A 60,948-nucleotide genomic window follows, 5' to 3' on the forward strand; every position below is an offset into this window, starting at 1 on the left:
TGTGCCTCCACTTCAGCCTGCTCTGCCTTGTGGCCCCCACACCCCCTCCACACCTGGCTGGTGTCTTGTCTGTACAGTCCACACTGCTGGTCCAGTGACTGCGGTCCAGCGGGGACTGACCGAAAGGGCCACGCAGCTTCCCAGGATCCTCAGCACTCCCGATCCCCATTGCAGTATTTACTCCGTGTGATTTCAGATCAGCATTTGACAGGGAGAAGATGCATTTTCTCTTAGTCGTTTGCATACAAACACAGGAGCTTTGGTGCTTGCTCAGGGTTGTAAAATAAAATGCTCCACTTCGTTGGCAAACACTTCCTGCACTGCTCTTCTTTTGTTTGTCCCCTCTCTCCCCCCATCTCCTCCCACCCCCACCCCCGGCTGTATCTCTTATCTTTCTGAAAGAGTTCCTTCAGGTTACTTATCATCTCCAGGACTTGAACTTGTCATCTTTATAATGGGCTTCGTAATATCCTCTCCTGGCTGCCATGCGTGTCCAGTGAGGGAGCCTGCCCAGTACTTTGCAGAGAAGCCGACCAATGAACGTTGTTTGTATTTTTTGCATTTTTTGCCTCTGTAAGGCTCCATCCACGTGAGGCTTTGATCTGCTTTGATGGGTGGAGTCCCCCGGGCTCCAGGTGCCAATCAGCTGTCAGGCGAGCTGAACAGGACCTTGGGAACCTAGGGCCTGGATGTCCCAATCAACCTTTGGGTGTGACTCTGCAGGGGCTCAGAGTCAAATGGGCCGGGTGTCAAGCTTTCTGTGTGTGTTAAACTCCTTAGACAGGAACCTACAGAAATAGGGGACATTTCTGATCTTATTAGTTGGTGGTGCCTTTAAATAGTCCACCCTGAGTCAAAAATAATGCAAGCATCCCCAGACATGGCCAGTAAGCCTTCATTCATGTACTGAAGTAGGCAGCAGGTCAGGAAGACAGGCAGGTGAGGGGGCCCTGGGGTCTGTGCTGCTGGGGCTGTTAGGCGGCCCCTGCAGCTGCCCCGTCTCATTCAGGAGCGCTTTCTTTCTGTTGGGGCCAATCCCTGAAGCCGTGCTCCCAACAGCTCAGTTTTCGCCGAGGCTGACCCGGCCGGGCTCAGGAGGCCCTGCCACTGGCAGGAAGTGTCTGAGGGTCTCTGTTCACTTTAAGTTGGAAGAGGAAAGGTTTCCTTATAACAGAGACAGAAAATCAGTGCGGTGACACCAGCCCTCTTTACCTTCCAGAGGGATCCGGAGCTCCCAAAGGGCACCAGTGGTCCTGTCTTGAGGTGGCTCTGCCTCCGACAGAACAAGGACCAGGGGCATTTCTCACATGCACCCCGTGTCCCAGTGCGAGACCGTGCCCGGCTGGTGAAGCCGGCCCCCGCACCGGTGTGGCCAGCGCACCCCTGAGTGAACCAGGAAGCTGCTGTCCTGTGAGCACGTTGGAGTCGGCTTCTTGGGCTGTGTCTTAAGTCAAATGCTACTTGGAAAATCAACAGTGTAGCCCTGGCCTGCTGGCTCAGTTGGCTGGAGCATCAGTCTGCACATCAGAAGGTTGCGGGTTTGATCCCCGATCAGGGTGCACGTGGGAGGCAGCTGATCGATGTTTCTCTCTCACATCGATGTTTTTCTCTCTCTCTCCAATCAATAATAAAAACAATCTTCAGGCGAGGATTAAAAAATGTAAAAAGAAAAAAAGAAAGTCAAAAGTATAGTAGACAAGAAATACACAAATATTGTCTATTTCACCTAGGACATTTGAATAATTTAGCTCCTTCCCTCCCTTGAAGAGGGTTTACACATCTCTTTTCTCATATTGATAGTATATTTTAAAAATATACCGTGTGACTCCATTTAATGTGAACTTTCCAGAGTAGGCAAATCTACGGAGACGGAAAGTGAATTAGCAGACGCCAGGGCTGGAGGCTTGGGGGAGGGGGAGTTGGGAGGGACAGGCACAAGGTGTGGGGTTTCCTTTCGGGGCTGTGAAAGGTTCTAAAACTGGTCACGTGAAGATGTCACAGCGCTGAGAACGGAGATGGGCACTTGCAGTGGGGGAGTGGTATGGTGTATAAACCAAGTGTCACAGTTAGTGACTATGTCTGAACCAAGTCACTAACCCCCCCCCAAAAAAAAGGGTCACAGTGCTTTATCTCGGGGAATGGAAACATCTGTGATTTTCTTTGCTTTCCACCCTCTTTTGTAATTTCCCGATACAATTCTGCGTCACATGTCTGAGAGCATAATAAACCAAAATCCATTTTAAAGGAAGAATGTTAATAATTGGCTTTTCAGCAGCAAAGACAATGATGGGGAACCTGTAGCCTACTTCCTGAGCAACAAGGGGAGGCTGAGGAGCCCTAAAACCTGGGGGCCAGTTGTCATGGATCACCGGGCTGACAGCCGCTGTCACACACATGACGTGGGGCAGGGCTATTCCGTGAGTCGGGGACGAGAAAGCCTCATTGGTCTGGGGTCTCTCGGGGCAGGGTCACAACTCGGGGAAAAGCTGGGGAGGACCCGGAGACAACTGATTCCTGGTGACATATTCTAAGAGGTGTCGGAGGCTGCCATCTGAGGGTGAAGTTAGAGCTGTGACTTATATAACTTCCTGTGATTGACCAGCGCTGGCTGGCAGTGGCTGAGACCCCCCCGCGCCTCTTCTCTGTCGAGCAGGGGTTCGCTTTCTGCCTCTGGGCTTTGCGCACGGGTCAGTCTTTTTAACTGAAGCTGAAATGCCATTTTGAACAGAGGACTCCGCCGTGCCTTGTGAAGATGGGAAACTCCTACGCCGGCCAGCTGAAGACGACGCGGTTCGAGGAAGTCCTGCACAACTCCATCGAGGCCTCGCTGCGCTCCAACAGCCTGGTGCCCCGGCCCGTCTTCTCCCAGCTCTACCTGGAGGCCGAGCAGCAGCTTTCCGCCCTCGAAGGTATGCGGCACGTCTGTGTCTCTTCCGTGGCGTGCCCTCCGTGTCGGCCTCGGGACTTGAAACTCTTTCCTCTTCTGCCCTGTGGAAAAAATGCCGAGTCGGGCAGAACAGAATTGTTAGGGAAAGACATACTAAATTCATACTTGGCTAAAATTAAAGTAAGTTTCAGCCATAAGGTTGCAAAGAATGAAAATTATTCACAGGGCTGACAGGAGGAAGGATGAGGGCCATGTTGGACTGTTCTGAATGGGTTGTGACTTATTAGAAGCTTTGATGTTTTCACTTGGACAAGCGAGAAATTGTAACAGGCTTTTAGCCCTCAGCGGCTCGCTTTCTCTGGTGCTGTCATTCAAGGCCATCTTTGCAGCACGGTCTGGGTAGTTTCTCTCGCCACAGCAGGTACTAGAAGCCTCTGGAAAGTTTTAAAAACTGAGAACAAACCGTTATGAATTTCACGTGTGCCAGGGTTAAATAAATTATCTTCAGGCCTGGGGACACCTTTAGGCTTGACCTAATTATCCAGAGAATGAAATGGTGCTATTTTTCAGTCTTCCCTGGTTTGCAGGTCTATAGCCGGGCATGGTCATGGCGAAAGTGGCCCCACAGCAGCCCACGGTGCAGGACCTGTTCCTATGATGAGAGTTCTTTGTGTTGGTTTTTTCCCTTCACTCCCAGTTACTTGTAGACTTCACTTAGCTATTGAAGCAACACAGGGCTGTGGTTTAAAATGAACGTGAGTTAACTAACATGACAGCGTTCAGTCTGCCAGGCCCTGTGGTGGTCATGGGGTGGTCACATCGTGTGTGTGTGTGTGGGGGGTCAGTGTGCGTGTGAACCTGTGTGCATGTGTCGGGGTCGGGGTGAGCAGATGGGGGGCTGCCTATCAGGGAAAACAAGGCAGGGACCTGCTTGTGTGACACGGGAGTTCCTCGCCCTTGCAGAGAGGACTTCCTGTGTCGCGCTCTGACACGTCCTTACTGAATTCACCTGGCAGACAGCAGCGACTAAGGGACTAGAAGCACAAATTAGTGAAACCAAGAGTTCCCTCGTCTTCGCATTGAAAGTAACAACAGTTTCGGGCACAGGAAACATTACCGGGACTTCGTGGGGAGACGAGAAACAAGGGGAGAATATTTTACAGCAGAAAGACTTGGGACGTACGTATAGGGTAGTCACCCTTAACTTCTTACAGCTCTGAACGTCTCGGTTGCTCATGATGAATTCGTGATAACAGCAGTGATAAATAACAATGCATTTGCGCAGCAACCTAAAAGCTACGAAGTACTTCACCTGCACCAGCTAGAGTGATTGAATCCGTGATTTGGGAAGAGGGAACACTAATTTGCACGAAGGTTGAAGGATGCTCACCTGTGGAGATCAGGGAGCAGTGTTGGAGGGTTGCTCTGTCTGTCTGAGATCTCCACAGACACCCCTGTATGGCCTCTACCTGGAAGGCTGCATCTCGGGGTGCCCCCATCTGCTGGTGGAGCACTGGGCCAGTGACACTCTCCAGGGACAGTTTTGAGGCATTTGCCCCATGTGTGCCCTGGGTGGGGGCTGTGCCGGCTATCAGCCCCCTGTCCTGCCCCTCCTGTTGGCATGAAAACCAGAGTGGCCCTCTGTGTGCTTTTCCCATTTGTCTGCAGACAGCGTGAGGACAGCCTCTTGAGGTTTCGTTTTTCTAGCAGGGGGAGCTTGGTGGGCAGGGGCAGCCTCGTTTTGGTTTGCTACATGCCGCCGCAAACCTAGTGCTCTGCTCCAGCCTCTGGCTGGCGTCTGCAGCCGACACCCTGCTGCCGATGGCTTGCGCAGGTCGGAGGTCTTGTTGTGTCTGCCTGTCCTCGTACCAGGGTCTCCTGTCTCATCGGTCCTTGCTCAGACAATAACCTTCCGGGTGGCCCTTCTGACCAGGGCACCGCTGCACTCAACAGTCCTCACTCCATAACAGACTCTGTACTTGTGGGGGCGACTCAGCAAGGCCCTGGTTCCTTTGTTCACGAATCAGGGGTCTCACCACCTCATGCCCCAAACCCCAGAACCAAGTGCTGCCGCAGAGCCTCTGGACCCCTGCTGTCTTAGGTGGTCCTCAGGTCCCCGTGTCGCTGCTTCTGTCCAGTGCCATTCGAGATCGAGAGCCCCCTGCTCCCTGGAGACCTCAGTCATCGGTCTGGTTTCCTCCCTCCGGGTTGGGGAGCTCCCTCGGGCTGTCTTGGGCTGACTCACTCATCCCTTCCCAGGCCCTGGAATGTCTCCCATAGACCTTTGACCTTTAACCCTGCTTTCTTAGAGACTGGATTTTGAGCTTTCTTTGACTTTCCGAGGCTTAAGACCCTCCTCTTTCATGCCTTCTGAGAGTCTGCATTCCTGTTCTTCTCAGCTTAGCAGAGTAACACGCCGGCACTCCTGCATGTGCCCTCGGTGCTGCCGAGACTGTCCCTCCCCCTTTCTCTCTGCTCCTTGTGTCTTTGCCATCCCTCTGAGCCTGGAACACTGGCTGCATGTCTGGGTTTTGCAGAAGAGCCATCTGTGCTGCCCACGCCACAGTGCCCATGGTGAGCTGTGCTCTGTGGCTGGCACTCGGGGCCTGGGTGTGACTGTACCTTCTGCAGAAAGCCCCCTGGCCTGCAGGGAGGGGCCGGAAGGGAGCATCTCCAGAAGGCTCTGCAGTTACCTCCCACCCCCTGGGTGCCCCCTGGGTAATCCTTTACACTCTTCCCGACGCACCCCCTTCCCGCCCCCCGTGCCCCCAATGCCCAGGACCCAGACACCAGGATTCTTGCATCACTCCTGCTGTGGCCTTCCCAAGGTCATGGGTCTGAGCTGGCTCAGAATGGCCAGTTTCTTCTGCCTCTTGCCCCTCATGCACCTTTAAAATGGTGGCCACTGTGAGGTTCCCATGCCGGCACCTGTGCTGATGCAATTGCACCTGGAGGCTTCTCCAGGCCCAAGTTCTCCATGTAGGGGTCCCAGTGCCAGTGACCTAGTTTTACAGAGGCAGGCTTCATGCACAGAGAGGTTCAGGAACGTCCCCACAGCCACACAGACGGTGGCAGACCCAGGTCCTATAACTGGAGTCCCCTGACCCCCAGTCCCATTTCTTTCCACTGCACACGATTTCATCATCCACCTAGAACCACATAACCCCTGGGTGGGCAGAGGGTGCGAGGGCCAAGGCAGAGGGGAGCGGACAGGTGGCCGCCAGGAGGCCAGCACTCCAAGAGGGCACGGAGCAACAAAGAAGAGACTGCTGTCTCCTAGCCTAGTGTATCCAAGGGTGTTCAGGGTGGCCCTGTTTCATGGAGAAATCTCTGTGCTCTTTATTAAGTGATATTTGAGACAAGTGGAAAGAGATTTTTTTAAACCAAAATGTCTGTTAAAAGAAGTTGGAAAGGCTATCCTTCAACAGACCTGAAAAGTCATTGACTGGAGCGCCCCCTTTCTCTAGTGACACTGGGTAAATGAGGTGTCACCGTGCTGCTCGGGTCAGCCTGGCAGGTGTGGGCTGAGTGCTGCTTCAGGAGGCAGCATTTTGATGGGCGCCTGGACGACAGAGAGGAGTAAGGTGGGTCCCCTCCCCAGGAGCTTCGAGTCTGCCGAGACCGGTGGGGTTCCCGTGGTTAATTTCTGGCTCTCCTGGCCAGTTCCACGCTGGGCATGACTCCTAAAACACTGTGTCACTTAAAGTTTCCTGAGTTCACAACTTGCCTTGTTCTGTGCTGAAAAGGCTTCTTGTGTGTGGGTGTGACAAATTGGGTGTATTTGTATTTCTCAGGCTAATACTAGCCTTCTTCCCTGGGGGTGAATCGTAACACATAGTTGCACCACGTATGTGTGTAAGTAAAGGCTGAGCGTGCAACTGGTGGTCGGAACAGGAGCTTGGGCATCAGACACACCTGGGAGCACGCCCCCTGTGCTCCTTTGCTCTTCATTGGACAGCCGTGGGCCAATCAGGGGCCTCTGAGCCTCCGTGTCCCTTTTACCACCACTGCACCTGCCACGCAGACGTTCTTGGAGTGCCTGGCGTGTGTGGGTTTCACGCGCCTTCCTTTCCAACCAGTTACAGGGTTGTCCAAAAAGTCTGTTTTGTTTTTTTCTGTACAATAAAAGACACATTATTCATTGTCACCAATAACTTTATTGGTTTGGATATTTTGAGTGTGTCAACTGTCTCCTGCTATATTGGCTTCGAGTGGGGAGAGGCCAGGGGTGCTGCTGAACATCTTCCAGTGCATAGGACAGCTCCGCCGCAGAGAATTGTTTGGCCAAAATGTCAAAAGTACCAAGAAAGTTTGCAAACCACTTTTGACACATTCCATCAGTCACGGCACCTTGTCCAAACGCTGTACAAGTCTTTTTTTGCATTTCAGTTGCGTTTTTACCTTTCTTGAAATGATAAAGTATAATACACTGAAAATGTTGCGTATTTTCTTCCATCTTCAGTATTAAAATGGCTGCACAAAAATCCATCCATTTTGAGAACTTTTTAAAAAAATGCACATGCACCAATATGACAGCTGTCACAACACAATCTAACTAAGTCATTTCAAATGAAGCTAAAGACAGCTAAGCATACTAGAGCTATCTTACAGAAAAAAAACAAATGGACTTTTTGGCCAGCCCGATGCATACAGACTGACCCCAGTGTGTGTGCAGACATGTGCAACTCTGGTGGATGGGAAGGGACATGACCCTGAATTCGGAGCCATGAGACCAGGCTCAGAGCCTCAGTCTGTGACCCTGGATAAGCCATGCACCTGAGTGAGCCTCGACTTTCCCTCTAGTATAGATGGTGGGAGTGCCCGACCGACGGCCTGGGGTGAGGACTGATTCATTACTCAATGGCTGGGATTTGCTGAGTACTTACCTTTGCCTTCCCCCCTCTTCTCCACACCCCCTGCCCCCGTCTAGGCAGTAGCCGCATCGACAATGAGGAAGAGGAAGAAGAGGGGGAAGGGGGGCTGGAGCCCAGCTGTCCCCCAAACCCCTACCAGATGCACCCGCCGCCTGAAGGATGCTGCACCATGGACGGTAAGCCCGCCGCCCTCCAGGCGGGGCCCGCTGCCCAGCATCTGCAGCTGTGAGCTGTGAGCGTCCCCTCTGCCCATGGCCCCCACTGTCCATGGCCCCCACCAGCAGTGGCCGGGGCAACCTCCCTTACCTGCAGCATCGGCTGCACTGACACTGTGGGGTCACAGTCAGGCTCACAGCCCCTCAGCCGCTCTCTAGGCAGGCTCAGCTTTATGAGTGGATTTGGAGCCCAAGTTCATCTTTCTACCTGAGTCATCTGAAAACTAAAGGATATTTTCACACCTCAGGTGTGGTCGCACCGTGTGAATGTGTGACTCAGAACCAATTGGTAGGAATAAGCTTTCACATCTGTTGGTATTTCACTGTTGGGAAAGCAGATATATGTTGTCCCGGGAACCCTGTAAAATCAGCAATGTTAACCCCGCATTGATGTCGAGGATCTGAGGCTCGGAGATGCCGGGTGGGATGATGGCTTGGTCTAGCAATTTGGCCTTGTGCTTGTCGCTCAGGGACACTGGACAGACTCCTGGCTCTGCCGCTCACTGGCCAGACCACCTCTGAGCTCATCTGTCCTGTCACCAGACCAGTCAACAGGTGTCACTAGTTAGTGATTTAGGGTAGTCAGTTAATTAATTAAAATAACTGAGCCCCGGCTATGGAAATACAGAAATAACAGGTACAGGAGCTCCCACATCGACGGAGCCCCATGGGCAAGCAGACGCTTCACTCAGGCGGTAGAAAGTGCTAGTAGGGTGGGCAGGGCAAGCAGGGGTACACACGGGAAAGGTTCCTACCACAGCTGGGGGAGGGCTTCCTGGAGGAGGTGGTCCTTTAGCTGGGTTTTGAAGAATAAGCAGGAATTGGCCAGGAGACTGTAAGAGGGTTGGGGGGAGCTGGGACCTTTTCAAATAATTTTGGACACTTGTTTTTTAAACAGGAAGTGTAAGTAGGTTTACAGTCGTGAGTATGTGAAATAGTTTATTCTCATATTATTTATTTGTATTACAACCCTTAACCTACTCTGCCCACCCCTGTATTTAAAAGCCCTTCCGGACAGAAGGTGCAAAGGGAAGAGAGTGACGGTCTCTCTGTGCTGTGAGTCTCCTCTGTGTCCTGGCCGTCCATGCCCCTCCCCAGAGGCAGCCAGGGTCACCAGGTCTGCACCCCTCTCTCCCGCTACTCTCGTGTCCTCACACATGTACACTGCAGGGCGTAAAAACATGTAATCACTCGCGATTTCTTGCAGATTTGTCTTGTCTAGATGTTTGATTGCACCGTGTGTTGAGTTTTTGTACAGCCAGTACGTGGGGACACCGGTAGCCACGCCAACACGGGGCCCACCGTCGTTAATGCCCGTGCCTCCTCACCCCTTTGTCCGTGGGGACCTGGTTCTGGAAGGCCCTCGGCAGCGTGTGTGAGCCCCGTTCGTTCCTCCTAGGCTTCTGCCAGGCGGGGAAGGACCTGCGCCTCGTCTCCATCTCCAATGAGCCCATCGACGTCCCCGCAGGCTTCCTGCTGGTGGGGGCCAAGGCCCCCGGCCTGCCGGACCACCTCCTGGTGTGTGCCGTTGACAAGAGGTTCTTGCCGGATGACAGTGGGCACAATGCTCTTCTTGGTAAGCTCCTCCTTCCCCTGAGTCAGGGCTTCGTCTGCCCAGTGGGTGGGGACAAGGGAGGCCACCTTTGGGGCCTCTTCCTGTTTATGTCTTTCAGGAGGCTATTTCCTTGACAAATGGCATAGAAATGAGATTTATTTTAAAACCTGACTACCTTCCTGTAGGAAGTCCATCGATGAGTGTTCATTTTTTGGTACCTGTATTCACCAAGCCTTCCCCCTGTGCTTACCTGGGTCAGAAATGAGATCTAAATCCTGGCCTAAACCCTCCCGGGAGCAATCAGACATGAGGTGGAAGGAGATGAGGCTGAATGTGTGTTCCCGCCTCCAAAACACATGTATCCCCAGCACCCCTTGTCCACGCTCTCCTTGGTTTCCCCCCACCTCTCGAGAGGCGTCATTCTTATCCTGGTTTTATAGGTAGGCTTGGACCTGTCAGTGAACTGGTCCAAGGGGACATGAGGAAAGGAACAAGGTCAGGATTCAAACTCAGCTCTTCCTGGCTCCACATTCTATGCTTTCATTAACTACTATACTTCATGGTCCCGTGTCCTGGTCAAGGTCAGCCTGAGGGAAACTGTGGCTTTGACCTTTCAAACGACCACTAGCTTGCAGAGACCCCAGTGTCAATGCAGAGTCAAGGCCAAGCTTACCAAGCCTGGCTCCTTCTGTTCTGACACCTGCTGAGCCTGTGCTGTATACCAGACCCTGTGCTCGCTCAGCACACTCCCCCAATAGTGTTCCCTGGGAGCCGAAGGGTTGGTGGTGATCTATTTCAGCAGTGGCCTTGGGGACAACCTTCACTCTAGAAGCCAGTTTGGTTGTGAGGGTTTATGGGAAAAATGTCTCGGTTAACTCCCCTCCCCACTTCTTCTGTGCTTTCCATGGGTACAACACTGAGACTTCCAGCTTTGTGCTGGGCAGGTAAGAACGTGTTGGTGGGGATTCACTGAGCACGTTTTGTGTCCCAGCTACTGTGCACAGGACCGAAGGGTGGGGAGGGGAGAGAGTGAGGTTTGACCCAGAGGAAGGAAGTATTCCTGCCATGGGGGGTGGGGGGGGCACAGGCACTTGTAAACTCTGAGACAAGGCAGATGCATGCTGCCTGGAGGGACAGACACGACTTGGGGACAACAGCCCGGGAGAGAAAATGTTGAAGCCACCTCTCTATTTGGGGCAGATTCATAGGCTCATTGTAACTAGTTCTGAAAAACAAGAAACATCCCAGAGCCCTGGACTGCATCTCAGGTTTAATTTGCTCCTGAGGCCTCCCTGTGTTGGGAAGACCGCCTGGCGGCTTGGCTGGTGTTTGATGAGGCGGAGGCCGGGGTGTGCCTGGATTCCCCCACTTGGTGGCTGTAAAGGGATCCCGAGGGCAGTAAATCGGGGCGGTTCCGTGTCTTGGAATGCGGAGACAAGACTCCTTCAGCTCATTCACCAGCCGTTGCCGGAGCCGCTGTTGCCCCCCAGGCGGAGTACAGAGGAAGTGGTGTCTCTGTTAATTGCTCGCCAAAAAGCCATCCGAGGTGGGTAATAAGGGCTGGTTGGTAATAACCCGCGCTTTCTTCTCTTAAAATAGCTTTATGCTCTCAGCTTGCACACTTAACTCTGTTTAGGCTTCCTGCAATTAGCTCTGATGTCTGCACAGGACGGGGTGGCCCCGCAGCCCTCTGGGGCCTGGGCTCAGTGCTTTCTCGTGACCTACATAAACTGAACGCCGAGGATAATCTTGGGGGAAGCAATGGCTACCTCCCCCGCCCCCGCCCGTAACTGAGAATGAGGGGTCTTGTTTTAGCCACTTTGCATCAACTGAGGGATTTGGTTGGAGAAAACTGAGAGTTTAAAATCCAGGTGTGTGTTTCCGTTTGTTTGTTTCTTCATGGTAATTTATCTCGATTGGCTGATGACTGAGATGTAGAAGGAGAAAATATACAAACAGAATGTTTTAGATGGGAGTAAGCAAATTTTTTGTTCATTCAGGAGGCACATAGTTAAGCATTTTTGGAATGTATAGCCCCACACTGAAGGTAGAGGCCTTAAGTTCGGCCGGGGCCCCAGAGCCAGGGCAGGCTGGCCCTTCCCGGGGAGCTTGGCGTCTGCGGGGAGAACACAGGCGCAGGGAGCCTCGGGTCCGCGCCAGGCGACCATGGAAACCCAGCTCTTGCGGATCCCTGCAGCGCGCTGTAGCCCAACGCCTGAAGCGCCAGCAGGGACCGTGGAGGGCACACAGTGCCCGCGTTGGGAAGGAAAGCCAGCTCAGTGCAGGTGGGCTTCCAGCTGGGCCCAGGTCAAAGGAGGGAAACATCGCCCATTGGAGAAGAACGTGGCCAGCAGCTACTTTATGGAGACTTATCACGTGCCCAAAACCATGCTGAGGTGAAAGAGCCCGCTGAGGTGGGCCCATTATTATCTAGCCTTTATAGATGAAGAAGCAAAGGCCCAGAGAGGTTAACCAACTTGCTCAGGGTCACCCAGCTAGTCAATGGCAGGCCCTGGATGTGGCCCTGGTGCTCGTGCCCCAGAGGACAAAGGGCAGGCCAGATAGAGGGACCTTGTGCTTGTAGGAGCCCAGCCTGATCAGCGGGTGGTGGTGAGAACTTCTGTGGCCACTGCAGAGGCTGCAGAATGGGGCCAGTAGGGTCCCGCTCGGAAAAGGCCACAGCCTCCGGGGAGCTGTTTTCAAACTGCAGGGTCGGACAGAAGGGCTGGCAGCCTGACGTGTCTGTCTGCCGTCTTTAACGGCCGGCAACGCGTGGCTGCCCTGTTTCCCTGTAACCCTTCCTCCCCACCTTCCAAACTATTTTGAGGCAAGTCCTGGACATCATGTCGTTTCATCTGTAAATGACTCAGTATGTATCTTAGACGTGAGGGCTTTTCGTTGTTATCCCAGTGACACCCCCAGACCTAAAAAATGCAGCGTTAAGTCCTTCGTCTCCAGTGTGTCCAAACTTCGTGTTACGGATTTCTTTCTTACAGCTGGTTCTGTAAGATCAAAACGAGACTCTCCCAAAGCACTGGGTCACTAGGCCTCTGAAGTGTCTTATTAAGTCTCTCTGCATTCACGTGTCCTTCCTTCCTGGTTTCCCTTCACAGTTTATGTTTAAAGAGACATTGGAAGTATTCAAGTAAAGCAGTTCCCATGTTTTAGTTTGCATTTTAGGAAGATCTCTGGGAGGTCACACGAATAATCGATTTTTATTGGAAGAGAAACTGAGGCAGGGCAACCAGGGATGAGCCTGCCGCAGGATTCCAGGTAGTTCCTGACCGTTGGAACCTCCGAGTGCCGAGCCACCAAGCCCCCTGTGTTGTTCCCGAGGGGGGGGGGGGCCGCCTGCAGCCCGCCCTTAGCTGTGGGCTCAGAGGCCACTGCTCGCCGCGTCTAAAGGAAGCCACTGTGGATGCATCAGAGAGGAACATATAACTTTGGTTCTGAAAGGAAACCCAGGGTTCATTTAGCCCTCACCTGCCCTGTTATGGTTGGGAAACTGGAACCTGGAGAGGTGGAATGGAGTCACTTCCCCCCCGTCGCAGCACGGTGAGGGCCTAGGTGGGGTCAGACTTCAGTCTCCTGGCCGCCCCGCCCTAGCTCTACTCTGTAATACAGCTGTGCCTGCCCGAGGGAGAGGAAGAAGCAATGGCATCTGATGAGCACCTACTACGTGCTGGGCACATGGTGGGCACTTTGCCTTCCTCATGCTCCTTCAAGATGGATTTTCGTGAGGACATGCCGTGGCAGAATAGTTCAGTCTCAACCCCCACGCCCCCTATGGGTGAGCTGCTCTCTCTCTGTGCCTGATGCCGTCATCTGTAAACTTCAGAGCCTATGAATTGTTGTATAGGGCTCCCGGAGGTTTAAAGGAGAAGAACATTTATCATGTAAAGCACTGGGCTCAGTGCCTGGCAGCGGGTCAGTGTGCAGTAAATGTTCGCCACTATCTTGTTTACAGATGAGAAACACAGAGCTCCAAGATGCTACTTAACCTGCCCAAAGTCACAGAAGTCGGGAGCTGGGATTTGAACCCGGGTCCCACCTGTGTGTGCATGCTCTGCTACAGTGAAGTGGGTGGGAGGACAGGAACTTGCTTCCCAACAGAAGGGAGAGCCTGGTTTGGTGGCCCACGCACACTGGCACGAGTTCAAGATGTGCCGGTTCAACAACGCCACCCACAGCGACTTAAACACAGCCGGACCCCCGGGAAGATCGTGTGGTGCCTGTGTGTGGGGTCAGGAGCGAGGCGTTTTTATGGGGCATTTCCCGTGGGACAGTTGGTGGGCAGAACGATTTCTCTCGAGTCTTGATATTTGCGCCTGGTGGGAGCTGGAGGGTCCGGGCCCAGTGGCATGCTTTCTGGGCCTGACTCCTGAGGAGACCATTATAGACGTCCGCATCCTCAGCGGGTCTTGCAAAGAGAATGACTTACTACATTCTTCCTCCCTTTCAGACAATTTCTCGAAAGATTAGGATGATCTCATATGTTCAGCTGGGGTGGTTTCAAGCACTTTGCAGTCCCCTGGGCCGGTTGGTAAGCCGCACTGTGGTCTTCTTGGTCGGTCCTCCCCGGCCCAGGGTCATCTCTGAAGAGCAGCGGATTCTTCTTACCAGAAAGTGAGAGCCAGCACGGAAGGGCGGTTTGCTCGCTGGCTCCCTAAATACCTACCACACCAGGGAGAGCCAGGTTTCCGCTCGCTTTTCGGAACCACACAGAGGAACTCGTATGGTCTGCAGTTCCCACCCTGGCTTCTGCAGTGGCCCCACAGTCCCCATGGTGCAAGGGCCTGCCCACTGGACAGGGAGGGCAGTGCCGGCCTCGGCAGGTCCCCCTCAGCGTTTCTTTCAGCTGTTTGTAGTTCATCCATCTTTCCAACACTTGGGCTCAGAATCCCTTCCAGGGAGCTTGGGAGTCTTGTCGGGGCCTTAGATGGCTGTTGAGCTGTTTATCTCAAGGTTCCCGTGTTGGAGGCAAAGGGACCAATAAGAATGTTAGACGACTACTTCAATGTGTACCAGAAATGTCCCAGTGCTCACTCTTACACTTACCTTGTTTCCTGTCTCCTTCCTCCCCTACTGTTGTTTACTGACACTCTGCCCCTGCCAAGGTTTAGTCTGAGTGTGGGCACCTATGTACACAGAGCAGTGCACCTCCACGCAATCACACCACGGTCCCAGCACTTGGGACGCAAGGGAAAGTTATGGGGGAAAGACACAAACTGCAATCACTACAACTCTAAGGAAGAAGCTGCAAGGCCCTCTGAACAGTGCAAAGAGGCTGCAGGGGCCCGGGGAACAGGGAGCCCAGCCCTTTGGGGCCAGGAAATCTTCAGAGGTGTGGGCGTTTGGGCCGAGCACTGAGTGATGGGTGGAGTGCGTGCAGATGTGGTGTAAGTGAGGGAGAGTGTATGTGTGCCCGGAGGCAGGAGCGTGGCGGAAGTCAGCAGAGGGAGCCCTTTGGAATTAGGCCTATTTAACAGGGGAGTCAAACTCATGTTCACCGGGGGCCACATCAGCCTCGAGGTTGCCTTCAAAGGGCCGATTAAGACTGTACAAATGTAACTACTCCTTAACTAGGGGGAAGGAGCTCGGCACTGCTGCCGGGTAGAGACAAGGTGCTGGGCCACATAAAACAAGGTGAAGGGCCGATTTGACCCAAGGGCCTGTGTTTGCTGCCTGTGGCTGAATGAGGACCAGGAATAAAGCTGGAGATGAGGGTTGGGGGGCTTGGGGACAGCCTTGAATGCCACGCTGTGGGTCTAGACCTCATCCTCATGCCACACTTCCCGTATCTACTTCAGACTGTTGCCTGGCCCCTCTGGTTCTCAGGTTTCCCAAAAGAACGTTTTGCTGCCCTGATTGACTGAGAGGCCTGTCTGGATGCAGTGAATGGGCAAGGACATCACGGCTTCTCTGTGCCCATTGGTCCCCTTCCTGTCCTTTTAGAACACCCGCAGACACAGAGTGCCCCGCGGGACGTTTCTCGGGGCCTTTCCTGCGTGCTCGGCTGCAGAGGGAGCAGGGTTCTGGAAGACTGAACTAGCCCGGACTTGTCTTACATTGAGACCAGGAGATTGACCCTTATTTCTAAGGTCTTTCAGGGAATATGAGATTTGCTTAAAATACAGCAGATTGGAGAGCCCACAGGTTTCCATAGCGTAGGTGTCTCATCTCTCTGTGGAGGTGTCCTGAACTGTCGCCAGCAGACGCTGCTTTGGACACAGGCTCAGTTTACCAGGTGTGAGCAGAGCCGCGCAGTCCTCAAGGCCTCGGTCCAAAGGACCTTGGTGAACTTGCCAGCCTGAGAATGTGATAAAATAAACGAGTCTCAGCCTCAGGATGCCCCTCCCAAGGGCCTGGGACAGTTGAAACCAGCTGTACCTGGGGCCGGGCAAGGGCTTCTTCAGGCAGGGTCATGTGATAGTCAGGTAGCAAAGCCGATCCTCGCAGTTCTCCGTAGTCACCCCTGGTTCTGGTGAGTACCATTCCGATGGGTGTGAAGGGCCGAAGGTCTTCTCAAGCCTCTTCTCTGGCTTTTGATAGTTCCTGGGGGGTAGATTTACCATCGCCACTGCATAGACAACCTTCTCAGAGCCTTGCAGCTGATGGCAGCCTGTCACCTCCCAGAAAGTCCCATTCTGGCCTCCTGTAGCAGGACGCCGACCCCGTGACAGGCACCTTGGAGCCCAGCGTCTCCACTCCCCCAGCCTCGGAGCCCCCAAACCCCCTCCCCGCTGCCTGCCGTGCACTGTGGAGCATTCTTCGTTTCCCTTCAGCGGTTTGGTGAATCGAATTTCTCGACTCCAGGGTGAGAGTCTGCACTCTCATGGGGTCTCCTAGTGTGTTGGCATCAGTGAGCAAATGCTGAGGTCCTGTAACTGGCCAGCGCGGAGGGCGTGGGGGCATGCGGTTCCTGCAGGTGCTTGGTCAGGGCAGACAGCTGAAGGACTGTTCTCGTCCTGGGAAGTTTGCTCTCATAGGCTTTTGGGTATGCACCCAAGCGAGTTCACTCTTCCGAGCTTGCCCGGGCCCATGTCCATGGTCAAGTCTTCTTGGTCCTCCTCCTGTTTGAGTCAAGGCCACATTGCTCCCTGCGGATTCTCTGGCTGTGGTGGAGCCTCCTCCTGTTTGAGTCAAGGCCACATTGCTCCCTGCGGATTCTCTGGCTGTGGTGGAGGGTGTGAGTGGTCAGTTTGATGAACCGTGTGTTATCGGAAGAGGATTTTAGAGGTAAGCCGGGGATGGTCATGGTCTGTTTCTCCTACAGGATTCTCCGGGAATTGTGTTGGCTGTGGAAAGAAAGGCTTCTGCTACTTCACGGAATTCTCCAATCACATAAATCTTAAGCTGACCACTCAGCCCAAGAAGCAAAAGCACTTGAAGTATTACCTGGTCCGCAACGCCCAGGGGGCTCTTACCAAAGGGCCTCTCATTTGCTGGAAGGGCTCAGGTGAGTGGTTTGGCTCTGCGGGGCAGGTGGGTGGTGGGGTGTCCCCTGGGTGGGCCAAGGTGCCCGTCAGCAGGACTTTGCGGAGAGACGGCTTGGTAGCGGGCACGAAGGCAGGCGAGGGGTCAGTGTGTGGGATTAAAATGCCACTTTGAATGACAGGTATTCAGTTTATAGCGTCAGCCTACTTGCCTGGGCCGTTTAAGGGTTGACAGAGGGCTGCACCACGCCGTGCCCCCCTGTGGCCAGTGGTTGCAAGGTTCTCCAGTGGGTGACTTTGTCCCCCAGGGAACATTTGCCATTGTGTGGAGACACTTTTGATTGTCACGGCTAAAGGGTGTTCCTGGCCTCTGAGAAGGGGGGGCCAGAGCTGCTGCCCAACATCCTGCAGCTCACAGGACATTCCACCCTCCCCCAAAGAATTACCCACTCTAAAATGTCCATGTGCAAGGTTGCAAAACCCCAATTTAGAGAAACGTGGCTTAAATAATGTCGCCCAGTCCCCGAACAGAAAGAACAGCTCCCCAGTGTCCCTAGAAGAAGTCCCTGGGCCCCATGCCTCCCTCTCTGTCTCCCCTGTGTGGGGCAGGGGCGCTTGGCTGCAGTGAGCTGTCGGTGGGGGGAGAGGTAGGGGGTGGATTTCAGAGCAGCCTCGGCTGCTCTCTGAGATGTCCCCACGGAATCGGTGTGGAGGGTCATGTTCTAGAAGGACTCTCAGTGAGGCGACTGGGAGGGCCAGCCTTTGGTCCCTCACTTGTCCATGTTGGCTCACTTCTGGCCCCTTGGAATCTCCCAGCCAGCTCCCATGAGCAGAACAGGGGCTTCAGGAGGGGCTGGCTCTGGGCCAGCCTCCTCCCCCACCATTCCTATCATCCCTCTTCCTTTTCTTACATCGGTCAGTAAACACTGATGTTCCGTGAGCTGCTAGTATGTGCCAGTCCTTTTCTGGGTCCCGGGGAGGCAGCAGATCTTCCCCTGGGGGACCAGTGAAGGGTTTTCATCACCTGCTGTGGTCAGGCACCTTGCAGGCGAGGTACGTCCCTGGGGCCGAGGGCAACCTGTGGGCTGGAGGAAGGTATGGGCTGTACCTTTGAGTGATGGGCAGTGATTGGATGATGCATTTGTATCATCTGTTTTTCTCTTTTCCCCAAATGCTCACTATTGTCCTGACAGTCAGTGTGTCCCTCGGATGGATCCCTGCCCTTGGAGCACAGGTGTCTGAGTACCTGGCTCTCCTGCAGGGCAAACCCCAGGCTCGGACCTCATCTCTAGCTGGTGGGGGCAGCCGTGACCTGGTGTTCATGACCCTGTCTTGTCCGTAGAGTTCAGAGGCCGGCAGACCACCGCCGGCCCGTGCTCCAGCTCCCTCATCCCACTGCTGGACAGCTCCGGGCCCCTGGCTGCCTTCTCCCGGGAGCCCGCTCCTGGAACGAGCCCCAGCATCCCCACAGGGGCGCAGCCTGCAGGTGAGGCAATGGTGCAGCCCCAGAGGAGCAGAACCTGTGGCCCTGCATGCCGCCGGCATGGCTGCTGGGTGACGGACGCTTCCAGAGAGATGGGGGCATGCTTCGTGTTCTCTTTCTGGAGCACCCGTGCGTTTCATCTTGAACTTGGGAGAGTTTTCAACACAGGGTGCTTTGTTTTTGATTTGGAAAGGTGCTCTGCATGCCTCTTTGCTCTGGCACGTGGTCACCTTGTTGGTGGGCTGGTGGGATCTCTCAGCAGCCCCAATCTGCAGCATAGGGTTTGCAGTGTGACGGGCACTAAGTTGGCATTGGAACTGGACTCCTGGGAGGGGCAGTGAGACTGGACATGCACTTCGTCCCATGCGCCGTGTGCCCCAGTTCTGTGAGTGTCCTGTCCAACCCTAATGAGCCCTTGTGAGCAGGCTTCTGTGACCCCCGCATAGTCACTGGGAAGTCGGGGCCACCAGGGCTGGCCTGGGACCTCATGGGTGGGCAGAGCCCAGATTTGACAGCAGGTGTTTCTGGCTGAAGCCTTAAACATGGGAGAGGCGACCACATTAGGCAGCAGCCTTTGCGGGACTCGGGGGGCTGGTGGTTTCCGTTCCTCTTGCCCAGAGGGTCTGACGTTGGACCCTGAGAGGAGCCAAGCCCCACCTGGCTCATCCCACCCGTGATGAAGAGGTTGCCCTGGGCTGAAACAGGCTCCCCCTTGGGTGCCACACCTCCCTTCCCACCGTGCAGTACCTGCTGTTGCCTTCCCTGTGCCTGGGCCACCTGGGACCTCTGCCGCCAGGCAGCCGGAGAGGCCACTGCTTTGGCATCCGAATACTGGGGTGTGAGCCCCGGCGCTGCCGCCCCTCGCTGGGCGGCTTAGGGCAGGTCCTTTCAAGTCTTCGAGCGGCCTCTGCTCCCTCCTCTGTGAGGCTGGAGGAAACCTCCCCTGCCTCGTCTGCAGGGCCGCTGTGAGACTCGGGTAAGAGCAGATGCTTACTCAGTGCTTGCCGCCTGCCAGGCACTTTTCCAGGGACCTGACTTCTGCCGACTCGGTCATCCTCGCAGTGGCTCTGCTGTGACCCCCACTTTATGGGTGAGGAAGTTGGAGGAGGGGCATGTTGAGGAGGGTCCCACAGCTAGTGCGGAGAGCCTCCAGAGACCAGGACCTGTGGCTGCCCCCAGAATTATTCTCAGACCTGGAGAGTCCCAGCCCCCGTGAGCGGCCCGGGCCTCAGCGACGGCAAACCCAACCACTGTCCCCGGTGTGTCTGGTACAAACCTGGCCCTGGAGGGTGAAGGAGCAGGTAGAAGGAAGCAGAAACAGTTTCCGGGGCAGTCTGAATTCATGGGGCCCCATGGGCCACTCCTGTTCCTCTGGTCCGTCCCCGGCCAAGGAGTGCTCACTGCAGGAGTATGTGTGCGTGTGTGTATGTTCCGTGTGTTTTCTCAGTTGGGCGGAATCGTCGTGCTGTGAGCTGACCTGCTCTGTCTTGTTCTTTGTGCGCAGGACCAGCCTCTGGTCACCCCCCCCTCGCCGCAGCCATGGGCCCAACTGTCTTCAACGGCAAAGACTCCCCGAAGTACCAGCAACTGGTGAAGAGCAAGCTGTTGGCTGTCACGCGGCCCTCGGCACTAGGTAGTGTTGCCTGTCCTGGGGTCCTGCCCTTCTCTGGGTCAAGGCTTTGAGGGGCGGACATGGGAGCCTCCTGCAATTGGTGTGGCTTGCACAGAGAGTCCGGCCGGGCCAGCAGGTGCCTCCTGAGTCTGCAGGGCTGTTCCCAGGCCCCGGTGCTGGGTAATGGGTCAAACCAAGAAGCCTCGAGAACCTTTCGTGAGACGGGAGACCTGTCTTATTGTGAGCTACCCATCAGAAGGGATGTAGAATTCGGCAGAAGGAGAGGGTGACATGGTATCGTGTGAACAACATCAGATAAACACGAATCCAAAACCCAACTCTTTCTCTTACTTGTGAGGGGTCTTGGGGAAGACATATGGCGAAATGCTCCCTCATCTGGAGGTGCGAGTTCTGCTCTGAGGGTAGGGGAGAGGATCGGGGGAGGTGCTGTGTGGAGAGTGGGCATAGCTAGCAGCTCACTCAGGGCACCTTACCACCACCCACGGCAGCAGCATCATTGAGTTTGGTCTGTTCAGGGAGGGCTTCCTGGAGGAGGTGCCAAGTGAGCTGCCATTCACAGCTGGGGAAGCATTAATTCGAGGTGGTTTGGAAGGAAGTGAGGAGAGGGGGTGAGTTAGGGGGTGAGAAGGGGGGAGTAAGGGGTCAAGCTGGCCCCCTGCTAGAGCAAAGGCTGTGGATGAGGGAGAGTGGCAGGCGGAGCAGGGACCCAGCTCTGCACTTGCCGGGAGCCTTGTCAGAAGCCAGGCTTTGCTGTCTTTCCCCCTCCATGAGACTGGGGAACAGAGCCTTAGTGTCCATGGCTGTCCCTCTGGGGGAGCCCTTAGAGGCCGCCGGGTGCCCCGTGCTGCTTTGTGGAGGAGGAAGGGGAACCCGGAGGCAGCCAGGCACACAGCCCTGCTCTCTGCCTCCACGTCACTACAGCGAGAGCTTCTCTGGTGGGGTCTTGAACGTCGTCTCCCGCCGAGCTGAAGGAACCGTGTCTCTTCTGAATCGGGTCTGAGGCTCCCCGGTCTTAACCTGCGGGTTTTTTCTCGGGCCTGAGGTCAGGCCTTCGTCACTTTCCCGGTGGGAGGGGCCCCGGGCGGGCACCTATTTTCATCTCGTGTTTGTTTCTTCTTGGGTGGGTGCTGATCTTAGGACAGCCGTGTAGCTGAGGCTTGCGGTGTGGTCATGGTGATGGAGCAGCCTGGGCCCTGGGTGCCGCCCCTTCTACACTGAGGTCTGGGCAGCTGTCACCCCAAGAGGCAGGAATGAGGGGCCGCCCTCGGCCTGGGCCCTGCAAGCCAGGCTCTGGGAGCCTCCTTCTGCTGAGAGTGAACACACTTCTCTGGAAGGGGACAGAGGTGTTCCTGCTCTAGAGTCATGTGTCCCCCTGTGGTGGATGGTTCAGTGCCCCCACCCCACTGCCCCCATCTCTAGACCCTGGTCACACATCTTTGCCCTTGCAGAGCATCTGTGTTTCAGAGCTTAGCTCATGTGTCACCTCCTCCCCACGGGTGTCTGTCAGGCTGGTGAAGAGCAGGGCTGTGGCCACCCATAGCTCGGAGCCCTGGCCCTGTCTGTTGCGGAGCCAGGCACAGAGGGGCTCAGTGGATGCTGGCTGAAGCGCGTTGCCTCGTTCAGGAGCCCACCTGAGCGTCTGAGGTCTCTGCCTTCCTGCTCGCTCTGCCGGGGGCAGAGATCAGTTTTAAGAAACTGCTTCTGAGGCGACAAGGGGTGTTTGGCGAGGCCTGAAGCCTGCCTCAGGGGCAAAGTGTTGTCCCTGCCAGGCAGCTCTGCAGGGACCCTTTTTGGTTGTCCCCAGGGGTGGAGCAGGTCCAGGAGCTGCAGGGAGTTTGGGCATCAGCCGTGCTTGTGAAGAAGCGCTTTCTCGCCCTCCAGGTGGTCCCAGAGACCCGATTCTGCAGGCCGGGGTGGGGCCCAGGAGCAGACAGGTTTAACAGGCCCCTGCTGGTTCTATCCAGCTCCTTCTCGGGCCAGACTCAGAGATGTTGCTTCAGGTGGTGGTTCCCAACCCCCGTGATGCCTTAGGCACATGGGGAGCCTGGGGGTTGTCGGCTGGGCCTGTGCCCCTCCCCCACCGCAGATGCCGGGGTCCTGATTTATGTGGCACGGGGCTGCATTAGGCATGGAGAATCCTAAAGCTTCTCAGGTGAGTTCAATGTGCAGTCAGGGTTGACCATGTAGCTCTTAAGTGGAAGGGAGATGTTGCATCCAAAAATTGGTCCCAAAAGTACGGTGACCAGTCCATGGAGTTTTGAATGGCCACGAGCCCAGTGAGAGTCATGGGCACACTGTCATTCGTGTGAGCAGGATGACTCCTAACAGCGGTGGGTGCCAGCTTCTGTCCTCTTGATTTCCTCAGTCTGAAATCAGCTTGCCGGGCCCGGGTGGGGAGAGGAGCACTGCTGGGTATGTGCTGCCCCCCAGTGGTGCAACTGCAGCGGTGGGCTGAGCGTGTTGGGGCTTATCTGAAGGAACACGGTTAGTGATACATTGGAACGTGAGGTGGTGGTGGTGGTGGTGATGACGATGGAGTCTTGGCGGCTACCACTCACCATGCCCAGGCTTGTGCTTTCCGTATATTCTCTTTAGTCCTGACCAAGGCACCTTTCAGAGGTGCCTCTTACGATCCCATGTTGAAGGTGAAGGGGCTAAGCCTTCAGATTGCATCTTAGCCACCTGCACAACTTCGGAATGAAACATTTGCAGAGGTGGACAGGATGGTGCCTTATGACTAGATACTTCAATAGATGTTAAAACCCATCGCGAACTGTAATTTTAAAAAATATAAGTGTTCTCCAAGTCAGGGGAATATTTTATTAAAGCTCATTGCCACTGACAGTTTAATGCACACTCTCAATGTCGTGTAGGTATCTTGTCCAACTCCGGGCCCCCCAAAAAGCGCCACAAAGGGTGGTCTCCAGAATCTCCATCAGCTACAGATGGTGGCTACCCCCAGGGTAGTGGGAGCAGAGCTAAGTATGGTAAGTGACCAGAACTTGCCAAAAACCCAAGGCTCGGGTGTGTTGCTGGTGGGGTGGGGTGTGCATGCGTGTGCTTCCATGTGTGCACTTCTGTGTGTGTGCTTCCGTGTGTGCTGGCAAGGAATTGGAGGGAGGCTGACTTAGGTACAACCAAAGGCTCTCTCTCGCACGTATTAGAGTTGCTTAACAAAGCCCAGGATCCCAGCCCAGGAGTGAGTTCCCTGACCTGAAAAGAATTTAAAAAGGAGCTTGCCTGTCACTTTTCAGGGATAATGAAGAGGAGCCTGGGTCCTTTGGTGGGGATGGTGGGACCCAGTGACCTTAAAGATGCTTTTGACCTCAGAAACTTGTGGTCCCAAGACTTGGTAGGGGACGGGGAAGGGTCGAGGTGCGTCTTTCTAACGCTCTCGGCGTGTTTGCAGAGAATGCGGGTATGTCCTGCGTGCCCCAGGCCGGCTTAGCGGGACCAGCTTCAGTCACCTTTCCCGTGGTGGCCTCTGGAGAACCAGTGTCTGTCCCCGACAACTTGCTCAAAATATGCAAGGCCAAGCCAGTGATATTTAAAGGCAAGTAGCTCCATGCAGCAAGGTGGAGTTGGTTGGGGGTTGGGGGGGAGAGGTGGGGGAACGCGTGAGAACCAGGCAGCAGGCTGGCATTCTTCCAGTCTGACTCCGCGGGGGTGTCCCCTGAGCGCTCACTGAGACGCCTTCCAGGACAGCGAAAGGCCCGAGCAGACCCGTGCCATCACGGGGGAGCCCCCGGTCCCATGCCAGCAGTTAGAGAGCTGCTGGATTTTGCACAACAGGCCCAAGGGAAATGATTCCAAGTGCTGTTCATTTGCTTGTACATGTGTTCTTTCCTGCCTCACTCACTCCGCCGCACTGAGCTCCTGCCACGGCCACAGGCTTGGAGCTGAGCATCAAAAGCTAGAGATGGAGCTTCGGCCTCTTGCCGCTTGACGGGACCGGGAGCCCCGCCTGGTCTGGGGTGGCCTTGCTCTCACCCTCTGCCCTGGTCTTTTTGGTGATGGATCCCATGTCTGGGTGGGCCAAGATAGCCATGGTCACCCGAGGGGAGCGGGACACACAACCAGACTTGACCTTTGTGTTGGGTCAGTGGCTATGGTGCATTTCATGGAGGCTGATTTTGGACTCAGTGAAAGAAATTCCTTCTTCTCACGAAGCAGGGGACCTGAAGTTGTGAGGACTGGGCAGGGCTTGTTGGGTGGCACCCCCGGTGCCGGTTAACACTGTACTTGGCATCGTGTTTGGGGGCCCGCGGTGGTGCCCAGGCGTGTCGACTAGCAGGTGCTGCTGCGCCCCCACAGGCCACGGGAACTTCCCGTACCTGTGCGGGAACCTGAACGACGTCGTGGTGAGCCCGCTCCTGCACACCTGCTACCAGAGCTCCCAGTCCCTGTCTCGGGCGCACGAGCGGTACGGGGCCCCCACCCTGCAGCCCATCTCGGAGGAGACGCAGCTCCTGCTCACCGTGTACTACCTGGTCCAGCTGGGTGAGTCCCCGAGCTGCCCGAGAGCCTCCGCTGGGGTCACCGCTGGAGGCGGGGAGTGCCGGGCCTTCCTCGCTGACTGGCGCTGTGGAGACTGGCTCTGGCTGGTGGAAATGAAAGACAGGCCACGGGCTGACAGGCATTATCGGGGGCCACAGTGGTCACCACTCTGAAGACCAGGGAGGGCTTACAATAAGTCAAAATGTATGGAGATAATTAAAAAAAAACAACAATTGACCTGCTGAGCGCTGAGTGAGGGCTGATTACTGACGATTGGGCGTGGGTGTATGGAAGTGACTGACAACCTCGGGTGCTGGATGAGGGCTGTAGGGACAGTTGCCACTTGGGGGGGGTTGGAGGAAACTAGCGTGGTGACCATGGACAGCTCTCCCAGGGCTTTGCCTGCGAGGGGAGGGACGGTTCTGGAAGGGGATGTGGGCTCAGGGAAAAGGTTCTAAACCTGGCAGATAAACGGCTACCATATTTTTGGACTATGAGACGCACATTCCCCCTCCCCCCAGCTTGGGAGGAATATGGTTGTTAATGCTGCTGTTGAGTTCTGTTTACATTTACATCGATGAAGTATCATGTTGTTTATGTTACTAAATATTTTACCATATTATTTGCTTCAAAAGTTTTTTTTCCATTTTCTTCCTCTAAAACCTGGGTGTGTCTTGTGGTCTGAAAATATAGGTAATTTAATTGAATTTTGATGCAGCCCAGGGAGTGGGTGGTGTGATCACCATTTTTTCAGATCAGGAAACTTTATCATAGCGGAGGTGGGGGCGCCACAGCCAGTGCTGGGTGGGGACACGTCTTCTAAACAGAAGTGTGGTGTTCTGTCCTCCACCTGCCCCAGTTATCAAATTTGGACATATAAACCAGAAAATACCTGTAGGAAAAAATGTTGAAAATATTCAATCTCAGTAGTCATCGAAGAGATGCAAATTAAAAATCAAACAAGTAAAATTTTCCCCAAATTATTGACACCCACCCAAGTGATGGTATCCAGGGGCTAAGGGTGCAGGAAAACCAGTGTCATATGCCAGTGACGTGTGGAAGTTGACACTTGGAGACCATCCAGAAAAAGTCTGGTGATATGTGTGAACTGGCTCTGTGAGCTCACTTTGGAGAGTTTAGGCTGAGGGTGCTATGTTCCGTATAGACAGCTGTGCACTGCAGAGTGACTCACACAGGTGAGGGGTGAGGGTGCTGTGTTCTGCACAGACGGCTGACACTGCAGTGACTCACACAGGTGAGGGGTGAGGGTGCTGTGTTCTGCACAGACGGCTGACACTGCAGAGTGACTCACACAGGTGATTCCTTGGAAGCAATAAAAGGACTAACAATGGAGACACTGCTGAGTAAATGAGGATGCCCCGTGCCCTCGTTTACTGGGACATCTTGTGCCCATTAGTAGTGCTATCTATGAAGACCTTAGACAGCATGGAAATGTGATTGAGGTGTGTGGGAAGGAAAGTGGACCAGCTCTGAAGTTGTGTGCTCACCACCCTCAGGGCAATTTAAACCTGCCCGTGGGGGTGGGGCGTGGAAGTGTACAGAAGTAGGTGTTTGCATTAGGGTGGTGTGATTAGGGCTGCTTTGGCGCCCTCCGTGTATCTCCCAGCAGTCTGATACGATGTAAATGCGTGATTGAGATTGTTTTTAAACCAGCTTAGGTGCATTTCCCCAGAATTGCTCGCTGTATTTGTGCGATGCCTCCGTGTGCAGCTCGTGGGTTGCGTGGGGATGTGGGGGCGCCTAAGGTGAGCGGGGCGCAGGGGGCGGGAGAGGTATGTGCCGGCGTGGGGCGGGCACTGAGGCGCATTCCGCCTGCCCCGTGTTGTCAGCGGCGGACCAGGTGCCCCTGATGGAGGACCTGGAGCAGATCTTCCTGCGCTCGTGGCGCGAGTCGCACCTGACCGAGATCCGGCAGCACCAGCAGGCGGCGCCGCAGCCCTTCCCGCCCGCGCCCAGTGCCGTGGCTCCGGTCTCCTCCGCACAGCTGCCCTGGCTGGCCGGCCTGGCTGCCAGCTCCTGCAACGACAGCGTGCACGTCATCGAGTGCGCCTACTCCCTGGCCGAGGGGCTCTCCGAGATGTTCCGGCTGCTCGTCGAGGGCAAGCTGGCCAAGACCAACTACGTGGTGATCATCTGCGCCTGCCGGAACTCTGCCATCGACTCCTGCATCGCTGTCACCGGTGAGCCTCTGCGCCACGCAGCTGCCAGGAAGCAGCTGTGGGGGTCTCCCAGTCGCTCTCCTTGGCGGTTCCGCCCTCTTTGCCTCTAACGCCGGGGTTGGCAGCGGCAGTGGGTGGGAGCTGGGCCCCAAGGGCCCCGTAGCCCTCCTCCTGGTGCCAGCGCTCAGCACCCTGGGTCGTGAACTCAGTAAAAATCCTAACCCCCGCTCCCACCCGGGTGACTTGGGGGTCTGGACAGGCCCGTAAAAAACTTGGCTTCTGTGTGCACCTGACGATGTGATTGGCTCCTTAGAGACAGTTTCTTCCACTACCTAATGGGGATTTAAGAAATGGCCTTGTGGTGTTGTGTGGGTTAATGAGTCCATTAACTAGTGAATGGATTCATTATGAAAACACTTACTGAAGCCCTCCTCCATGCAGCCACAGCCAGGGGCTGGGGGCACAGGATGGAGTGTGTGCCCTGGGTGGGGAGTCAGACCCCAAATCCAGCACAGAGCCTGGCAGGTGGGAGGGCAATGGGGTAGAGGGTTTTAGTTAGGGGTTCTGGCTCCTAAGGGGGTCAGGAGAGCCTCTCTAACAGGGTGTCTTTGCAGCAGGGGTGTGAGGAACGGGGCAGCAATGCCAACAAGGGCTGGCGCGGGGATCCCAAGACCACGGGGCAGCAGGCTGTGTGTGGCAAGTTGAAGGGCCAGACCATGGGCTGGCCAGGACTGTGGGGCTGTGCAGAGCCCTGAAGGCCGGGCCAGGACTCTGGATTTTTCCCTGTGCGAGCTCTTTGGACCAGAGAAGAGATGTGATCTGACTTTTGGTTCAGGAGGACTTGCCCAGCATGTGTGGACAACAGACTGGGGGTGGGGGCATGAGTAGGGAGGAGGCCGTGTGGGCCACTGGGCTGCTGGGAGTGGGGGGAAGTGGCCTGAGCCTAGGTGCACTTTGAAGTTGGCGTTTTTGGAGTTTGGGGGGGTCCTGTGCTGAGAGTGGGAGGGAGTGAGGCCTCGGGGACCCCCACGCCCCAGGAGTGGGGCCTGGGTCACTAGCCTCTTGCGGGGACTGTCTATTGAGACAGGAAGAGGTTCTAAACTTAAATCTGAAATCTTTGTATGTTTAAAAATAAAAAAAAACACCTCACGTTGTTCCTGGGCAACAACCCAGTTGTCTTGCACCATCTTTGATGCTAACTTCATTCCTTATTTTTTACATGACATTGATTTTTGCTGTACTGGGCATTGGGCTAAGTGTCTTACAAACAGGGTCTTGTTGCATCTGCACCACCGTCCCAGAAAGTGGGTACTCCCGTCAGCCCTGTGCTCCGGAGGGGGACGCTGGGTGTGGCAGGGCTCAGCAACACACCCCAGGTCAGGGAGCGTAGGTCCCACGGCCGGTACTCTGGGTGTGTCCCTCATGACCCCACCTGGGACAGGTGCTGGGTGTGGGGGAGGGCGAGAGAAGAGGTGCAGGCGCCGAGCTGCCGTCGAGGAGCTGATTCTAGGCAGGGGCCTGATGAGAGTCCGTTGCGTGTTTTCCAGGGAAACACCAAGCCCGCATTCTCTCCGAGAGCCTCCTCAGCCCTGCCGAGTACCAGAAGGAAGTCACTTATGAGCTGGTTACGGGCAGAGTGGAGTCCTTGGGGGCCTTTTTCAGCACCCTCTGTCCAGGTAGGCCTGTAGTGAGACAGGTGCAAATTCACGCGTGAACCACACAGAAATAAACAAAGACACAGGGAGGGAGGTCACGGTGGAGCCCGTCCCTCCTGAGGCTGCCCTGGACTCGCACGTGCGGGGTGGCCTTTCTGGTCTGTGCGTCAGCGTTTGTGGCCCTGGCTGGCGTGGCCCCTTCTGGTGTGGTCCCTTCTGGCGTGGTCCCTTCTGGCGTGGTCCCTGGCTGCCACCTTCTTGCAGTGTCTGTGACTTCTCCTGGGCTTTGGGGTTTCCACCTTTTGGGGGCATGTGAGGGTCTTGGGCCTGTTCCTTTGTGCCTCTCTCTCCACCCCACTCCCACCTCCCCCTCTGAACTGCCTGCAGCTTCTCAAGGGAGCAGTGTGTTCCCTGGGCCTCGTTCTGTGGGTGCTGTGCTGCGTGCGTCCTTCTCTGATCTTTGCCTGGCGACTCACCCCCTGGATTCGAGTGTAGTCCCAGAAACCTTCTCCAAGACGGGCTTAGACCCTTTCCTCTGTCCTTCTGTCTTTGTTCCTTCTGTCCTGGCACCTGTGCGTCACAGTGTCATTTCCTTACCAGGTCTGGACTCCTGAATAGGACGGGTCATGTAGTCTCTGTCTCTTACCCCAGGCCCAGCGTGGTTCCTGATGCATTGTGGGCGTTTCCCGGTGTCTGCTCAGTTTCACGAACCCGTTTCTGTTACTCTGTTTTGGGCAGAGGGTGACATTGACATTTTGCTGGACAAATTTCATCAGGAAAGTCAAGGCCACATTTCTTCTTCACTCACTGCTGCCTCTGTCACCAAATCAGCATCCCTGGATGTCAGCGGGGCCCCGGCTTGCACAAGTGAGTGGTGAGGAGCTGGTGGCCGGGGTCTGGACTAGCGAGGCCACGTCCGAGGACCCCGGGGCTACCAGGAGGCGACGTGAAAAGCACACCCAGAGGGCAGGCCTCCTCCAGAGCATCACACGAGACCTGACATGTAACTTTAATTCCAGTTCCCAACAACAGGTCATTTACCCGGAAATAAACATCTATAGGGTTTTCCTGAGATGGCGCAGTTCTCTGTTGGAGTTCATCTCATGAACGTGCTGTTGAAAATATTTATTCACACCAAGTCCCTGAAGTTGTCTCCTTGACAACGTGCACCCTCTTCTGAATTCCAAAGTCAGTCAACTTGCAAAGTGAGATGCCCTCCTCCCCTGCAGGTGGAGCAGGTCACAGCCTCTGAGCTCCCGAGGGCAGTTTATCCTCGGAGGGTTAAATGGGGGCAGGTGTGTGAGATGACACCTGGAACCAGCCCGGAGCAGGCCCCTGAGAACGGTTGGCGTGTCTTCCCTTTCCCTGTGGCCTCGCGTATGAGACTGGGGCGCACCGTGTCCTTCCCCAGCAGAGGTCCGGGGCCATGGCCCTCTGCTCCCGGCGCCTCACCCCCACGGCTCTGGTTCCAGGTTACAGCCTGGAGCCACACCACGTCCGGCCCTTCCAGCTGGCCGTGGCCCAGAAGTTGCTCTCCCATGTGTGCTCGATCGCGGATTCCAGCACCCAGAATCTGGACTTAGGGTCCTTCGAGAAGGTGGACTTCCTGATTTGCATTCCGCCCTCAGAAGTGACCTACCAGCAGACACTGTTCCACGTCTGGCATTCGGGTATGGGGCCTCCTGGGGGGCCGGGTGTCGGCGGGGGAAGTTTGATTAAGGCCACACTGGGGTTCGGACAGCCGTCTTCGCTGCCGACGGGGGGAGGCGGGCAGGGCAAGAATTATACCCCCGTTTGTAGACCGTGAAACTGGTGCTGAGACATGACGACTCACCCGGGACTTTGCTCAGAGGAGAACCAACTTGAGTTCTTGCCTGGTCCCTGGTGGGTCGATGACCTGTGTGTCGTTATCCTGCGTGGACGTGCTTTTCCTGTTCTTACAAGGGGACTGAATGGGAACTACATGGAGTCAGTTCTCAAAGGAGTCACTCTGGTCCACCCTACGTCCTGGTGGCATCCAGGCTGGGAGATGATCTTGCAGGGCCTGGGAGTTCCTCCCGTCTTTCTGTTTCCATGCGTGGGATCAACCGTTCCATGGAGCTGGCTCAGCTGTGTCCCCTGGCGGGCTGTCCCTGCACAGCTGGTGTAACCCTGTCACTGTGGGGCCTGACTCACCCATGTCACACGCAGCCCTGCAGCCCAGGGCCCAGCACAGTGCCAGCTGCGCTCGCCAGGGGTCTGCGGAGTGGATGGAAGCGGCGACGGTGTGTGCGACACCCTCACTGGCGCGTGTTCACCCGTTGCAGGGGTTTTGCTGGAGCTCGGCTTGGAAAAGGAGCGCATGAGCAAGCAGCAGGTGGAGCAGTACGTGCTGAAGCTCGATGCCGACGCGCAGACGAAATTCAAGTCCTTCCTGCAAAACTCCTTCCAGAACCCGCACACGCTCTTCATCCTCATCCACGACCACGCCCACTGGGATCTCGTGAGGTTCGCGTGACTCGGGCGGGGGGCAGGGTTGACACGCTTATTCTTTGAGACAATATGGATGACGTGGGGGACTATGTCTGAGCCCTCAAAAGATGAGGGCGGTGGGGTTTGGCATCGGTGACAGACGGCGTGGTTGTGGTGCAGAACCTTTGAGCTGGATGTCATCCCGGGCATCCAGCGCAGCCTCTGAATGGTACGGTGTGGAGACAGGTCACAGAAGAGACGCGTCATGCTTGATGTGGTCACAGCACTGGGTGCGGGTGGTGGGGACAGGTGCTCACGGCAGAGCCCCCCTGGAACCAAGGCCCTGAAATGCACAAGGGGATGCATTGTTGGTGCCCCGCTCAGCAGCCAAGCCCGAGACTAGTGGGGGCGGGATCCCGACAGGGGGAAGTCAGCCCAGGCCCCTCCCTGATGGAGGCCCCGTTGGCTGTGGGACCTCAGGGTCCCAGCAGGCGCCATCCTCCTTCAAGAGGGTGTTGCCTGTCCGTCCATCTGAATTGAGTAGAGGAATTGGAGCATTGAGCTCGGAGTTGGGCCTGGGTGTTGTGCGTTTAGACCCCGCCCCTGACGTGGCCGAGGAGGGGGAGGAAGGTCTGGGTCCGGTTACGGTGGAAGGCTTTGATTGAGCGCGGAGTCAGAAGTTGAGGGCTGCCGGAGCCGTAGAGATCATCGCCCAGGTAAAATGGCTCCCAGTCCGGGGCCAGGGTATGGGCCTGGGGAAATCGGAGCACCCTGAATTATATAACAGGGTCCATTTGGAATATTTATTTTGAGGGTAGGTTTCTCACCCATCAGGTGAGTTGCTGGTTCTTATTATCCCCCTAGACTTGCGGGTGAGGAGGCTGAGGCTGTCGTCCCGCCGAGCAAGGCTCAACCGCCCTCGGCTCCTAGGCCCCCGTCCAGAAGGCAACCGCTCCATTCCTGCACTTCTTAGAGATCCTCCCTCGAGGACATGCTCACTGACGTTGAAGTGGGGGGAGAGGGAGAGAAACAGCGACTGCCTGCCTCTCCCACGGGCCCTGACCAGGGCTCAAACCCACGACAGTTGGGCTTACGGGACCTTGCCCCAACAACGGAACCACACTGGTCAGGGCTCCCTTTCGATGCTTTTAAACTCAGTATAGCAACCTACCCTTTACATGTTCCTTCGATCGTTTCAGAGTCAGTAGGCCTTCCGGGAAAAAGAATTTAAGGAGACGGGTAACAGATGGGGCCGGGTAACAGATGGGGCCGAGAGAGAAAGGGTGGTTCCTCGAACACTCCTGGGTGACAATCGCCGCTTGGGGAGGGCGGGCGCGAGTGTGGCGTCCCCTGCAGGAAACCCTCTGTAGACGGTGTCCCGGCTGAGCTGTAAGTACTGGCACCGGGGGCGCCCCAGACGGGCGCCTGCAACAGAGCCCTTTAAGAAACGTCTGTTTTCCTCGTCATGGGCAGAGCCGTGCGCCTGCATGGTTGGCAGTGCTGGGGGGCTCGTTATGAACGTATTAACCTCTCGATCCCCAGCAGGCGTAGGTCCCCATTCCACTGACGGTCCCGTCTCCCCGCTTCCTCCCTCAGCAGTGCCGTCCCTAACCTCTGCTCCCAGAGTGGCCTGTCTTCGGGATGGGTGGACAGACTGCTCAACTGCAGGGAGGTGAAGGAGGCCCCCAACATCGTGACCCTGCACGTGACCTCCTTCCCTTACGCGCTGCAGACGCAGCACACCCTCATCAGCCCCTACAACGAGATCCACTGGCCGGCCTCCCATAGCGAGGTGAGTGCCGCCGCCCCCGCCGCAGCTGGGAGGAAGTCTCTCCAGCAGGGATACTGGTTAAAGAGAACGCCTGGGGGTCCCGGGGGTGCCAGCTCCTGGGGTCTTTAATTTGACCCAGGGCTCGGTTTCAAACCCCTTTGGTGTTCAGGAACATTCCCGAAATGCATCTGCTGGCGTCCACATCTTAGAACAGAGAAGGTTTTGTCCAGCAGCCTTAAAACTGTCCCTGTTTGTCCCGTCCTGTGTCCGAGAGCCGTGAGGCTCAGCGTCTCCTCCTGAGACTGAACGCACGCCCACTAAACCCGGCGAACTTGCCCTTTCTCATCCGAACAGAAGGTCACCACAGCTCCCATGACTTGAGGGGTCTGGGTGGTCGGGTGCCAGCTGATGGCACGAGGAGTCAGCAAGCTGCTCCGGCAGCTTTCTGGGCTTGTTTGGGGTGTCCCAGGGTCACCCGAGGAGCTTTTAAAGATCCCAAACTCGGCCACCGTCCAGCGGATTCGGCCTCAGTGGTGACAAGCTGGCACTTGCTTGTGTGGTGTTCGCCGTGAGCGGGGTGGGCCCTGTCCTTCGGGCTTCATCACATGAACTCGTTTCAGACACAGGAGCCGGGAGGATTTGCTTTACAGATTGGGGTGCGGGCGGGGGGCGGGGCTGAGCCCCTTGTCTCAAACCACACAGCTGGGAAGGGGCAGCTGGGTGCGACCCAGTCGGCTGGCTCTGTGGCCCCCCCCCACTTAACCACAGGCTGTCTGAGGGTAAAGTCCATGTCTTTGTAATTGTAGCAACCTCCCTGACTTTGCTCTGGCGTTTGGGAAGCTCCGATGTTAGCTTGGGAGGAACTGTATGTCAATGTGAGTAAAATTGGTTAGATGGATTTATTTTTCCTGTCAATTTTAATAATAGTGGAACGCAAGATGGTTGACTGTTCATAAAGCCAGCTCAGGTTGTTGGAGAGAAGCAGTTTTAACAACAAAAGCTGCATGTAAAAGAAAGATAAAGCTGGTTTTCTTCGCAAACACACTGGGGTCAATGAATAAAAAAGCCCTGGCTGATGGGGACGCACTGTCCCCTAAGTGCGGAGTGTTCTGTGCTCCGGGCCTGCAGAGGATAGAGTGAAATGCCTCCAGGGGACAGATAGCCAGCGCAGTTCAGCCAGGATGCCCGCCAGGGCGCCCGGGCTCTCAGCACATGACCCTCTCAGTCTCTGCATACGTGACGCTTGAGTGACAGGCGATCTTCTCTGCCTCAGGGTGTGGACTTGTATCCCGAGAGCAAGAAGTACTTCGGGCTGTCAGAGTTCATCGAGTCGACCCTTTCGGGACACAGCCTCCCCTTGCTCAGATACGACAGTTCCTTCGAGGCCATGGTCACTGCGTTGGGGAAAAGGTATGCATCCCTCTTCGCAGTTCCTAGCGTGGCCCAGTGGTCAAGGGCAAGTTGAGGTGGGTGCAGCCAGGCAGCTCCAGGATGGGATTCACCCTGGGTGACTTGGTCCCTCCAGCAAAGGGACCTGGTTTATTTCATGCCCTGTGTTTTGGGCCAGCGACGCCTGTCATACTGTCACTCCAGAAAATCCCAGAGACGAGAATGGGCAGGAGGACGCTGGAACGTGGGACTGCATGTGGGAGACCTGAGGGAGGGAACCAAGTGGGCAGGGAGGTACCAGAAGGTCTAAAGGTGGCGATGATGGCCATCCCAGCCTGCTCCAGGTTTTATTTCCTTCGAGCCGCTCACTATCCCAAGAGCCTCACTTTCATGATCTTAGTCCTTACTGCCTCTCTGAGCCCGTGGATGTGCTTGTCCCCGTTTCGCAAATACACGGAGGCTCGGCAAGACACCGTGACTCTCTCTGACCACGTGTCTCACGAGGGACAGGGCTGCTGGAGAAGGCAGAGCCAGTCGGATGTGACAGCTTGCCCTTTGACCCCTGTCACAGCAGAGCTCTGAGGCAGGTGCTCCCGCTGCCCTTTTACAGATGAGGAAACGGAGGCCCGGGAGGTCGAGTGATTGCGACACCACACAGTTTCTACGTTGCAACGCCCAGCCGGGTTTTGCAGACTGTTTAAAGCACCACGGGAGGCATAGGCAGGCCCTCCCGCTGGGGTGGGTGGAGCTGGCTCTGCCACGGGCCCTCGTGTACCTTGTTTTTCATGCTTGCCCACCGAGGGATCCAATTAGACTTGTGCTTCTCAAACTGTGTTCCAGGGTATGCTGCTTTGGCCGGATACTAATAGGCCTTGGCCAAAAGGGGTTCCATGGTCACACATGTTTGAGAAACCTCTCATTTAACCAAAGAATTTCTTTTTCATGAGCGTCCATGTGCCAGGGAGGCCATAAGTCTGGAGGAGATGGCTGGAGTGTGTGGCACCCCCAGTATCTCCTGGAATGAGGGTCCTTTCCCAGCGCCCTTTGAGAAACCTAATGCCTTTGCTACCTCAGGGCACTTCGATGCTGACGAGTTTAATCAGGCCACTTCAGCAGCTCTGGACGGGTGGCTGAGCACTCATGAACTTGCTGAGGGAGGAAGCTATGGCATTGTCCCCAAGGCTGCAAGAGCTGACCTTGGCCCTGCTCTGTGCTCACTCCCGCCTTGTCTTGCAGTGAGTGTGCGTGGGGTACCGAGGGAACTGATGTCCCCCAAGCCAAGCTGAGTGCAGGCACTTCCCACTGTGTCAGGGGTGGGGAGCAGAGAGTGCTTCTGCCTACTTGACATTCTGCCCTTCTGACCTTGCTCAAGGTGACAAGGGGCCACCAGAGCTGGGGCAGTACTGTAGGGCAGGGGACGCGGTGTGCTCTCCACTCTACCTTCTTTCCTTCCTCGGCACTGCAGGGCCAGGGCAAAGCAACCCTTGGGCCACTGGGTCCCTTGGCACAGGAGTCTGTGGACCGGTGCGGCCTTCCCAGGGTAGCTTCGGGAGTGGCAGCTGGCCTGGCCAAGCCCAGTCTGTGGGACCCGTCGGGTGGTGGAAGTGCTAAGGAGAAAAAATGAAGAAGAAGAGGGAGGAGCAGGAAGAGATCTTAAAGATACTGTCGGAAGGCAGGCTGGCTGCCCCCCACTCTGCAGCCCATCAGGGGGCGTGGCCATGGGAAGGTTCTCGACTTTGCAGGTCAAGAAACGACTTTGCAGGTCAAGGTTCTCGACTTTGCAGGTCATTACTTTGTCTTTGCTCCAAAAGGCTCTCAGCGAGCAGGCTCATTCCAGCGAAATGCACTCGGAGCAGCGCTGTGTCTAAACTGGGTGTCGTTGCCTGTGCTCCTGCTGGGAAACACGTCTACCTCGTGTTCTGGAGTCTGTTTCTGATGCGAGGGCCAGAGATGCTCCAGCCGTGCACCTGCCGGGGTTGAGGGGGGAGGGGCCACCACGGCCACATGAGCTGTGCGTAGTGGCCATGGCTTTTAAGCAGAGCACTGGGCCTCTTGTTTTGACTGGATGTGTTCCGATTTGTCACTCACTCTCAAAGTCAGTCACATCTAGTTACAATGCCATTACCTGTGAATATGCTGTCCTTGAGGGGAATGACTGACGTGCCTTTAGGACGACCTCCCAAATCTGGGGTCTGTGGTGGTTGCACTCACATAGCGACACCTGGCGGTTCTCCCCCTCCTGGCGGGAGCCAGGGCAAATGGCCTAACTCGGGGAGCGACACATGAAGCTGGTTATGGACTAGGCAGGCATTTATTTTATTCATTCATCTGTTCATTCATTGAACAACTATTTACTGAAACACCAGCAATGACAGACCTGTCCTTGCATTTCCTAGCTGGACACGCCAAAGCGGGAAGGCTCCTAGCTCAGGTTCCAAACAGCCAGTGTCAAAGGGATGCGCGACGGGGCTGCGACCTGGGGCTGCGACCTGGGCGTTGCGCAGGGTTGACCTGGGTTGTGACCGGGGCGTCCTGCTGGCCTCCTCCCCTCCTGGAGCCGCCCAGACGGCCTGGGGAAGGCTCACGCCCGCCGGTCTCTCTGCTCAGGTTCCCGCGCCTGCACAGCGCCATCATCAGGACCTTCGTCCTGGTGCAGCACTACGCGGCCGCCATGATGGCGGTGAGTGGCCTCTCGCAGATGAAGAGCTACACCTCGGTGGAGACGCTCGAGATCACCCAGAACCTCCTCAACGCACCCAAGCAGTGCCCCTGTGGCCACGGGCTCATGGTCCTGCTGCGGGTGCCCTGCTCGCCGCTGGCGGCCCTGGCCTACGAGCGCCTGGCCCACGTTCGGGCACGGCTGGCCCTGGAGCAGCGCTTCGAGATCATCCTCGGCACCCCCGGCTCTGGCCTCGCCGTCGGGAAGCACTTTGTGAGGCAGCTCAAGGTGCGCACTCTCATCAGGGGCAGGCGGGGCGGCGGAGGTCTGGGAGCGCGGTGGGCAGGGCCGCGCTGGGCTGGGGCGCGCTGGCGACAAGCTCCATCGTGTTGTATCCTTCATGGCCTCTCTGTGCCTTGTCACCCCCGCGCTGCCTCTCTGGCCAGGTCTCCACCTGCATCTTTCAGTCCAGAGGTACCAAACTACCGATGCAACTCCCCCCTTGCTGCCCTCCCCCTGCCCCGACTCACTATCTCGCTGTTTCAAACTCCCGAGTGGCAGCTTCTTTCTCCCTGGGGCTGCGTCTCTTCTCCTTTGCTCAGCCCATGTCTGCCAGCTTGTGGAGCCCCACTACGCGTCCACTCCTCTTTCAGCAAGCTGCTGCTCCCCCACACCCGGGCTGCTTTGGTGTTCTCTGCCCTCTGGCTCCTCCCCCAGGGGATGGATGGAGGGCGGAACCCATCTCCAGAGATCTCAGTCTCCCACACTTAGCTCAGGGCCTGGCTTAGAGCAGCTTCTCAGTAAATCTCTGGGTGATGGGAAGCGCAGAAGCGTTGTGTTAGAAGGAATGTTGAAACGATGACTGAGGAGGAACTGTGAGTGGGAGGCCCATTGCCACAGCGGAGCAACAGTAAAAATACAGTAGACACACTGAGACCAGGGAGCCAGGGAGCAGGTGTGTGGCGAGCAGCTGACCCGCGCTGGGAACACGGTGGGGAGAAGGTAACCTGCTTATCTGCGGTGCAAAGCACGTCCCTTTCCATCAAAGGACACCACGCAGGGTTTTAAATCAGTAGGAGGCCATCCAGGTTCCCCTGGAGCTGGGCCAGCTGGAGAGTCCAGAGTCTTAGGTCTCATTTCTTCTTAATTATCGGCAGATGTGGCAGAAAATTGAGGATTCGGAGTGGAGACCCCGGACTTACTTGGAGTTGGAGGGCCTGCCTTGCATCCTAATCTTCAGCGGGATGGACCCGCACGGGGAATCCTTACCGAGGTGAGAGGAGGGGGCTCTGCCCCTGGGGTCTCTGAGGAGCCTGGGCCCACACCTGGGGCTTCTCTAGGCTGGGCTTCCACCATCTAACTCTAGGGGGCGCATTCACATTCACAGTGATTGTAGGTTTGTGTTTTTACTGTGCTGGTTTTCCAGCTCATGGCAGTGAACTGTGAGACCTGGACACTTTCCCTAGTTCTCTGCTTGTGGGGCCAGACTGGGGGCTGTTGCCAGGCTCTGGGTGGAGGCCCTGCAGTTTGTCCCCAGGGCAGGGACAGGGCCGTCACCCTGATAGGGATGGCCATCCTACTTAGGAAAGTGTTGGATTATCGAGGCTGCGTTTTCCGCTGGTCTGGGGGACAGCTGGTCCCTCCAGGTTTAGGGCGTGTGCTGGAAGGGTCTGGTGGCTGGTGCCGCTTGGGCAGAGTCCACTCTTCTGGCTCTCAGGGCCGACTATCTCGGAGGCCGTGTTCCTGGCTATCACAGCTGAGCAGACGGCTGCAAGCCCACATGGCGTCTCCTGGGGACCCCCACAGGCCTGCAGACACGCAGGACAGAGGTCCCTGGGCCTTCTGTCTGGCAGTCGCTGGCATTGGTGGTCACGGGTTGGCTTTTAAAGACTGACTTCACACCCTAGGCAGCCACGCTCAGGGCCTTTGCACACACCTTTGCTTACGTAACAAAATAGGAGGAGCTGACGTTTCCCGAGTCCCTGCTACACGCTGGCCACCCTCCTAGATCCTTTTCATGTGCCTTATTTCACTTGACTCTTATAACCCTGGGGGCAGGCATTGGTCCAGGAGCCCCATATGACTGATGAGGCCCCAGGGCAGACAGAGGTTAAGCGGTGTGGCTGACCACGGATGCCGGGGCTGCCTGGCTGCCTTCTGCTGGGCTGCACCCACATGTACAAGGGCCAGTGCACGCTGCATGTACAGGGGCCTGGGAAAAGGGCTCCAGACCTCTGACTTTGGTTATTGCTATTTTGTGAGGGTTAACGCTTCCATTCCTCAACTCTGTAAGGGCTCAGTGTCTTGATCCGCCTTAAACTTGTGCTTACTGAGCATCCTCTCTGTGCTCGACTTCTGATGTCGTGTTGGCCCCTGGCTACACTAGTGCTGCTGTCCTGTTTCACAGATGAGCTCATGGAAGGCCCTTTGCCCAAGGCCACCCAGCAGCCAGTCACAGAGTCTCTCTCTGAGCCCTGCACTGGCCTGCCCTCTGTGCGCACTTCCTCTGAGGACCCCGTTCCTGTTCGGTGTCTGTCTCCCAGATGGACTCTCATTTCCCATAGGATGGTGACTCGATTGTCATATGTTCCTAACACCTAGCACAGTCCCTGGCACACTTTAATTGTCAATGAATAATTACATGTTTACTTATTGCATACACTCCTCACTTAGGTGGTTATTCACATTCACCCCCATTCATCATTATTCAGGATGTTTTTCTTGGGGAAACATCTTGAGCCTCCCCAAGAGGTTGCTTGGAAGGATCCGTGGAAGGATCTGTCACTAAGAAGTGGCAGGGCTGAACTTCGAGGCTCATTTTCGTCCCCTTATGCGCAGCACGGGCTGAGACACTCACTGCACGGCCCCCAGACACATGCAGCTTGACCCACTCTGGCTGGTGGAGGCCTCCCAGCAGGCCACTCGTTTTTCCATCTGCTCAGCCCTGGGCCCCCAGCGGGAAGGGCAGGGGGCGGCGCTGTGCACCGTTTCCCTCCTGCGCGAGCCAGCACGGTGCTTCCTTGCAGAAGGCTCTGGGTGGACACCTCTTCCGTTCCCTCCCAGGTCTCTGCGGTACTGTGACCTGCGTCTGATCAACTCGTCCTGCTTGGTGAGGACAGCGTTGGAACAGGAGCTGGGCCTGGCCGCGTACTTCGTCAGCAGCGAGGGGTCCCCAGAGAAGGGTCCCCGAAGCGAGGGTGTGGAGAGCGACGCAGAGAAGCTGAGCAGCACGGATAACGAGGACGAGGAGCTGGTGACGGAAGGTCGGCCGCCCGGTAGACAGCAGTGCTGCGTGCGCGTGGCCCTGGGGCCAGTGGGGGTCCCCACTGAGACAGGGGTGCCTCACTGGCCTGCCCTGCCCCTTACTCCTTCCGTCCTCTTGGTGCTGGCGGACATGGGCACCTGGATGCTGAGGGGTGGAAGGGCGGGTGCAGGGATGGGTGGGAAGGTACTTGTTAGTGCGGGGCGAACCTACGGGCACCGCCTTCCAGGCGTTCGCACAGGTGTGTGTGTTTCCAAACAGGCTGCCCCTCGGAGAAGAGGAGCCCCGTGAAGAGGGAGCGGTCCCGCTCCCACGACTCGGCGTCCTCCGGCCTCTCCTCCAAGGCGTCCGGTGAGTCTCCCGGAGGGAACGAGTTCAGAGATGGATCAAGAGATCCTTTGCTTTTGCCTAGAACTGGAAGGAGATGGGATTTCAGAAGAAGTGGACTTTCTAGAGAGTAAGCGTTTTTCTGGACTGGGGCCTGGGAGCATGAGGCGTTTCAGCAGGACCCCGAGGTGCAGTGGCCCCTGTCCTGGGGGAGGACTGTGGACTCTGTCCTGTTTAGTGGCCTGTGTGGGGCAGCCACAGGGGGCCACCCCCTTTGGGCTCCCCAGGTTTGAATCATCAGGAGGAGAGGAGCAAGGTGAAGTCTTCTGATAGAGTCTGAGGCTGCAGAGAGGTAGACATGAGGCTTCAGGTGTTGCAGGTAGAGGTGTGGTGACTGGAGAAAGTGTTCCAGGCAGGGGAAGCTTCACAGGGTAAGGGTGCTTAAAGCAGGGAGGAGCTTGGGTGCAGGGAGTAGGCCTGAGGGGTGTGCAGAGTGGGGTCAGGGTGTGGCTGCAAGACTGGGGGGGTGTTAGTGCAGAGCACAGCAGGGTACTTGGCCTGGGAAGCCCTTTCGGTTTCCATCTTCGTCCCCCTCCTCCTGCAGGTCAGGGCAGGAGGGGATTGGCAAGGAGAGGCCTTTGAGGTGGTGTGGCTCACACCATGTTGGGGTCACTAGCTCTCTCCAACCAGCAGATCCTGGGGGTGTCATGGGACAGCAGAGGCTGTGTGTCATCAGTAGTGGGATCTCATTGACAAAAAGGCCCAGCGCTGGCCCCGCGAGGGCAGTTCCTGCTGCAGAAACCGGTGACCAGCATGTCAAAATGGGGCATTCCCCGGGTGTGACCGATGGGTTTCTCTTCCCAGGCTCAGCACTTGGTGGCGAGACCTCAGCTCAGCCTGGGGGGCCCTGGAAGGGGGAGCAGGCCCAGTCCCCACAGCTCTGCGGCCCTTCAGAGGAGGGCAGGGCCCCTGGTGACAAACAGAGGCTCCGAGCTGGTCAGGGGCCCCCGTCAGGTGTGAGCAGGCACAGCCCCGGGCCAGCCCCGCCGCCTGACTCCGGCCTCAAGACCAGCCAGAGGGGCGTCCAGGTGCAGGTCGCCTCATCGTCCCAGCTCTCCTCCTCGGGCTCATCTTCCTCGTCTGCCGCGCCTGCTGCCAGCACCCCAGCCTCACAGGCCCCCCGGTGCTCCATGGCCAAGGCCTGCCGGCAGCCGCCCATTGTCTTCCTGCCCAAGCTGGTGTACGACATGGTCACGGCCACGGACAGCGGCGGCCTGCCCAAGGCCACCTCGCTGCTGCCCTCCCACTCAGTCATGTGGGCCAGCTCCTTCCGCCCCCTGCTCAGCAAGACCATGACCTCCACGGAGCAGTCCCTGTACTACCGGCAGTGGACTGTGCCGCGGCCCAGCCACATGGACTATGGCAGCCGCGCTGAGGGCCGCGTGGATGGCTTCCATCCTCGCCGGCTGCTGCTCAGTGGCCCCCCGCAGGTGGGTGTGCGCTGCCGTGGCCTGGCCCCCATGCGTCCTTGTGCACAGGCTGGGGGCGTAGGGCAGGGGGGCGTAAGGCCGTGCCCAGGGCAGCATCTTCTGTGGTGGTTTCTCTGTGGGCAGCTGGGTGGAGGCCAGGGCCTGGATAACTCCCGTCCTCTCTCCTCAGTTTCTTCTCACGTGAAGCAGAGGGCGAGCAGGTTCCCTGGGTGCTTCTGGCTCTTTCAGATGGTGATTCTGCATCTCCCACCTCGTTTCATTTGGTCCCCAAGCCAGTCTGTGTGACCTGTTGCCTCACACGGGAAGGTGTGGGTGCAGTGTGGTAGGCAGGCTGGCAGCATCCCCGCTTGCTGTGTTTCCCTGGCAACAGCAGGCCACTTCACCTGTCTAATGGCAAAAACGCTCACGTGGTGAAGGTCCAGCACCGTGGAGAGGACTGTGGGACAGTAGCTGGGCTTGGCAGGGGCTTTGCCAGCCCAGTGCAGAGGTGGTTGGTGGGCCCTGGAGTGGGCTGCTGGGGCCAAACGCCGACTCCAGCGTCATCTGGCTCTCTGGGTGGGTCCGGCCTCCTTGCCCTCAGCTGAGCACGAGGAACACAGTAGTCCCCGCATCACCAAGATGGGGGCATCAGACCAGAGAACCACAGGACCCCCAGACACGGCTTGGCCGTGGTAGGGGCATGCACACGGTGTCCCCCGTGGGCCCTATCAACATCACCATGGTCACAGTTCACGATGGCTGCCTTGTGACTGAACGTGCTCATCTTCTGGAGTCTATTCCAGGAAACGCAAACCCACAAAAATATGTCTAAGGGTGCTCGTGTCAGTATTGTTTTCAGTTATGAGAAACACCTGGGGACAACTCCACTGGTCAAGGTCAGCTGAATAACTTTGGCAGAGTCATGACCTTGATTGAGCCCTAGAAAATGTGAGCTAGATCTCTGCACGCTAGCACTGAGTTTTCCCTAAGCGACTGAAGTGTTTAAAACATTTCAGGACCCTAGATACAGGGTGTGATGTCAGTTAGAAAGAAAAATCGGCCTGTGCACCATGCGTCTCTGTGAATGTGCTGGAAACAGCCCCCGACAGAACGGCCATTGAATCTTACCCGGGGGAGGGGCGTGAGATTTGCGAGTATTTTACTTCATTGTTGTCCTGTATTTCTGGAACTTTTACATGAGCGTTTATTTTTAAAACAGGAAAAGGTTTTAGAAGAGGGAGTACCAGCTTCTCCACGCTCTCACATTACTGCATGTAATCAGTCTCGAAGATGTTTACCTATTTGATAGGGGGAAAATAGTACTTTATCAGTAAGGTCAAATACATTTTTGTCTGTCATTGGTACTTCTTGTACAGTGCTATTTTCTGGTTTCTTTTTCTGTTGCTGGCATCTCGTGTTTTTGTTCTCTGACTGTGGGCATATCCATTAAGACAAGAAGAGCGATTTGCAATATGCAGGGCTCTTAAGAAATTGTTTTGTATTGGCAGTTTATTTTCTCTGAAGCAAACTTTCTTCGCCTTGCCGAGAAGTCCCCTTTCTAACAGCTTGAAAACTGTGGCTGGTTAAAGCTGGAGACACACCGGCAGCGATGTATAAGCAGCAGGGCGGCGGGGGTGGTCCCCGTGCCCTCCGAGGTCATTCTAAGAGAGGGAGGGGACCCTGGGCGGACTGACTGCCGGCTCCCGTCTCCTTGTGCCCACAGATCGGGAAGACGGGCGCCTACCTGCAGTTCCTCAGCATCTTGTCCAGGATGCTCGTCCGGCTCACCGAGGTGGATGTTTACGACGAAGAAGAGATCAATATCAGTGAGTTTTACCCTCTGGTGACCCTGGGGCTTGGAGTCATCTTGCATCAGTTTCTCAGGTGGCTTCGTGTCTTTCTGGATGAAATTCTCAGGTTCATGATCAGACGCCCCGAGGGGCCTGGTGGGTGCCTTGGTCTTTCCTTGTAGTCATTTTGCTCAAGGTCAGACTGTTGGGTGGGAGGCCTTTGTGGGGCTAAAGCTACCACTGTGCCAAAGTAGCTGCCCTTGGCTGAGCGGGTCCCATGTGTCAAGCCCAGTGCTGGGTGTCCTGCGTCAGTGACCACATTTAACGTTCTTCCGAATACCGTGGTTGTTCCTGGTAAGTTACCAGCTTCACCCGTTTCCCTCTAAGTCATGTGCTCAGGAGCCCAGCCGGGAGGTGGCTGAGCTGGAACGAGCCTGGATCTGAGTGCTGCCTCCAGAAAGTGGGGCTGTCCATCAGGGGGTCCCCCCGCCCGACGTCAGCTGGGCGGGTAACTGCACAGGGCAGTATCTCGGGGCAAAACGGAAATCCTGTGCGATACACGGGGACGGCCTGTTCTCCTCGTGCACGAGACAGTTTACCCCGATGGAGGTAAGGCCCTTCCACCAGCTGGTTTACGCTGTCGTGGAACTCGGCCTCGGTGTCCTCCCCACAGGCATCTCCCAGCGGCCAGGAACTTGGGCTGGTAAACATGCAGTTGCTTTGGGGATTAGCATTTGTTAAGGAGTCCTAAAGGGAGCCAGTAAGCTGTACTGGCTTCTTAACAGCACTCAGAAAATGGTAGCCCTGCTGACGTGGCTCCGTTGGTTGGAGCGTCATCCGTAACTGAAAAGTTGCGGGTTCAATCCCTGGTCCAGGCACGTACGGGAAGCAGCCAATTGATGCTTCTCTCTCGCATGGATGTTTCTCTCTCCCCCTTCCTTTACTCTCAGGGCAGTGAAAAAATGTCCTCAGTTGAGGATGAAAACATTAAAAAATTGTGTATCTTCAAGGTGTATGACTCGATTTGGTACACGTGTGCCCTGTGAGTCCCCACCTGAGTCACGCTGATTAACACAGCTGTCACCTCACACAGTGGTCGGGTCCACTGCAGCCTTGCTCAGGGCATCGAGGACACACTGTCATGTTTGTCCACGGAGGGTGAATGGCCACCTGTGGACGAGTGGGGACAGAAAACGCAGTACACACACACAGTCGACTCACTCGGCCTGGACAAGGAGGGCGGTCCCTCCACGTTCGTGCTCCGGGCTTCTTCAGATGCTCTTGACTGGGTAGCAGGGTTGGGGGCTGCTGATGCCTGCCCGGCACTGGTCTTGCCTTTGAAGGAAAGAGGCTCTTCCAGCTCCGAGCTTCCCATGGTCCCCCACGGTTCATAACTGTGTTCAGATGAGGCCGGGCCTGTTGAGTTTCTGTCTCCTCCTTCCTTGGAGAGGTGCCAGGATTCACAAAGACGGGATTCAAACCCAGTCTGTTACGCCTGGAAGTGCAATTTATTAAATACTCTGATTGCCTGGGTTTCCTCTTCAGTACGCCCTGGTGATTCCTGTTCCGCAGGGTGCTGCGAACACTGCGTGATGTTACATACACGCCGCACTGAGCTCCAAACACACGGTGAACACCCCCCTCCCTCTTTCCTCCTCCTCTTCCTCCCCCGGGGCATGCACTCTGCCCACGTGCACAAGGGGAGAGAGGGATCTATAACATACACAGAACCGATGCATTGCAGAATTCGAGTTGGACCAACTGGACTTTGTTTAACCTTTTGACCAACAAGCATTTAGTGAGCACCCGCAGCCTGTGCCGATTACAACAGAAGGTGATACGCGGAGCGTGGGGAGAGCAGTGTGGGCCAGGGCGGTGCTGGCACTCACCGGGAGGGAGGAAGCGGTGGGCCTGCGTGCTCAGAAGAGGCTTTCCAGAGCTGTGGGGCTTGGAGCTGGGCGGTATCAGCCGGGTGGCATTCAGAGGTTCCTTGGGCACTGGGAACCAGTGTGCTACATTTGGGAGGCAGTGCCGGGGAGCAGCACGGAGCACGGGGAGGACCCGAAGTGGCCGAGGGTCGGAAGAACAAAGCCACCTCCTAGCAAACGCGGCTGCTCCTCTGGGTAGAGGTTGCGCTGAATGTGCCTTCTCGCCGCCGTAGAGTAGTCCCGAGACAGGCTCGTGCCCTCCCCGTGCCACGGCGTGCCCCCAGGGGCCCCAGACTCAGTGACCGCTCCACTCCGTGCCACCTCCTTGTGCACGTCTAAAGTGAGCCTGTCCCCGATCTTTTGTCACGATTCTGGGTGTGTCCCCATCTCGCAGACCTCCGGGAAGAGCCCGACTGGCGTTATCTCCAGCTCAGTGACCCCTGGCCCGACCTGGAGCTCTTCAAGAAGCTGCCTTTCGACTACATTGTTCACGACCCCAAGTACGAAGATGCCAGCCTCATCTGTTCTCACCACCAGAGCGTGGAGGGCGAAGGTCAGACTTCTGACATCTCCCAGAGCACGTGGGGCGGCCCCTGACAGGAGTCTGCCAGATTTTGTTAGTGGTGGCCGTAAGGATCCAGCAGGGTGAGTTCACCAGCAGCGCCCGGCACTGAGGTTGGCGGCCCCCCTGGGAAACCCAGGAAGGAGGACTGACCACTCAGGGCGTCTGATGGCAGTGAGGACACACCGGCTGATTGTCACAGCTGGGGTGTTCGGAAGGCCCCGGTGTGCAGAGGGTACCGACACGTACGTTTGTGAATTTGGGTTGTGGCCACGAAATCTATTTCCCTCTCCTCCCTCAGTCTCTTGCTTTCTCCCACCTCCTGCAGGGACCACTGTCTGTCACTGTATTGTGACCCAGCTGTGTTTCAGGGTCCCTGTCAGCAAATAGGATGTTAGTGGCCGGTGTGGTGGTAAACACTGATAGGAGAGTTCCGCGAATGGGGTCTGGGAGGCGGATACACACCAGTGTCCATTTCAAACTGATGCTTTTGTCCCCGTGGCTCTCCATCCCTGTCACTGCGGGGCCCTCCACGTAGGCTCGTCTCTGGTGAAAGTTCAGCAGGAGACATCATTTGGAAAAAATGGGGACAGCTCACCTGCATGACAAGCCCTTGTGTATCGCATTGGCAGTCAGTCTCCACAGTAGCGTAGTGATACTTTGAGTATACATTGATAAAACGTTCCCAGGCTCACGAGTAAGGTGACAAGGCAACAGTCTCAGTTTATTCTGTGCAGACTGTTGTTTCTGCCCAGTTGGACCCCGCCCCTGGCGACCCCCTCAAACCCCAGGCCAGTGCTTCCCACAGGAGGGCGTGACCGTCCCGCCTTGCTGACCCTGGGGTTTCCTGCAGACAGGGGGGCGCCCCGGAGGCCGGAGGACCTCTACGTGCGGCGTCAGACGGCGCGCATGCGGCTGTCCAAGTACGCGGCGTACAACACGTACCACCACTGTGAGCAGTGCCGCCAGTACATGGGCTTCCACCCCCGCTACCAGGTAGGCCGAGGGGCGCCGGGCCCTGGGTGTCACCTTGGCCAACGCCGCGGTTTCCCTGTCTGTGTTCATTCTGGAGTGGGAGGTGAGGAGTCCGGGAAGCCCTTGCTTCCTGGTCTGCTTGTATTCCCACTTCCCTTCAATAATCTGGACTCACTGCCTCCAGTGACTACGGAGCAGTCGTTCTCCAGGGCCCCTGGTTCATGAGCAGCGAGGAGAGCTGCCTGCAGAAGCTTATTGTCTTCACATCCTAGCAATTCGGAAAGGCCACGAAGCGGGCACACCCTGCATGCGTGGTGCTGGGTGGCCAAAAAGTCCGTTCACTGTTTCCCGGAAGATAAAAGGCACATTTTTCATTCTCACCACTAACTTTATTGACTTGGGTATTCTGAGTATGTCAGCTGTCTCCCGCTATTGGCTGCTAGTAGGGAGAGGCCAGGGGCGCTGCTGAGCATCTTTCAGTGCACGAGACAGCCCCGCGGCAGAGAATGGTTTGGCCAGAATGTCAGTAATGGCATGAAACTTCGCAAACCACTTTCTATACATTTGATCAGTCACAGCACCTCCATACACTACACAAATCTTTTTTTGTATTTCGGTTGCATTTTTAACTTTCTTGAAATAGTAGAGGATAACATGTCAAAAATGTTGCTTATTTTCTTCCCTCGTCGGTGTTAAAGTGGCTAAACAAAAATTTACCAATTTGGTAAGTTTTTTCAATGCATGCTGATATGACAGCTGTCACAACACAATTTAATAAAGTTGTTTTGAAAGAAGTTAAAGACAGCTAAGCCCTACTAGAGCCACCATTTGGAAAAAGCGTAACGGACTTTTTAGTCAGCCTGACACGTACCAGGTGCACACGCAGAGGTGAATCGACTTTGTTTCCATTCTCACCACTCAGTGTAGGGACAGAGACGTGTGTAAGCAAAACTTCAGGGCACTGTGAACCTGCAAGAAAAGGAGTGTGGCCGAAGCACAGAAATGGTGTAAAGAGAGGAATGTGCACTTACTGAGCACCTACTGTGTGCTGGGCAATCTGCCAGGCACTTTTCTGTCTTGGCATCTCCCAACCTGTGTATGTGGGAGAAAGTGTCATTTGCCCTGGACACTGGCCCAGGGCCCTACCTGGTCTCCTGAACCAGTCTGTGTTGAAGCCGCACCTGTAATCCATTCCAAGTGCACGGGTTAGGAAACTGTCCTGTCTAGTTTCTTATTTAATTCTCACTGAAACCTCATGAGGCAGTAGGGGTCTTTGTCACTTCAGAAACTGTCCCCAGGGGAGTCACAAAGGACAAGGGCAGAGGGAGGAGGTGAGCTGAGACCTGGGGGCCACAGCTGAGGGGACCCGCGCCAAGCCCCCAGGAGCGCCACGGGGTGCACACCAGCTTCCTCTGCTTATTCTGCCCCCTCCCTTGTCCCCCAAGGCTCCGAGGGCCTTTTTATGAAATTTCCTCAGCTGTGTCCCTCTGTGCCCCCTCCCCAAGTCCAAATCTATCTTTCCCTCCTGCTCCCAAAGGGCTTTACGGTTCTGGAGGAGCCACAGGAGGAATCTCGGGTTCGTGTGTCGCGGCCTGTGTCCGCCCTCTCGGGGCCTGTCTTTCCTGGAAGTGCTCAGGGCACACTGGCCGGCAGGGCAAGAGGCAGGGAAGGCCCCTCCATGGTGCCTGAGTGGGGAGGCCAGCAGGGGCGTCGCATGGCTTGGGCTGAGCCAGGTGGGGAAGTCACACCAGAGAGTTATGGGCACGGGAACCGCATGAGGGGTGGGCTCTTCGGACAAAGTGACTGGAGGTGAGCCCCAGACCTCTGAATGTGAGTCTCCGCCTCTGTAACGTGGGGCTGATGACAGGACCTGCTTCATGGGACTGTCAATTACAAAGGGGACAGAGGGCGCTGGGTGTAGTGAGGGAGGCGTTTGCAGGTGTGTCAAATCTGGTAATAATTTGCTACTACACGTGGGATTACTCAAGATGGAAAAATATATTCACTAGCATTGAAAGTGTGGTCTAGCTAACCAAGCACTCTGGGTCAAGTCTAGAGTCCAGGGTGGCTGGCGTCTGAAGGTCCCTGGATGAAGTGCCACCAGGATTAGAGACAGGACCCGGCTTCAGCCAAGTGGGCGTGGCCTGCAGTAGCAAGGCCTGGGTGTCCGCACCCTGCCTGGGCGTTGCCCCGTGGGCTGCTCGCGCTGTGGGCCAGAGGTGGCCATGACCTGCGTGTGCTCATGGCCAGGTTGGGCCTGGGGTCTTCTGGGACGTTACGCCAGATGCTGATGACAAGCTCTGTCCTTTCCCCCTCGCACCTCAGCTCTATGAGTCCACCCTGCACGCCTTTGCCTTCTCTTACTCCATGCTAGGAGAGGAAATCCAACTGCATTTCATCATCCCCAAGTCCAAGGAGCACCACTTCGTCTTCAGCCAACCTGGAGGCCAGCTGGAGAGCATGCGGCTGCCCCTTGTCACGGACAAGGTACTGGTGTCGAGTCCGAGGGGTCAGATCAGAGCGGCTGCAAGTGACCGCTGAGCTGGACGTGTAGAGACTGTAGTTGCCTGATGAGTCAGGGGCTGGAGGGACCGGATGGAGAGACCAGTGTGGGCGGAGACAGCTGGGGAGCATAAGGGCTTTGGGGTCACTCAGCCGGGGTTGAACTCTGCTCTGCCGTTTGCTAGCCCTGTTACTTGAACTTCACACTTAATGTCTCTGAGCCTCGGGTTCCTCCCCTGTAAGCCTGGGCAGTAAGCCTGTGGTGAGGTTGATTGGCATAACTGACATAAGGCGCCAGCACAGTGCCACGGAGATAAGTGCAGAGTGGACCTTCATTCGTCCACTCCCTTCTCCTCCACACTCTCTGCTGGGTACCTGCAGAAGGGCTGGTGGCCGAGCAGCGTGACTCCAGCAGGGCCCGGCCCCAGCTCCGACGATTCCTGACTCAGGGCCTGTCCTTGTGGCATCATCCGTCCTGCTGTTCGGCCTCCCTGTATTATTGGGAAGCAAATCTCAGACACCATATCATGTCCCCTAAATACCGCAGTTTGTGTGTCTGCAGGAGAGGATTCCTCTTTTAAGGAGATCATTCTCTTTTTTCATTTTACTTATTTGTAAGTCTTTTTTACTGTATTTTCCCCATTGCCCTTTAGTCCCTGTACACCCCGCTCCTTGCAGCAGTCACCACACAGTTGTCCATGAGCCCTTTCTCCTTTTGCTCAGTCCCTCTACCTGCTAACCTCCCCCCACCCCCTTAGCTGTCATCCTGCTCTCCGTCTATGAGATTGTTTTTAACAATCTGTCACCTCTGGGACCACCACTGTTTCGGAGACGCCCCTCCCGGGGACGTGGGGTTGGATGGTTCCAGCCCAACAGTCTCAGCCAGCTTGTGGCCCATTGCCCAGCCCAGTCACCGCAGACCTCGGAGGCGCTGCTTCTCCAGAGGGCCAGACGTCGTAGCATTGAACCTGACCTTGCAGGTCCTGTTACCGAGCCCTGAAATCATTCATAAAGTACCAAGGAGACCTTTATGGTGTGGTGTCTCCTGCCCCATGGGCTGGGTGTTGCCGCGGTCAAGGATTTACTCCCATTTCCACTCCCACTTCCGCCCAGTTCAAACAGAACAGGCTGTGGGCACCAGCGGCACCACAGCTTTGCAGTGGTGCTCAGAGGGTGCCAGGCGGAGAGGCACCCAGCTCAGCCCGAGGAACTCGTGTTGAGGGAACGGTGGGGACCACGCAGTGTTTTCTGTTTTGTAGAATGAGCAGACCATTTTATTTTTAAAGATGTTCTTTTTAGAGGGAAGGGAAGGGAGCAGAGAGAGAGGGAGAGAAACATCCATGTGAGAGGGGAACATCAATGGGTTGCCTCTCGCACACGTCCCGACCAGGGACCAAACCCACAACCCGGGCACGTGCCCTGACTAGGAATTGAACGGGTGACCCTTTGCTTTGCAGGATGACGCCCAACCAACTGAGCCATGCTGGTCAGGGCCAGAGAGTTCCTTACATAAACGATGTGCATCCTGAGTGTATAGACAGTCAGGCTGCATGAGTCGGTGGTTGGGGTTTGAAGTCCCGCAGAAATGACCTGTGCCCCATGCATGAGGTTGGATGTTCATGTGAAAGGGTAGTGACTTGGGGTGATGGATGCATGCCCATCAGTCTGGGTGAATGAACCAGTCTCAAATAAGCATTTTCTTGGCTTCTGATCCGGGGGCCAGGAGGCTGGGCTCGGTTCAGCTAGGTGGTCATCCTGGGCTGGGCTGAGCTCCCTCGGGCCTGCAGTGAGCTCCTGGGTGGGCTGGGGTCGGTTGGGCTCGGGTGGTCTTCGTGGGACAGCCATCTCTGCTCCCCGTGGTCTCCCTTTTCCAGCAGGATCGCCCAGGCTGGCTCCTGGGAGGGCTCAGAAAGCAGGCCGCAGGCTCGGGACAGCTGCTCCATCATTTTTACTGCATTTTCCCCAGTAAAAAGCCAAGCCTCCGCTGGCCTCGGGGAGTCTGGAGATAGACACTTCAGAGGGAGGGGAATAATCGTGACCGTGTTCAGAAACACTTTCCCTCCTTATGCCTCCACTCTCCAGAGTCACGAATACATAAAAAGTCCGACGTTCACCCCGACGACCGGCCGCCATGAGCACGGGCTCTTCAACCTGTACCACGCAATGGACGGGGCCAGCCACCTGCACGTGCTGGTCGTCAAGGAGTACGAGATGCCCGTTTACAAGAAGTACTGGCCCAACCACATCATGCTGGTGCTCCCCAGCGTCTTCAACAGCGCCGGCGTGGGTAGGTGCCTCCCGCCGCCCCGCCCGTCAGGTTTCTGAGAAAGGAGGCTGGAGAGGGTGTTCTGGGGTTGGCAGAGTCGAACGTTTTCCATCGAGCCTTTTGATTTTTACAGCATTTCAATTTGTTTGAATATTATTTCTTCGATGTTTGGTTATTGATTTCGTTCGTGCTCTCCATTCACATTAGAAAAGCAAGGATAAGCAGGCAGAAATGTATGTGCACCTCAGGGAGGTGTGTTTGGTGCCCTAGAATTCTCTCCACCCCCAGATCGATGGCTACTGGCTAGTGGATGAATGATGCGGGTGGGCGAGGACCAACCTTCATTTGGGGCTGCTGGTCCTGGGGCGGGGCCTCTTTCCTAAGTGACATCCATCCGCTGGAGCTGAGTGGGCGTGGCTTTGCCCGTTGCAGGCGCCGCCCACTTCCTGATCAAGGAACTGTCCTACCACAACCTGGAGCTGGAGCGGACCCGGCAGGAGGAGCTTGGCATCAAGCCGCAGGACATCTGGCCCTTCATCGTGATTTCCGATGACTCCTGCGTGATGTGGAACGTGGTGGATGTCGACGGGGGCGGGGAGAGGAGCAGGTAAGGCGCCTCCCCAAGCCCAGGAGTAAGATGGGGGCACGAGCTCTCTTTCAGCAGGGGTCACCCTGCCACCCCCAAGGACTACCAAAGAGGGCACTCCCAGTTAGAAAGAGCCGATGTAGGGGACAGAGGCCTGGAGGCGGCAGACTTACACTCCAAGCTTTACTTGGAGTTTAAAAAATTGTTTTAAAACTTATTTATCTATTTACTTGTTTATTTTAGAGAGAGAGGGAGGGAGGGGAAAGAGAGGGAGAGAAACATTGGTTGCCTCTCACGCACCCTGACCAGGGACTGAACCCACAACCCAGGCCTGTGTCCTGACTGCAGGTGATTGGCAACCTTTCGGTTTGCGGGACAATGCCCAACCCACTGAGCCGCACCAGCAAGGACTGGGGTTTTAAATTGTATTGAATAATCTGTATATGAAACCACAATGTATCTATTTAAATTAACCTATACACGAAAGAAAAACATGTGCAGAAATCGTCACAAACTGAACATGTCCGCTTACCCAACTCCCCTGTGAAGAAAGGGACCCTCACCACCCCCAGGCCCCGCCCCCCACCGCCAGCATTGTCCTCGGTCCTTCCTCCCCCCCCCCCAGCCTCATTCCTCTCGCCTGCTTGTGACAGGACTCTCTTAGGCTTCTGGTTTCAAAGGGGGTGCTAATACCTGTGCTGGTTTGTCCTGAGGATTGGTGAATCTGCGGGTGGCGTGCCCATGGCGAGCGGTGCCACGTGGGAAGGGCTCAGTAGGTGCAGTTGCGTCTGAACATCACTCATAAAGCAGTTCCTGTGATTTTGCGATTTTACTCTGAGGGTTTCAGCGTAGGGCTGCCTGGTGACTTCTGTTTGGCTAGTTTCTGAGAGAGCCACCGTTAGGCCAGTTCTCCTTCTTGGTGTCAGTGATGACCTGGTGCAGCACAGCCTTCGGTCACTGTTCTCCTGGAAAAGTGTGTTCTGTGTGACGTAGTGGCACGCGACTTAGGAGGATAGGGACTTGCTTTGCTTTCTCCATTCTCACAGTCACCCTCCGAGGGCGGGAGCCCCATGGGCTGAGGGCCAAGAGGGGGAAGGGGGCAGAGCTTCCCTTGTGCCTTCCCGATTTGCATTCTGAAACAACACTGAAAGTCCTGGATGTCACGTGGAGCAGGGGACCTAGAGAGTTTAGCTTAAGCCCGTCAGGGAGGGAAAAGAAAGCCGAGGTCCAGAAAAGCTGGGCAACTTGCCTGGGACCTCATGGACCCGATTCTCGTCCCCAACTTGCAGCCCTGGAGTCCCCCTCCCTGGTCATCCGTGTCCCTCACTGTCCGGACAGGCCTCAGATGCCACCCTGTGGGGTAGCAGGCATTGGCAGGCTGCCTCCTCCTCCTCCCCAAGCTCTCACTTGGAATTCTCAGTAGAAAGCCTGGCTCTTTCCCACCGTCGCACCTTCAGAGCCCCACACCGGAAAGGCATGGTGGTTTGGGCTGACAGAGAGTGAGGGCTTCAGGGGCAGCCGTTCACACCCAGGCTCTGTGGGGCGACACAGTGCAAGTTACTTGCAGCCCGTCTTCCCTCCTCGGTGAAACAGGCCGGGCGGCTGCCTATGTCTCAGGGTTGCTGCGAGGACGGGCGCTAATAAGCACCAGGTGCTCAGCCTGGCACCTGGCCCTCGGCCAAGGTTGTGATGGACTCTACCTGCACCAGCCCTGCCCGGTATGTGCGGGTCAGCCAGAGGGCAGCATCCTGGCTGGCCAGTCCACAGGGCCCCTCCTTGTTTGCACGCTGACCTAGAGACATCCATCTCCCTCCTTCTGACAGAGAGTTCTCCTGGTCGGAGAGGAACGTCTCTTTGAAGTACATCATGCAGCACATCGAGGCGGCCCCCAACATCACCCACTACGCCCTGATCGGCATGCGGAAGTGGTCCAGCAAGGCCGGGAGCCGAGAGGTGCGCGAGCCCTTCTCCCGCTGCCACGTGCACGACTTCATCGTTCTGAACGTGGACCTGACCCAGAACGTCCAGTACAACCAGAACCGGTGAGCCTCCCCCCCCACAGTGGCCGCCAGCACAGCCCCCAGCCCCCAGCCCCCAGCCCCACAGCCCTCGGTGAGGGGCAGCTTAGGACAGTGGAGGGTGGCTTCTTCCCTGCCCTGCAGGGCCATGGGAGCCAGAGATGCCCACCTGGGGCACTGGCCTAGGTCCTGATTTCAACTTTTCCTCCCTCCCTCCCTCCTTTTCCTCCCTCCCTCCCCTCCCCCCTTCCTTCCCTCCCCACCTTTCTTCCCTCCCTCCCTTACTTTCCTCCCTTCCTTTCCTCCCTTCCTTCCCCCCTCCTTCCCCCCTGCTTTCTCCCCTCCCTTCTCCCCTCCCGCCCCCTCTCCCCCTCCCCTCCCCTCCCCTTCTGTATTTTTGTTGTATGATTTTGTGGAGGAGGGATTCACATAAGACCATTCAGCTGCCTTTGTGGATTCACACCACACTTCAGTGGCTTATGCTGTACTTGGTGTTTACGTGCTCTGCTTTTTGGGCTTTCTCTGAGCGCGCCGCTTCTTAGGAGCATTAGCGCTGAAGAAAACTGTGAGGTGATTTCTCTGTTGCTTTCTACACATCGAGCCGCAGAAGTGCTCACATCTCAAGTGTAACCCCGTCACTGACACTCATCGACTGTCCCTGTGCCCGGCAGTGGCACACCCCCGGGGGTCCCCTGTAGGAGTGTCAGTTTGGAGCCAGACAGACCTGCTGGGAATCCGGGTGCCCTGACTCCCGGGCACTGCCTTCTTTCCTCTGCTGTAAAAAGTGGCTGCTTTTTTTTTTTTTAACCCTGGGAGGTTCACTTTTTCTTCCTTAACAAATAGGCGAAAGGGTATTTGTAAAGTCCTCACACTGAGCCGGTATGGTCAGCAGATTACGATCCTATGGGTGACACCTTAGGAACACCCTGCCTTGCCCAGCACCGGCACATCACAGCTTGTCTGTTTTCCTTGTTGGTGTTGCCTCTCTGCCTTCCCAGGCGAAGGTCTGTAGGGCAGGAGCGAGCCCCCCCCCACTTTGTGTCTGGTGCAGGTCGGGGCTGAGGGGGAACGTGAGTGGCATGCAGTCCGATCCGTGCCCTCCTCTGGCTCTGAGCAGGTTCCTGTGTGACGACGTGGACTTCAACCTGCGGGTGCACAGCGCCGGCCTGCTGCTCTGCCGGTTCAACCGCTTCAGCGTGATGAAGAAGCAGATTGCGGTGGGCGGGCACCGGTCCTTCCACATCACCTCCAAGGTGGGTCGGCGGAGTGTCCTGGCGGGTCTGCTGCCGGGCTGGCCCTCGTGGTGCAGAGACTGAGGACGGGAGCTGGCGGGAGGCCACGTGGTCGCCTTCGAGTCAGTGCGGGGGGTGGGCTTGACCACTGGGTAGTGTCAGCAAAGACCTTCAGCTGCGTCTGCCCTGTGCTCTCCTGCGATCCCAAACACTCCCAGGAGCTTCCCGCACACGTCTGCCTCGCCGCTCCTGGCGCTCACTCATGTCTCTAGCAGTGTCTCCACTGGACGGAGCTCTGGGCCGCCGCTGTGTGTGTGCATGGCCTTCTCTGGGCTCCTCGGGCAGCGCCTGGCCAAACACTGTCTGCGCGGCCATGACAGGCTGGCTTGATAGTCATGCTGTCATCTGCGGGCCAGCCCGGGGTGCGGGGAGACAGGGTCCGGGCATGCCTGTGCGCTGGGCTGGCCTGGGGAGCTGCCATGTGGAGTCATGCATGTTGCTGCCCGGAGGTCTCGCCTGTCCACGGGCCAGGGCCCCGTTCTCTGCTTTTCACCTCCGTTTGTCTTGAATCGTGCCCTGATGCCATCGGTCAGCTCTAACTCCAGCCACCTCTTCCAGCCTCTGTCCTTCCCTGTCCCCACAACTCTGTGGCCACCCTTCCTGACCTGGGCCTAGTCTGGGTTCAGACACCAGTTCCGTCCCCTCCCCTTTCCCGACCGATGGGGCGGAAGCTCCCCCCTTCTCTCACCGACTAGTAAGATACTTGACTAAAAGGCCTGTACTTCCAGGAGAACTTGGGGTCATTTAAAATCCGCCCCGCTCCAGCTGTGGAGGTCTCTTACTGCAGTTGTGGTAGATTTACAGTTTGATTTGGGGGGATCGTAGGTCTTTACTGTAGGAAGTCTTTCTACCAAAAAGCCTGATATGCTTTGAAAACTAATTTTCCTTTTAGTTCCCTCAGTGTCATTTTTTAACTCTTCGGTATTTGATCTTTACTCCTACTTTGAGCACAGTCTTAGTTTTTCCTTTAGATTTAATCATGCAGTTGCATGTTTAGAGAACAGCTACTGATGTTTGATTCACTCAGGAGTGCATGGCCTGGCAGCTGGGCCAGGTGTCAAACTCGTGGTGCAGTGCCGTGGCCATAAGCACCCCAGGGGGGCATGTGAGTCACAGGGAGACCTCGCCTCGCCCGCAGTGGGGGTGGGGGTCTGCGTGGCTGTCCCTGAGGAAGTGACATTAAGGCAGAGGTCCGGAGGATGAGGAAGAGCGGCTGTGTCCAGGCACGGGGGATACCTGGTGGCGAAGTGAGGGCTAGGAGCAAGGAGGTTGGTGTGGAGGAGGTGTCGGGGTCACTGGGGAGAGTGGCAGGGGACGAGAGTTAGCTGGGGAAGTCCGCAGGACCTTGTCGGCCATGGGAACACGTGAGGCCTCTCTCTAGGAGTCAAGGAGACAAATCATGGAAGTGTGTCCTGTGAGGATTTGGTTGGTTCTCCTCATGTCCACGGTCTCTCGGGCAGGGAAATGTGTTGGGGATGATGAAGGAAGAGGCTGTGGGCTGGATGGGGGCAGTGGGGGTGGGTGGGACCTGGGGGAGGGGCAGGCGGCCGGCTATACCCTCAGGGTTCATCCCAGGATTTGGAGAAGCCAACTTTCTACATGGGGAGGTCAACATCTGCAACTGTTACTGATTGCACTGATCGGGTCTCATGTGTCCCCCTTCGGTCAAGCCCAGTCGTTCTTAACAGGGAACCTCACTATGGAAGCAGGTGTTCTGGGCGTCTCCGCGTGGGGTGGCTGGGAGCACCTGACACCCGTCCTTACCCCGCAGGCCCCGGACAGCCCCGCGGTCGTGGCACCTGCGCAGTACGTCTGTGCCCCGGACAGCAAGCACGCGCTCCTGGCGGCGCCCGCGCAGCTGCTGCTGGAGAAGTTCCTGCAGCAGCACAGCCGCCGCTTCTTCCCGCTGTCCCCGCAGAACCGCGGCCACCCCGTGCTCTTGGTCGACTGCTACTTGAACCTGGGGCCTCAGGTAACTTCCACACGGGCCGTGGCCCCAAACCTGAGAAGTGCCACCACGTGGCTTCCGCTCAGGTACTGACCACACCTGGTTGCTGGTCAAATAAAGGCTGAGAGCGTGCGAGCAGTTTGCTCTGACGTCAGACGTCAGGAATCCAACCCAGTTCCCATGCCAAAGCGTTTCTGATCCGCGAAAGAGTTAGCGAATGCAGAAATCTGGGTCCATCTTTTGGGATTGATTTTTAGGATAGAGATTTGGAAGTAACAGAAAAATGTCATTTCTGGTCCCCTCAAGCCCTTGACTGGACCAAGCAGTTAGTGTTTTAGCTGCTGAGCCCTAGCATGGGGTTGCTGGGTGTTTCACAAAAGGCGATTTTTTTCCTCTGGTCCCCCGTCTGTTTCCAGATCTCCGTGTGCTACGTGAGCTCCAGGCCCCACTCCTTGAACGTCAGCTGCTCCGACTTCCGGTTCAGCGGACTCTTGCTCTACCTCTGTGACTCCTTCGTGGGCGCGAGCTTCTTGAAGAAGTTCCATTTCCTGAAAGGTGACTTTCCATACCCTTACCCTGGACCTTGACTTGAATGCTTGTCATCACCCGGTGTCTTGGAGGAGGTGATGTCTGGTCTAGTCCTCATTTGCCAGTGGGTAAACCGAGGCTCAGAGTGCGAACGTAACCACCAGGAAAGTACAGGAAGGTGGGGATGGGATTCCAGGGCGGCTGTCTTTCCCCCAAACCTGTCGGGTGAAGATGAGACACCCCTTTCAGTTACGCAGCTTTGTGTTCGTTTCCAGCGCAAACACATAACATCAGCGCCCAGTTCCCCACAGGCGCTTCTTCCTTCTGGCAGATGAGTTCTTTCCCCGGTCTTGGGATTTTCCACGCTTCGGGGCTTTACTCTTTCTCCTTCTGTAGTGGCTTTCTTGCTGAAATGTTTCAGAGGGACAAACATTCATTCTCCGTGACTTAGGATATTTCCAGTCCAGCTGGGGTCCCTGGCCAATGTGCATGTTTCCTTGGGTGGCCTTCCCTCTGACCTTCTGGTCTGGCAGGTGTTTCCTGGGCACCACACAGCTCTGGGCCTTGGGCAGTCGTGAGAAGCGTCTACCACAGCCTCTGCCCGAGGGAGACATTTTTGTCTCAAGGGGTGGGGACGGGGAGGACACGGGGGTAGGTAGGTAGTAGAGAGACTGAATGAATGAATGAATAGACAGGAATGACGTCTTGTGTATGCTAGCATTCAAGAGGAGGGAGCATTGCCCTGGTTGGGTGGTTGGGGAAGGGCAGGAGCTGCATCAGCCTGGAAGGGTGGTGGCCTTGGGTGGGACAAGGTGCATTGGGCTTTGAGGTGGCTGGGCGGCTGGTTCACACCCAGGGCTGCAGCTGACAAAGCTTGGTTTGTGACCTGACCAGTATCTGTTTCCAGTTCCCCTTCTCTGTCCCCTCCTTTGTCAGTGTTTCTTCTGCCTCCCTGTTATCTCAGCTGCCAGGCCTGCCAGTCACCTCTCAGTGTCTGTCTTGCTCAGACGATGAAGCATTCCAAAGAGGGGACATAAGAGGTCACCGGGACCTCTGGTCCTTCCCTTCCCAGCAGCATCATAGCACTTCTTTGCAAGCAGAACCCAGGCAGTAGGCATCAGTGGGATAAACTCACCCGTTTTCTTCACACGCCTCTGCCATTGTCCGTGCAGGTGCGACCTTGTGCGTGATCTGTCAGGACCGGAACTCCCTCCGCCAGACCGTGGTCCGTCTGGAGCTGGAGGACCAGTGGCAGTTCCGACTGCGTGACGAATTCCAGACGGCCAATGCCAAGGAAGACCGGCCGCTCTTTTTTCTGACGGGGCGGCACATCTGAAGGATGGGCATACCTCGGCAGGTTTTCAGGAAGAGTGGGGCCTTCGGAACCTCGTGCTCTTGGGGCTCAAGGAAGCATTAGAAGCATTGGGTGTCGGGACTGAAACAGGCCCCAGAACTGGCCCTGTGCAAGCCAACGGCCCAAGGCCCAGGGATGATGGAGACTCACCTCACGTGAGGAGGGTCCATGGGTGGCGAACAGGAAGTCAGACCCAGCCTCCCGGGTTCTGGGCCAGCCGTGCTGCCCTGGGCTGGGTCAGAGTCCACTTTACCAAGGACACGGTTTTGCCTACTGTCATGTCATCCATATGCTTCCACAGACAAACTTGGCTTTTCTTAGTTCTAAATCTCCAGGATTATTTTCTAGGGGTGCCAGCTGATGGGTATCGTTTGAGCTCCGTAGGCTTTCCTTTCTACTACGAAGCAGTATTCCTGGAGAACATTTCAACTGTAAAGGCTGGAGATAAGAAAAAAAAACTTAGTGGGTCACTGCGTAAAAATGATGTAACTGCCTAGAAGTTTGCTGTTTAAAGAGCTAGCCCAAAGGTGTCAACTTTAATGAAGTGAAACAAATTGTTTTACCTTAGAGCAAACTCGATTCTATTAAAATAGTATAGGGTAAATACCCTACCTCTTAGAAAGGGCAAACGTGAAAAGAAACTATATAAAACTCAAAGATTTCAGGAAGGATATTTCATTACAGAAGTTGACCTTAAGAAACAGAATTCCCCTGATAAAGGAGAGAGGACCAATGGCTTACCTGAAACAAACAAACAATGGAAACAAAGTGATACAGAAACAACTCGGTAAGAACTAGACTTCAGACCATAACTTATTGAAGCTCAGTTTTCAGTTCCTTAAAGAGCTTGCCTATTCTTACAACTGCTTGGTCCCTGACCGCAGAGGGAGGGGGACAGAGCAGAGGTGGCAGCAGGGATGTTCCAGGCTACAAACACTTTTGCTTGCCCCCCAGAAAGTTTTGTAGACCAGCCTTGTAGAGCGCCACCTACAGGCAGGCATCGGCAGTGTGCGTGTACAGGCAGGATCCTGATGAACCCTCCCCGCAGCCGGTGTGGGCTGATTCACTCTCCCAGTGGAAAGATGCAGAGACTGCACCTCACCGAGGTGACAGCCGGAAAGGGACAGAAAGAAGTCTAACGGCTGGATTGTGGGCTCCTGGGCACATTGTCCCTCCCAGCACTGCTTGCAAAGTGGCGTGTATCGGAAGGAAAAGTTTAGCAGTCCTCAAAGATGGGTCTCAGAGTACATTTTGATGTCTCCATCTTAGTCATTTATAAGCACTCTCACGGATGATAGTTCAAGAAGAAACTATTTTGAAAGGTGATGCCAAAGAATTAACGTCAATCTTTTCTCCCCTAAGGAAGAAGATTTAGGGCAATGTTTATAAAGTCATCCCTTTTACATGGCATTATTCCTCTTTTGGAATAAAAACTCACCTTCTTTAGTTATATTTG

The 60,948-nt window shown here is 56.1% G+C and overlaps 1 protein-coding gene across 1 annotated transcript; it reads left to right on the forward strand.

Moving 5' to 3' along the window:
* The first annotated feature begins 2,729 nt into the window (after positions 1-2,729).
* On the forward strand, positions 2,730-59,495 carry GREB1 (growth regulating estrogen receptor binding 1). Its single transcript, XM_037048729.1, has 32 exons — positions 2,730-2,909; positions 7,818-7,937; positions 9,376-9,552; positions 16,808-16,990; positions 18,310-18,453; positions 19,955-20,083; positions 22,957-23,070; positions 23,493-23,636; positions 24,398-24,583; positions 26,431-26,781; positions 28,308-28,436; positions 29,154-29,282; positions 29,888-30,085; positions 30,722-30,902; positions 32,463-32,658; positions 33,911-34,047; positions 36,634-36,973; positions 37,843-37,958; positions 39,749-39,948; positions 40,209-40,298; positions 41,139-41,764; positions 43,467-43,569; positions 45,856-46,014; positions 46,877-47,019; positions 49,324-49,485; positions 51,583-51,787; positions 52,199-52,373; positions 54,176-54,394; positions 55,488-55,623; positions 57,434-57,634; positions 58,027-58,165; positions 59,311-59,495. The coding sequence occupies exons 1-32, from the start codon at positions 2,753-2,755 to the stop codon at positions 59,472-59,474; spliced, it is 5,853 nt and encodes a 1,950-aa protein (XP_036904624.1). The 5' UTR covers positions 2,730-2,752; the 3' UTR covers positions 59,475-59,495.
* Positions 59,496-60,948: the final 1,453 nt, after the last annotated feature.

The sequence above is a fragment of the Sturnira hondurensis genome, unplaced genomic scaffold, assembly GCF_014824575.4.
Source record: "Sturnira hondurensis isolate 20B ecotype Veracruz unplaced genomic scaffold, ASM1482457v3 Scaffold0006413, whole genome shotgun sequence".
Taxonomy (NCBI): domain Eukaryota; kingdom Metazoa; phylum Chordata; class Mammalia; order Chiroptera; family Phyllostomidae; genus Sturnira; species Sturnira hondurensis.

What these genes read in the sequence shown, in the direction of transcription:
- GREB1 (XM_037048729.1), top strand. Translation starts at nt 2,753, where the DNA reads ATGGGAAACTCCTACGCCGGCCAGCTGAAGACGACGCGGTTCGAGGAA. An exon ending in GCCCACTGGGATCTCGTGAG is followed by an intron (nt 30,903 to 32,462) that starts GTTCGCGTGACT and finishes TTCCTCCCTCAG; the next exon opens with CAGTGCCGTCCCTAACCTCT. An exon ending in GGCCGGCCTCCCATAGCGAG is followed by an intron (nt 32,659 to 33,910) that starts GTGAGTGCCGCC and finishes TCTCTGCCTCAG; the next exon opens with GGTGTGGACTTGTATCCCGA.